We start from the raw sequence: 72,089 nt of genomic DNA, 5'->3' as shown, positions 1-72,089 counted from the left end.
GCTGCCCGTACTTCTACACACAGCCATGTCTTCTCTTTGTGGCACCATGCTTGATCTCCACCAAGCTTATACAATTAATTGCCTGTTCCCTTTCTTCCACTTCTCCTTTTCCAAAATTTTTATTAATGTATAATTTATACGCAATAATTTTTACCCTCTGACTATATGTTTTGTGTATCCATAGCCATAGTCAAGTCATATAACAGTTCCATCACCCCAAACCCATCCCTCTACCTTTCTAGTAAACCCTCTCCCCCAGCCAGCCTCTGTAACCACAGATCTGCTCCTGTCCCTACAGTTCCACATTTGTGAGAAAATAACCCTATAAATAGTGTAAAAGTGGAGTCAATAATAAGTAGCCTTTCCTGTGACTTCTTTCTCATTCCTTGGCTTCAAAGATGCCTTCAGATTCTTAACCTCCACTTTATCTGAGCCTTCAGCCTCCCCCAGACTGCACTGCTGCCCTGTGGGGCTGGATCCATGATGGTGGGGGTCAGAAAGGACAGTGAGAGGAGACAGCATTGGCCCTTCCTCTGCGCCCAGCATACTTACCCTCCCGCCATGCTCCCCAAAACCCACCCCCCACCAACAGCCCACTCTGTCTTGTGTTATAGAGTCTAGAGAATCGGGAGACAAGTCCACAGGCATGCACTCTGGTGTCCTGTACAAGAGGTGGAATTCACTCTGAGTGGTCCCCACTGCCCTGTTCCCTTCAGGAATCACAAGACTCAGTTCTCTGTTTCCACTGCTCTCTCTTGGCTGTGACCTCACCTAGTGTCACAGGGGAAACGTATCCCTTTAGACCAGGTCGGTTCACTTCATGCTCCTACTTCCAGCCACTCTTCCACAAACTCTTTTACTTCAGGGCCAACAAGAACAAGGATTTTAATTGTTGAGAAATCAGATTCAACCATGAATTTCACTAAATGCAGAGAAGTGATTATTGGCCTTGACCAGGAAGGTTTTGTTGAAGTAGTGAGGGCGAAGCCTACTTCAGGAGGCAGCAGGGATAGGCACAGCCTGTCAGGTCAATGCTCTGCAGTGAGTGGGGTGTGCTTTCCTTCCCATATCTGCTCTCCAGTTCTTTATACCTGATGATGAGTGATCAACGTGGTCTTGTCCACCCACAACTCACTTCCATGTGCAGCTGTAATATCCTGATGTGGAGGATAAAACTGGGCCAGCATTTTGACCAGCTTTGTCTTGTAGTGGCTTCCTTGAGCCACAGTGCATCTATGACAGGACTTCTCAACAACATCCCTGATGACCTTTTGTAGGTTCTTTCACACTGAACCTAGACTGGATAATTCCCTGCTTGGGGGCTTTTCCAGGCATGTGAGATGTTCAGAAGCATTCTTGTTCTCTGCACACTCAATGTCAGGAACACCCTCTCAAGTAGCAAGTAAACCCGTCTGCAGACGTTGTCCCTGAGGACAAAATCCAGCATGAGCAGCACTGCCCCACGTGTACAATGTCCTCAAGATCCCATGTTGTCACGTGGTGGTTGTTGCTTTGCATTCTGGGTTGACAGCTGTAACCCAAAGGCCATGTCTCCATCATATAACAGATCAGCCAAATACCTGAAATCTCTCTGTCTACTAAGTACCTGTGATGGGTTGGTGCTGTCATGGTTTGTCTCCTGTGCCTGAACACCTGCTCTGGAATGCTCCTTTTTAAAGCACATGGAAATTGCTTTTCAGCATTTATTTGCAGTGAAAGAAGGTATAGAATAAATTTTTTTCTCAGACAAAATAGATTTAAGCCATTGAGAGAAGAGAGCATGATTTTTTGCCTCAAAATGCATATTTGTTTAAAGGTTGGCTTCACTCTTCACTAGGTTTGTGACTGCATGTTGCTTAACTCTCCTCGTTCAAAAAATAGGAAGTGCGTGTTACTGATAAATTATGTCAACAACTCAAAGGAGACTATATCTTAACTGTTCTCAGCACAAAAAAGAAATGCTAGTTATGTGACCTGATAGTGGTATTAAGGAGCAATACAGAAGTAATCGTATTACCATATATAAAGGTATTAAAGCAACAAGTTTACACCTTATGGACACAATGCTGTGTCAATTACATCTGTACCAGAAAGACCTTGATACGTAATAATAAGAAATCTTTCATTTGTAGTATGTTTGTTGTGTGATAGGCACCGTTCCTGATGCTTTATATATATATATATATATATACATATATATATATATATATATATATATATATATATATATATATATAATCTCACAACAATACTTGAGGTACACATTGGCGTTATGGTGAAACTGAGCCACAGAAAGCTTAAAAATCTTGCCCTAGCCTATGGCGACCCCTGGTCACCTGCTAGGTAAGGGATGGGATGTTGACTTGAACCCATTTCTTCTTGTGTGTATAATAAATACAAACAACAATTGTTACTAATCCTCCTTCATTCTCTTATGACCATTACCACAGTTAGAATCTTTTCACTGTAAAATATTTACTCTGAGCGTCTGAGCAGAATAAGTGCCTGGGGCAGTGATGATTAGATGGGAGTCTGGCAGGGTCAGTGTGCAGCCTGGGGTCATGACCAGATAGGGAACAGAGTCTCTTCCCCCCACTCAGTCTCACACACCACACCCGTGACTGACACAGGTTAGCAAATTATTTTACACAATATGTGAGTCATGTGAGCGAAGTTGCTACCAGGAACTTCCCAGTCCCCTGCATAGAAGTAACTGCTGATCGTTATTGTTTATCTTACTTGTCTAGGATACATTTCATTAATGCCATTTCTGATGTGTTCCAAGGAATACTGACTTCTGTCTGTAAACAAACTATATTACTATGCTCTATGTTTTATATTAAAAAGGGATTATTGCTTTTGACAGTTTCACAAGAAAACAGTTTAATAGGGCTGGTGAAATATTTGACTAATAGGGGAAAGAATCACAGCATTTCACACCAACAAAAGAGCGAGAATACAGGGGAAGAGAAGCCTGGGAACTGCTCCCACGTGTGTGTGTGCACGTGTGTGACCGCCTTCAAGTCAGACAAATAGTTATACCCCCATGTGTGTGTGCATGTGTGTGACCACCTTCAAGTCAGGCAAATAGTCGTGCCCCCATATGTGTGTGTGTACGTGTGTAACTGCCTTCAAGTCAGACAAATAGTCATGCCCCCATATGTGTGTGTGCATGTGTGTGACCGCCTTCAAGTCAGGCAAATAGTCATGCCCCCATATGTGTGTGTGCACGTGTGCCCCCCCATATGTGTGTGTGCACGTGTGTGACTGCCTTCAATTCAGACAAATAATCGTGCCCCCATATGTGTGTGTGCATGTGTGCCCCCGTGTGTATGTGCATGTGTGTGACCGCCTTCAAGTCAGGCAAATAGTCGTGCCCCATATGTGTGTGTACATGTGTGCCCCCATATGTGTGTGCACATGTGTGACCACCTTCAAGTCAGACAAATAGTCGTGCCCCCATGTGTGTGTTTGCATGTGTGTGACTGCCTTCAAGTCAAATAGTCGTGCCCCCGTGTGTGTGTGTGCACATGTGCCCCTGTGTGTGTCTGCCCTTATATATGTGTCATCCTAATGTAAATCCACTCGTTTAAACCTTGTGGGAGCTTCTTTAGGTCATGACGACTTCGTGACAAAATACTGGATTTTGAGTTGGAATATTTGAGTTCAGAGAAGACTGCACAGAGCAGCTATGTGGTGTTGATCAACCAGTTCAGCACATGGAAAGGGAAACAAGACTGCCCTCCCAGAGAAGATTAGGTGTCTTCTTCAAACTTCTGGAGAAATGAATGTCAACATCACTTTTCAGAGACTAGAAATTGTCTTATATCTTATTAGGTTTGGTACACAGTGTTTTATTTATTTTATTTTATTTTATTTTATTTAAAATTTTTTTAATATGAAATTTATTGTCAAAGTGGTTTCCATACAATGGTACACAGTATTTTAAAAATCAGTTATCACATGGTCCCCTTCCTCCACTTTCCCCTGTGTCCCAAGAGTAAGTGACAGACTGTCTGTCCTGGATGCTTATTAAACCAGAGACAACTACTTTGATGGGTAGACCCTTGGCACCCACCTAGGGGTTGACCATTGTTTGTACCAACTGACCTCAAGGCACAGTTTCTTTCATGCCACCCTGTGGAGAGTGGAAGCCAAAACTCTCCAAGGTGTTAGTGATGGAAGAGAGATCCGTACTACGATACTATGTTCACAGTCCTCTGGGTTGGGTGAGGTATTCTGATTTACAGTCTGGTGTAGGACCAGAGGGCGATGTGGGCAGGTGAGCAAGGAAGTTGTCGGTGGCAGGAAGCTCTGAGATGTGTAATGAGGATGTAACTAGTTCCCCAGTGGCTCTGCGTTGAAAAGAAAGAATTTCTCCCATGTGAGCAGGTCCCCTGAGAATCGCATGGGACCCATGACTCGTATGAGCAGGTCCCCTGCCAATAGCACAGGACCCATGAAGGAGCACGAACGCAGGGTAACTAATGCACTTCACGATGTCATGTGAGTCCAGCTGCTCAAGGACCATTGGGATGACTTTTAGCCAAAACAAGAGAGGGAGAAGGAGGACAGGGGAGGAAAGAACACACTATCGTTTCTGAGTGTCAGTTGTGGACGGAGTCTCTTAACAGGCACTGTGCCGAGCGTCCTGCATGTACTACTTCTGGTTTCAAACAGCGCTGCACGTAGGTTACATAAGAGAGACAGGATCAGAGTTAAAGTAGGAGTAAGAGCCAGTAAGGGAAGAGAATTAGCAGAGACTGGAATATAAAAAGATCCATTGGACATTGTTGTTATTACGTTGGAACAAAGAAGCATAAATAAATTTGAAAAAAAGAGATCTACCCAGTATTTTATGGCATTTGCATTTGAAATGGAATTATTATATATGGGTTATTTTATATGTTCCAGAGATCTGAGTTTTTATGTTCATGGACTTACAGATCAGAAAGAAAACTCCCACCACAAACATGCTGAGTACACAGAACTGGCCACAGTGTTATCTTTTCCCTCCTGAGTAAGGGGGCAAAGTAATGTAGTCGCCAGCATCTTCTCTTGAACCCAATTACCTAGACGCCAGCAAAGGGGGGGGGGTGCAGATCTCAGAAAATTAAGTCAAAGACAGATTCTTGGGAAGGCAGAAAATGGTTTCGAGTGTACAGGGTAGTGGTTTGGGGAGGGAAAGACAGCGGGAAGATTCTGGAGAATAGTCCGAGTCTTATATCTGAGTCCTCTCCTCATTGGAGGACAGCTTTCACTTAAGCCTTTTTGAAAATCGTTTACAAAGTGAGTTTGGCTGATCACTAACAACCTTTTTTCCAACTGCAAGGAAGTCCGGGCTGGGTCAGATTGGCAGTACAGTGCGGGCAGCAGTGGGGCCGGGTGTGGATGGAAGCTGACAGAGGCGGGTCCTGGGCTTCCGTGTCTTCTCTTCTTTTGCAAACCCCGGGGTGGGATGATGAAGAGGAGGAGGCAGCTCTGAGGGAAGCGGGAGGGCAGCAAGAGGTACTGCGGTCCCCGAGGGTGAGAAACAGCAGGCCAGAGGGTCGGCGAGCGCTGTTGGCTAGGCGCTCCCTTGTGTCACCCACCATGACCCACATCCAGCAGGGGCGTAAAACGTCCTCCCCAAGCACATGACCGGCCAAGACAGCACCATCCAGAGGGATGATTCCCCGAAGCAGATGATAAAATATCTGAGAAATGAAGCCACTAACAAGAAAGACGAGTGATTTAGAGCAGATGAGACAGAATTAAGGAGCAGAAACTAAAATAATTTAAGATAGGATGGTAAATATGTTCAAGGTAGTGAGACTATTGCTTGTGTGAAGCAAAACCAGGCATGTACCGAGAAGAACCGTTATAGTTTGTCTGGAAAGCGTAACTGGTTAAGAAAGGACTCAGTTGATGGGTTCAGCAGAGTGGACAAATTACTAAGCTGGACTATACATTCAAGACCTCGTCCCAGACGTCCCAGAAACCACGAGGGAGAGAACATGCCACGGTGGCCACCTTCCTGTGCAGATGTCCCCCCACCACAGGGACGCCCTCCTCCACCCACGACAGCATGTTGGCTCTCACTAGTGCTGTCATCCCGTACAGGTGCTCCAGCATCCTGCAGGAGGTCCATGGCAACGCCGGGACATCCCATCGCCACCGTTTTCTCCCCCACCCCATACCGACACCCTGCTCATAGCTCCTTTCTCTCCGCCTAATACCCGTGACATTCACTTGTCGTGTTAGTAGCTCTAACCGTTTTTGGTGCTAGGTTGTACCCATCCAGTGGCTGTACCTTCCTTTGTCCACCTGTGTGGATGGACGTCTGAGCTGCCTTCAGAGGGGCTGCTGTTTTACCAGTTGCTCCCTGTTCTTGATTCAGTGACTTCTCTCATTGTTTTTTTTTAATTCGGTGATTTCTAATAATCTGTATTCAAGTTCATTGATCTTCCTAAATGGGGTGAACCTATGTACTGAATCTTTCTCTTCTGATAACGTACTTCCCAGTTCTAGAATTTCAACTTGGTTCTTTTTTTATGATTCTCATTTCCTTGCTGATATTTCAGGTCTCTGCCTCCTAAGCTCAAGAGCCCTCTGTGCTTTGTTTCAGGTCTACTTTTCTGCACCACTACCTGGGGAGGGCCTTTCAGCAGAAAACCAAGTGACCGTGAGGCTCATTGTTATGGTCAATTTTATGTGTCAGCTTGAGACTCCAGTGGCTGGTTGGTCAAACGCTAGTCTAGATGTTGCTATAGGGCATTTTTTTTTTTGAGAGAGAGACAGAGCACAGGAGGGGGAGGAGCAGATATAAGGGCATTTTTTAATTATGTGGTTAACATTTACAATCAGTTGACTTTACGTAAAGCAGATTACTCTGCATAATGTGAGTGGGCTTCATCCAATCAGCTAAAGGCACAATCACATGAGCCAGTTCCTTAAAATCTCTCTTAGTGCCTCTGTGTCTCTGTCTCTCTCATACATGTGTGTCTGTGTGTACATATAGACAACATGTGTGTGTATAGAAGATATGGAGATGAGACATATCCCACTGGCTCTGTTTCTCTGGAGAATCCTGACTAAATGCCCCCACATGTGTGTTTTGTTGTTTGTTTCCAGGGTTAATGTCCTGTCCTGCCTGTTGTCCAAATTCTGAAAACAGTGGCCCTATTTGTTTTTCCCATTTTATATTGCTTACAGCAGAAGGGTTAGGTCAGTCGCTCAGCTGTATCTGCCTTATTCAGTTTTAAATATTTGCCGCAGAGCTACATGGTATCTACGTCTCCTTTCATAGTTTTTGATAGTTGTTTTGTGCTTTTCCTAATTTTCACTTGATTCATTTTTCCATAAGCTTTCCAATAGGTGTGGGAGAAACAGCTGACGTTTACCTGTAACTTTGTTGTATCAGCCTCTTTCTTTCTACGGGATTCCCATTGGAAGACACAGTCATGTGCTCTCCGTGTGCCATGGCACTTGCCATCTCACGGGCACAGCTTGGCTTCCAACCACGTGTCTTTGCCCAAGAGCTTCCTCTCATGGTTAGAATGCGCCGTACTTGCCCAGAGCTCAAAATTCAAGCTGCACAGCACTGATCACCAATTGTTACCTCCAGGGACTCCCAGTTGTTGGTAGACAAGCACCCAGTTTCCTGGCCCTTTGGGGGGTAAATCTGAGGCACAGATGTGCATTGTGTCCTCCAGTCCCTGCGGACGCCCTCTTCTCTGTACTGGTTACCTTCTCATTATTGTCACCTTCACCCAAGTCCTTCTTTTCCCTGTACCCACCCCCCGCCCCCCATACAGCGTTCCCTGGGTGACTTCCCAGGTCAGCTGATGACACACAAATTCTCCTCCTAGTATCTGCTCTGGGAGAAACCAAACTTCATCACAAAATAATGGGGGGGGGGGGTAGAAGAGACAAACAGATGGTTTCTGTTTGTCCCAAATTTGGCAGTGTCAGCTCAGCAGGAGTTCTGATGGGGACCTGCATCAGGACACTGAAGCAGACAGAGGCTGTTGATGTGTCTTCTTACCTGAGAGATCGACCGACTCTGGGGAAGTGTGTGAATCTTGCTTTCCTTAAGTGTAGTATAAGAAAGATTACATTCCACATACGAGTGAAATTGTTATGGTATTTGTCTTTCTCTGCCTGACTTATTTCACTTAGCATAATGTACTCTAATCCCATCAGATGAACATAGGGGAAGGCAGAAAAATAAGATAAAAACAGAGAGGGGGGCAAACCATAAAAGACCCTTAAATACAGAGAACAGGCTGCGAGTTGCTGGGGGTGAGGTGGGTGGGGATGGGCTAGATGGGTGATGTGTACTAAGAAGGGCACTTGTTAGGATTTATATGTAAGTGATGAATCACTGGGTTCTACTTCTGAAGCCAAGACTACACTGTATGTTAACTAACTTGAATTTAAATAAATAAGTTAAAAAAAAAAGATCTCTGGAAGTCACATTTAAAAAGGATTTTGACCACTATTTTGTCAACAAATGTTCACCCTAAGACCAGGTTAGCTGAAATAAAATATGCTGAAAAGTGAACTTAAGACATTCCAATTAGGGGCACCTGGGTGGCTCAGTCGGTTAAGCATCTGACTTCAGCTCAGGTCACTATCTCACAGTTCTATGAATTTGAGGCCCATGTCCGGCTCTATGCTGACAGCTCAGAGCCTGGACCCTGCTTCTAATTCTGTGTCTCCCTTTCTATCTCCCTGCCCCTCAGCCACTCATGCTGTGTCTCTGTCTCTCTCAAAAATAAATAAACATTAAAAAAAAAGACATTGCAATTAGAGATTTAATTTGTTCCCTGCTTCTCTTTGGCCATTAATGGCATCAACAAACCCTAAAATTACTAGGTTATAAAATTAATTCTGTTATTCAGCTACAAGAAAGAAAGAAACCTTGCAATTTGCAACCACATGGGTGAATATGGAGGACATGATGTTAAGTGAAATAAGCCAGACAGAGGAAGACAAATGCTGTATGATCTCATTTATATGTGGAATCTTAAAAAAAAAATAAATAAATTCAAACTGAAACTCAGAGCAGTAAGTGGAATGGTGGTAACAGGGACTGAGGAGGTGGGGGAAATTGGGACGTTATCAACCAAAGGCGGAAACTTACAGGTAGGTAAATTACTGCCAATAATTTGCTTCATACAATGGATAAGTCTAGAAACCTAATGTATAAGCATATTGACTATACTTAATAATACTATATTGGACCCCAGAAATATGTGGATTTTATTTTATTTGGTTTTACTTTTTTATTTTTTTGCTGAGAGAGTGACATTTAGGTACATTTGTGACATACATAAAAAAGGTTACTATGTGAGGAGTTAATATGTTAGCTTGATCGTAACAATCAAGTACATCAAATCATCCTTTTGTACACCTTAAATATATACAATTTTAATTAGACATTTTTAGAAATTGTATTGATGTACAGTTGATGTACAGTCTTGCATTAGTTTCAGGTGCACAACACAGTGATTTGATGACTACATCTCTCAGTGCTCACTGCTGTTAAGTGCGGTCACCGCCTGTTACCCTACAATGTTCTGACAGTATCATTGGCTGCATCCCGGATGCTGTGCTTTCCAACCCTGTGACTTATCTGTTTTATAGCTGGAGGTTTGTTCCTCTTAATCCCCTTCCCCTATTTCGTCCACCCCCACGCTCCTCTTTTCTTTGTAACTGCATTTAATTCTGAGGTGCTCCAGTTATAATCCCTTATTTTTCTGTTCCTGTCTGAATTTTTGAAACTGATTGCCCCCACCACATAAATTCATTATAATCTAAGCTATATCAGAAATATCTACTGAAAGAGTTTAAATAGGTAATTAACAACTAAGTGGGGAGAGGTCTGGGTTAGGGTCTGGGAACGTTGAGGTGGGGAGCAGAGGTGTTTGTTTTATCCATTCCTTTTTCCCCTGCAGTGCCTTATCTGAGAAGCAGGTGTTGGAGAGTGAGCCAAGTGTGAAATCCAGGGTGAAAGCATGGTTGCTGAAGCATCAGTAGACAGGAATATGGGGCTTGTGGTGATGTACTTGATACAGACCTGAGTTCAAAGTAGGTTAAATGCCCAAGGTACCTGGAGGGTATTATGTGATGCAAAGGTCCTGGTAGAATATGATAACAGGGCACAAAACCAGCCATGAAGTAAATTATTCCCCGGAAGCAAGCAATGAGCGTATGTAGAATTTAACGTCACATCTTGGAAATGGTAGACGAAATGCACAATGTCACCCTTTGTCCACAGTGGGTCTTGTCTTTCTGCTGAGCCCTCATCAGGCACACTAATTAACTGAATGTCAAACCCAGTTTAATTTCAGTCTAAACTGATAATTCAAACAGTCCCTTTAGGTAACATCCAGTCTCACTTTTACATAAAAATATTTAGTCCCTCCAAGAGGCACCCATTCGTCCGGTTTCCCTTCTTAACCTGCATCCAAGTTATGAAGGAAGGAAACGTAGGTGTGCCAGGTTAAGGGATGAAGTTTCATTTTGCAAATGGTATCCTTTCTCTGGCTTTCAAAAAACATCTTTGGGAAAACCTGGATGTGTTGCTACTTTACCTGTTGGTACTGCCAGATAATGTCTGCTCTTCGAATAATCACAAATTTACCACTCTTGGCTTAATCAGACCTGGTGACCAAAACAGTCTTAACATTCCCTCAGCTTCACTGAGGTTGAGACAGGCTTCTTCCTGAGTCGGGACCCCTGACTTGCCTTTTCGCAGAGCATTTACTTTAGAAGATTTGTAATTGTAGACTCTTTCTCTGCTCCTTTGAGATAAAAATCTTTGTAAATTTTCCCGAGAGTTGTACAATCCAGGAATGTCTTTACCAAAGACCACGGAGACATCCCACAAAGGTGTAGTCATCAAGGAAGATACCTTTCCTATCTCCCAGTGTCTGTGGGAGGGCAGGAGTCCACTGTGCACAGGCGCTTTGCTCCAAGTTCTAAAACTATCTCTTGTTGAGAAGATACAAGAAAGTTCACTTTTCCAGGTGGTAGAGCCAGTTAGCAAACAGATGGCCTTCAGTCTCCAGCTGTTTGCTTCAGTTGAGTTGAGCTCAGGCTGAGTCCTACAGTGCAGTGGTCTTGGATGATGTCTTCCTTGCCAGTTACCTGTGTCCAGCGCGGTGGTTCTGATGTCCTCTGTGGTTTGAGGGCAGTGCAGACAAGTAGACATCAGAGGCCCTGGACCTAAGCATGTGGTTCAGCCTGGTTTACTTTGATGTGGCTCCTTCCTTGATGGGACACACCAAATTCCACTCTCAGTAGTACTCCCGAATTACAGGACATTTCCTCCCTGGGATTTTATCCCAGAAAGGCCATAGCAGGGGAATGCATATGATCTCAGGGATCTCTTCAGTCCTCCCCCTCCTTTCTTCAGGTCATAGCGTCTTGGATTAGATAACGTGCAGGTGATTTCTCTGCCTTTCCCTGTTATGTCTCCTCCTTCCTGAAGTCACTTGAGCATTACTGGCAAGCGGTCGTCTCTGTTTGCAGGAGACAGAGCCTCATGAAGTGAGTTCGTCCAATGTGGTTGCCGATTCTCTGAAGGGGGATCAGGGAATAATCATGTCAGTACTGATTTATAAAGCTCTCATCCTGCTTCAGGATTCGATCTTTTTGTTCATCTTTCTTTTTTCTATTATAAATTCTGTCACCACCACAACCTTATGGAGGTATAGACAGATTAGTTCCCTCTTATTAGGCACTTATTATCAAGTACTGTTCTAAATGTCCTACATGGGTTAACATTTAGCAAGCTCTGCCAAGTCATAAGTCCCTGTTAGGAACCCTATTCTATTCTAGGTAGAGACCGAGACTTTGAAAGTGTAAGAAACCACCAACAGTTATGTGACTAGCAAGCAGAGGAGCCAGCGTTTGAACCCTGGCAATCTCAGGTAAGCCCTTGCTTTTAACCTCCATGGTACTCCAAGGGCAAAATAATTTATTCTTAGGATAAAAAGAGCAAAATTCATTAAGACATTGAAAATATTACTTCACAAAGACACACACTTTGTTTGCACAGAGTATTCCCAGATCTACCTTGCTTCTGAATAAGAATTACATTTGAAAGATGGATTATCCTGTTTATTTATTTATTTATTTATTTATTATTTATTTATTTATTTTTGAAAGCAAAGAACTCTTTATTACTTGTTACAACTAAGGACACAGGGAGAAAACTCTCAAAAGACTGTGTCCCTGAGAGGTTAGTACAGGAAGCTTTTATGCAATGCATTAGGGGACAAGGCACAGGGAGCTTACAGGTTCAGCTGTGATGCCCAGCCTGTCAGCATGTTACTGCCTGCATCCTGTATCCCAGGATGGTGGATATCTCTGCCCACAGGAGGAGCTCTTAGTTTTATAATGGGCTAAAGGTAACTTCAGGACAACTCAGGCCGGTGTTCTGTGCAGGTCCTCAACCTCCCAACTGCTCATACTGGCTCATATTTAGGGCTGTCAGGTAGACACCTCGCTGGGCTTCCCCTTGGCTGGAAGTGCTGGTCTGGCAAAACAAAACAGATTCCTTCCCTAGTTTTGTTTTTTCTCCATCCTCCTACTGATTGCTTTCAGCCTTCCTATTGGAGTCAGTTCTCATTGTCTCCTAGCTAACACAAGGAGAACTCTCTACAACAAAATCTTCACCAGGTTGCCCTTCTGAAGCCCTTCCTCTCAATCTGAGGCAATGCTCCATGACACCTAGATGTCCCAACTTCAAGCTCTGTGCTCCCTCACCTGGTGCACATTCACCTAGACCTACTGTGTGCCAGGCTTTTCCAGATACCAGGGCACTACAGAGGTGAAGCTGGGGGAGGGGAGGGGCTTCTCCATTCTCATACAGATTAGCAAGATGACAGTAAAAAATAAGTAAAACCTACTTGTTCGAAACCCAGGGGGTGATTTGTCCCATGAAGAAAAGTGAAGTCAGTAAGGAAGTTTGAGAAATGCCTGAAGGCATTTGGGGAGTAGACAATGCAGTGTACATATATTTAAATCTGGGAGAACACCAAGTACAAAGGCCCTGAGGTCAAGATGGACTGCATGTGGAGAGTCTTGCTTTTTAGACTGGATTCTGAGCTTTGCCTTGTATAGGAATTTTGCTTTCATTGGTAGTGCTAGGTTTCACTTTCATAGCTAATTAACCTGTACCTGGTCACCAGGCACTTGAATTTAGTAAATTCTATTCCAGTGATTCAAACTGAAACAGAGGTCATTTGGGGTCTAGTCAGCACATGGTTACTGAGGGTCCTCCCTTGTCCCAGCACTCTGCTGATGATGAGGAGGGTGTGGCATGAACACAGTGGGCTCTCCACCTTGATGACTACAGTTAATGAACTGCCTCCATGTCGTCAGGCCCCTTTCACGGTGACTGCTCTCCATTTCTAGTGGGACATGACCTCTGACCTGTCTGTCACACTTTGTTGTCTATGTGCATCTTGACTTAGCACACTCTGCCAGTGACTCCCCCTGCACCTCACAGTGTGTATCTCAGAAACATTCTCTCTGGCATCACCATTGCCTCCTCTTGCTGAAGTCTCTCTCTTTGGGGGAAGCCCCAAAGGCCCATTCTCAAGCCCCAAGTCCACCTCTGCCACACGCTCCGGTGTATCCCCTGTAATGACTCCACTTCTGAAGGCGTCCTTGACATCCATCCTTCCCCCATCAGCCTGAGGCTGTGCCTCAACTTCTCTCTCTTCAATAAAACCTCTTGAGGAATGTACAGTTTCATATTGGGACACTGAGGGCACACAGGCGTTGTTGCTCTAGGGGGAGGATGTCTGTCCTTTGCAAAAGCAGCCTGAGTGTCATGAAAGAAAGGGCTGTGCTGGCATCAGGTGGAGACTCAGCCCAGGGCTTAGATGGTTGGGGTACCAAGTGAATTGCTTGGGGCTCCCAGGATGCCATGGGGAAGAGGTTATAGGGAGCCTCTGGTTGGCTCTGGGTGTTGTTAAGGCTGCGAAGGGGAAAGGGTGGGATGCCGTTGTCTGCCCACCGAGTGGTGGGGGATAAAGATGGCCACAGGGACTGCAGTGGGCAGGTGGAGTTTGGGGGTTGGAGGCAGGAAGGGAAAGAGGCAGAGGTGTCTGGAGGGAGACTCACTTGAGGTGATAGCGTCAGGAGAGGGCAATGATGGGAGGCATGAGGCTACAGCACCCTATATTCCCAGGCAGTCTCCCATCCATGTTCAGCCTTGGGTAGCCAAAGTATCTGGGAGAAAAGCCACATGGACCATTTTCTGTGCTGAACCTGACCTTCCTGCCCTTCTCTTACTCCGTCATGCATTGCTCAACCCGAGCCCTACCTAAACACTGGTCACATGTCTGGCTTCTGCTCTGTGGATGGCACTAAGAGGGTGCAACCACAGCTTCAGCTTCACAGTGACCAGTGCAGGTGCCTGGCCAGCCCTGCCTCTGATACGGCATCTGGCACAGCATCACTGTGAGGGGGCCACAGATTCACTTAGGGCTGGGAACTGAGGCTCAAAGGCCTTAGCTAAGCCACCTGATTCTTATAAGCCACTTCTAGACTATAATAGAATTTATATAGAAAACACACACAAAATCAGCTATTACTCTTGGAATTATTAGAAATTGAGTGGCTAGATTTAAGTTTAAAGTGTAAGAATCAGTGTATTCCTCCTTAACAGTTATATTTCCTAAATTTCTTAGCTGTAACACACAGAACCAGTCCTGGCTATACTTAGCTATGTCCCAGAGTCCCCCTGATAATCCAGTGTGGGGACAGGAGCCCAGGCAGTGAGGGGGACGGCACAGTGTTGGCTCTGCGGGGCTGGGACACATGTGCCCTGTGGGATCTGGGACAGATTCCAGACTCCATCACTCTCCCCAAAGTGGGCGTTTGGCCACCAGCCTCGGCAGAGCCACAAGCCACATGGCACCTGCTTCTTCAGGCTGAGGTCTCAGGCTGGACAGTCTAACCTTAGAACTTAGGTCCTGTGCCTGCATCCAAGCCATGAAGAATACCCGGAAAGTGAGTGTTTGTCCTCTGCCTTGGGAGATAGCAGTAGTGACATGGGAATCCCTGCAATCCGTGGTAGCGTTCGGTGATGCTTGGTGTCCGCGGTGCATGTCTGACATGAATAGACCGTGAGCCAGGCTTGTAGCAACCACACAAATACAAAATCATAAAGCCAGTCGACTGAAAAATGTGGGTTACTTTCATGAAGAGAATCAGCAAAATTTTCTTCAGTGTAAACAATAAACCTTTAATATTTCTTGGTAAAAAGAAACTATTGCAGAGCATTATTCCAAAATTAGTCTATAAATTATGAATCATTGAATGACTTCAAAGACAAATGCAATATTTATTGAAATGAATTAAGAGGTTCAAAAGAAGAATACAATGTAATAAAAATACCTTATAGATAAAAGAAGGACTCTATGGCCCAAATTATGACAGTGAATGATAATGCAGTATTACTTAACTAGCAGAAGTATATAAATACAGATTAATAAAAAATATTTGAAAGCATAGGAAAAGAGATAAAAATTGATATGTTCTGGGTGCCTGGGTGGCTCAGTCGGTTAGGCATCTGACTCTTGATTTTGGCCCAGGTCATGATCTCATGGTTGGTGAGTTTGAGCCCCACATTGGGCTCTGCTCTGACAGCGTAGAGCCTGCTTGGGATTCTCTCTCCTTCACTCTCTGCCCCTCCACCACTTTTGTGCGTGCGCTCTCTCTCTCTCTCTCTCTCTCTCTCTCAAAATAAATAAACCTAAAAAAATAATATGTCCTTTTTGTAACTAGGTAGCATCATTAATAAAATAAGTCAATGAAAGAAAATTTCATAAATTGTGTTAACATATTTGGTGTACAACTTAAAAGGAAAACATATAGTTTAGGGGCACCTGGGTGGCTCAGTCTGTTGAGCATCTGATTCTTGATTTTGGCTCAGGTCATGATCCCAGGGTTGTAAATAGAGTCCCACATCAGGTTCTGCACTGATGGCACACGGCCTGCTTGGGATTCTCTCTCTCCCTCTCTCTCTGCCCCTTCTCCACCTGCACACGTGTTCTCTCTCTCTCTAAAATGTATATTTTATAGAGATTATAAAATATATAATGTATTTAATATATATTTTATTTTATATATAAATACATTATATAAATATAATATAATGTTTAATATATAATATAGGATATAATATAAATATATATCATTTACATATTACATAATATATAATATAATAACATGTAAACTCTCTCCCTCTCTCTCTCTCTATATATATAGAGAGACACACATATATATAATCTAATATATAGACAGATAGTTTACACATTACTGAAGATGGATTGAATAGTCTAATATTTGAGGAGAAAAAATATTGGATTAGTAGTCATTGAAGGCTATCTCTTACTAACCTAGACAAGTTTTGTTGCTACATTTAAAAACTCATATTCAACTTATTTGATATAATATTTGCAAAGAAATACACCTGGAAAAAATGGACTTAAAGAGGGGACCGAGAAAGTGGCTGTTGCCATCATAAAACACCGAATACTCATGTGTGTAAGAGTTTACACATTTAATAAAGTGTAAAATGTTGAAAATTAACACGGATAATATGGAGAAGGAAATATGGTAAACATGTTTAATCTCTTGATCTGTTGCAACTTTTAAAAAATAATGAAGGTAAAATATCACTGCTATAAAAATTTAAAAAATTAAGGATCCCCACAATATCCCATGCTGTATGGATCTTATGCACTTTTGTAGATACATGATATCTTTTTATCAATGACAAAAAGACCAAAAATCCACTTAAAAATGGGCAAAAGATTTGAACAAACACTTCCAAGTTCAAGATACATAATGCCTAAGTGGCTGAGAAGCCCATGAAAAAATGCTCAACCTCATTAGTTATTAAGGAAACACATTAAAACCATATTGATATGCTACTAAATGCATATTTTATTTTTTAATGCATATTCTAAAAGCTAAAAAGTTAAAGAGAATGACAATACTAATGTTGGTGTGAACGTAGAGCAACTGGCACACTCACACGTTGCTGGCATGTTTTATCTGGGGAATGTAATGCAGCACAGCAAGCATGTACATTATGAATTCAGCCATTGTACTCCTAAATATTTACTCAGAATTAAATATGAGTGTGAAAAAACTTATAGAAATATTTATAAAAGCTTTATTTATGTACTCCAAACTGCAACTGATACCCCAGACCCAATTGCTCATGGATTGTAAATGAATAATAAAGCATAGTAGCATATCTATTTCACAGAACACAACCCAGAACTCAACTAGATGGATGAATCACAAGACCATTATGCTCAGCAAAAGAGGCTTAACATCAAAGAGTGCATATGATTTCACTTGCAAAAATTCTAGAAAATGCAAACAAATGTTCAATACATTTAATACATGTTAAATACCAATGTTTAATGACAAAAAGTGGATTAGTGACTTCTTGCAGTAGAGGGCAGAAGGAGGAAGGACTCCAGATACACAAGAATCTTTGTGGGGTGATGGAATTGTTCTGTATCTTGATTGTGGGTGTTGTCAGCGTTCATTGATTTATATACTTGAAGTGTAATAACCTTCATATAAATTTTACCATAAAAAAGTTGATGAAAAATGTAAAAAAGAATCAAAGTGTATTGTATTCAAAATTGAAGTTGTATTGTAATCAAAATAGAAGATTTGTAGGAATCGGTTATGAGTCTCCTCCAGTGCACCAGCCCAGGGTAATGTTATCCGGGCCAAAAAGATGTCCACAGACACAGAAGATGTGATCAGTAGCATTTTGGTGCAGTATGGGGCCTGAGTAAAAGGGAATATTCAGTGATCTGAATTGAGCAATAAGGTAGGCAAAAGAGCTATTTATGGAGATAAAAAATGAAGAATAAAGAAAAAATGAATAAGTGAACAAAAGTAAATTGGACAAACTGCCAGTGATAACCTGATTATTGATTAACCTTATCATAATATCAACAATCTTCATGTCAGTTATCTGTAACCATTTTCTTTTCTTCTTGATTGGCAGTCTCTGGGTGGTTTATCTCATTTACATGGGGACATTCTTTACAAATAATGAATTCCTCATCTGAGAGTTTGGTTGAGGCCCCAGGAATATTTTTCCTCTTAAATCTAGCTCAAAATGATCTCATTCAAAAAAATATGAAATTCTACAAATAATAATTATTTTTGTTTGATACCATTTCTTCCCTTTCCCTTGAGAAGTAAAAAAAAAAATCCTCTGTAAGAAAAAAGACATTCCACATAAGTAAATTTAATTAAATAAATTAATAATTATTAAATCAAATTAAATTTAAAAATAAATATTTAAAAAATTTTAAAAAACATTTATTCATTTTTGAGAGACAGAATGTGAGCAAGAGAGGAGCAGAGAGAGAGCAGAATCTGAAGCAGGCTCCAGGCTCTGAGCTGTCAACACAGAGTCCAGTGCAGGGCTTGAACCCACCAACTGTGAGATCATTACCTGCACTGAAGTCAGACGCTCAACTGACTGAGTCACCCTGGTGACCTATAAATTTTAAATATTATTTAAATAAAATTTTAAAGCAATAATTATTTTCTGTGAGAATAAAAACCATTCTATGAAATTGAATACATAGAATTATGTACATAGAAGTACATAGAATATGTACATAAATACATAGAAATTTCTCTGCTTTAAAGGAGATAAAGCAGAAGACCAGTGGACATCCAAGGAGATTCAATGATGTATTGAACACATGCAGGAGGTGGGAGAGTAAAGAGGCAATTCTACTGCTAGGCGTGTAGCCTGAGGAATTCATTACATATGTATAAAAGACATGCCTGGATGAAGATATTCACCAATGTGTTGTTTAGAATAATGACAAAAAGAGAAACATTTTCAAAAGGGGATGGGTTAAATACAGCACACAGCCATTGAAATGGTTTTACATATTTCTCTAGAATGATGTTATTTCATAATGGGAATTTATCAGCCATATGTAAAGTGGTATTACAGTGCAATATAATGTTCACACATGTATACACATAAATAGAAAAATGTGTAGGGGCGCCTGGGTGGCTCAGTCGGTTGGGCGTCAGACTTCGGTTTGGGTCATGATCTCGCGGTCCGTGAGTTCTAGCCCCGCGTCTGGCTCTTTGCTGACTGCTCAGAGCCTGGAGCCTGTTTCGGATTCTGTGTCTCCCTCTCTCTGTGACCCTTCCCCGTTCATGCTCTGTCTCTCTCTGTCTCAAAAATAAAAAAACTTTAATTTTTTTTTTTTTTTTTTTTAATGTCTAGGGGCACCTGGGTGGCCCAGTCAGTTAAGCATCTGATTTCAGCTCAGGTCATGATCTCGTGGTTAATGAGTTCAAGCCCCACATCAGACTCTCTGCTGTCAGTGCAGACAGCCGACTTTGGATCCTCTGCCTCTCTCTGCTCTTCCCCTGCTCTCTGTCTTTCAAAAATAAAAAAAAAAACATTAAAAAAGAAAAATATCTAGAAGTATAGTCATAGATAATGCAATATCCATTCCAATGGGTTGATGGTTTACTTTAAAATTTTTCTTTGTCCTCATTATGGAATTATTTACAAATAATATGCAACCTGTTTAAACTATATATATATATATATATATATATATATATATATATATATATATGTACACACACACACACACACACACACATATTAATGCACATCTAGAGATAGAGGAACCACTGTGGACCAAGCTTTAAGACTGCAAAATATGACACTGAGAGAGATTTTGTCCTCAATTTCAGCTTCATACTTGAAGAGAAATAAAATGCATGACCTTTAAAAACAAACAACAAAACAATCTTCATGTGTGTACATGCATGTGTAGGTTACTATGGACAGAAGCATTAATCCAAACAGCCATGTAAAAAACATTCCCCATTATTCAGCAATCGCTCATCCCCACTGTTCTCAGTGTACTTTAGTTCACTTCAGCAAACCTGGGAACCAGTGAAGTATTGTCCTCTTGTGATTTATGAGCCCTTCATGGAGAAGGTCACACAGCCTCCTACCCCAGAAGGAGTCAGACCTTGGACCCATAAGGCCTGGGACTCATGCTTATAGGTTGGAGCTGTTCCCATTCCTCATCCTTATTGTGTTTCATGGACCCGGGAGGCCTCCCTGCCTTACTCTGTAAAAACATCTTGTCAAGCTCTTCTATGGATCAGAATAAGAAATACATTAATGCAAACATCTCTAGTAATGGAAAAGCTGTACTGAATTACAGTACTATGTGCTTCTGTTTCTATGTTTATACACATAGACACACATGCTGGGAAGCATTTGCAAGTAGATGCAAATGAACAAGCTTTGAGTCAGACTACTATTAGTTTCAATCACAGCTTTACTACCCATTTTTAAATGTTTATTTTTTTGAAAGTCTTTTTTTTTCATGTTTATTTATTTCTGAGACAGAGAGAGACAGAGCATGAGTGGGGGAGGGGCAGAGAGAGAGAGAGACACAGAATCAGAAGCAGGCTCTAGGCTCCAAGCTGTCAGCACACAGCCCGACGCGGGGCTTGAACTCATGGACCGCGAGATCACGATTTGAGCCGAAGTTGGACGCTCAACTGACTGAGCCACCCAGGTGCCCCAATGTTTATTTATTTATTTATTTTTTTGAGAGACAGAGTGCATGTGCGCATGATGGAGAGAGAGAGAGAAAGAGAGGGAGAGAAGGGGAGGGGCAGAGAGGGGACAGAGGATCTGAAGTGGGTTCTGCACTGAAAGCAGTGAGCCTGATGCGGGTCTCAAACTCACCAACCATGAGATCATGACCTGAGCCAAACTCAGATGCTTACCTGACTGAGCCCCCCAGGCACCCACAGCTTTATTACTTTTTATTTGAGAAGTCTCAAGAAACCAATCTTTTCTAAATTTAGTGTCCTAATTGATCGAATGGGGACAATGTAGCATAGCTAGAAGAGTTGTCTAAAGGAGTTAAAAGAAACCCATGTATAATGAAACCGACATTTATTAGGGACTGAAAAAATTGTAGGAAAAGCTATTGAAAAGCTTAATAGGAAGGGGAATTAATGTAGAAATTTGACAGAGGTAAGAAACTTGGAGGCACACCAGCAAGCACACATGTATACCAAGAACTATACCAGGAACGTGTCCCCATAAACACAGTCAGCCTGTGTGCCAGCAGTCTGGAGCCTATCTGTTAGAAATCACCTTCAGATGATGCCAGCCAGGCCCTAAACTCATTGCCCTTTCTGTTTTATTTCAGAAAAAAAAATCCTAAAAGATGCCTTAAAATAACACTTGAATTGGAGGAAGGAAGGCCACTATCCTGAGAAGCATAATATCTTACTCAGATTTTGAGCAGAATATGAAGACTAGAAACATTGGAAGGGTGGAAATCAGACTTACTCTTACAATCTGAAACCTAATGACAATAACTTTTATTTGTATGGTTCTTTAGAATTTAAAAATGGCTTTTAAATACATCTTTCTCGGGGAAACTTCTCCTTTTGACAGCACCTTCCTCAGAGCGGCCTTCATGGCTTCATTGCGTAAACTGTAGATAACCGGATTGAGTGTGGGTGGTATCACCGTGTAGAATATGGAAAACATGAGGTCCATAGCTGATTGGGAGTCAGAAGGGGGCCGCAGAAACTCAAAACCTGCTGTGGAGAGGAAGAAGGTGACTACAAACAGGTGTGGTAGGCAGGTGACGAAGACCTTGGTCCGGCCCTCTGCTGATGGGATCCTCAGCACGGCAGAGAAGATGTGGACATAGGAGAGCACAATGGACACCAGGCAGATGAATGCTGCTGAAGTTGTGAAGGCAGCCACTGCAATCTCATTGACGAATTCATGAGAACAAGCTAGTTTCAGCATCTGAGGGATGTCACAGAAGAACTGGTAAATGACCCTCTCCCCACAGAGAGGTATGGAGAAGTTCACAGCAGTATGCATGAGCCCAGAGAAGCCCCCAGCAAGCCACACAGCTGCCACGGCGTGCCTACAAGTGCAGGGGTCCATAATGGTCTCATACTGCAGGGGCCGACAGATGGCGACATACCGGTCGTAAGACATCACGGTGAGGATGGCCACTTCTGATGAGGCCAGAGCTATGAAGAAGAAAACCTGAAGGATGCACTGACCAAGTGAAATGTAACCGCTGTTCGTAAGTGAATTTTCAATGGACTGAGGCACTGTGACAGAGATGAAACAGAGGTCCAGGACAGAGAGGTGCTTCAAAAAGTAATACATGGGGGACTGAAGGCGATGGTCCAAGGTGGTCACGGTGATGATGAGGAGGTTTCCTGTCAAGGCCATCAGGTATGTCACCAAAAACAGCAATGCATATAAAATCTGAAGCTTTCGGTTTTCAGAAAACCCCATAAGGAGGAATCCACTCATGGAGGTCAAATTGGCCATGGTCACACTGAACGTAGCAAATATGACTGTCTAGGAAGCCAAACAACAGTAGAAAGCATGTATCATATTTAGTATATCTGCATGTCAGGTTAACAGTGCACCCAACATAGACGTACCGAAATCAAGACAAACATATCCCCGTAGTGATTAGGTAACACTTCATTTAGAAAAATCTTTACTACAAATACCATATGTTTTCACTCTTATGTGGATCCTGAGAAACTTAACAGAAACCCATGGAGGAGGAGAAGAAAAAAAAAGAGGTTAGAGTGGGAGAGAGCCAAAGCATAAGAGACTCTTAAAAACTGAGAACAAACTGAGGGTTGTTGGGGGTGGGAGGGAGGGTAGGGTAGGTGATGGGCATTGAAGAGAGCATCTTTTGGGATGAGCACTGGGTGTTGTATGGAAACCAATTTGACAATAAATTTCATATATTAAAAAAAAAAAGAAAAACCTTTACTTATTATTCAGAAACAGAAGCTCTAAGGGTGACCAATGGCGTCACATAGCTTGAAAAAAGTCATCAGAATTTTCTGGAGCAGAGTTTGGCTTGTTAAAGGTGTGAAACTGACAGAGATGATGAAATCTTTCCACTCAACATAGTCATTGAAGATTGTACTAGTATTATTGCATCTTATTATGATACCTTAGTATTACAGTAAGGTAGTAACATTTCTTTTGTTAACCATCTAAAATTAAATTGTTGGTACCACCTTGTAAGTGGATCTAAGAACAGACCAGAGGCAAACGTAGGGGAGCTGTTCACTCTAAAAACAGTCATATTCCTTGCCTCTGAAAGGCTCTCAACATTTTTAAAATATGAAACTTGCTTGGAATGAACTTCCCAGACCAAGCTCAAACAGTGAAATAAACCTCAAAATTGTCACATGCAGATGCCACTGAAACTAAGCATTGAATTCTGAGGTTTGGAACTTGATAGATATCACAACTGTCTGATTGTGCCTTGTCCTTTTAATTTTTAAAACCTTAGGATGATTTGGATTTGGATATGTCCAATCAGGTTCATTTGAACAAATAATGAGGTTTTCTAAAAAATATTGAGTTCTGGGGCAGTGGGTGGCTCAGTCGTTTAAGCGCCTGGTTCTTGATCTCGGCTCAGGTCATGATCTCACAGTTTGTGAGTTTGAGCCCCGCATAGGACTACACTCTGTCAGTGAGGAACCTGCTTGGGATTCTCTCTCTCTTCCTCTCTCTCTATTCCTCCCCTGCTCTCAATCTCTCACTGTCTCTCTCTGAATGAATAGATGACTTAAAAAAATTTTGAAGAAGTATTTAGTTCTTAGTGCATTGTAGGCAGAATGCTAGATAATAGAGTATATGCCTTTCCAGTATTATCTCTATTGTGACTTCTCCAATAAGAGTAAACATTTACTTTTCTTTTTCTCCAGGACATGAAATATATTAGCTAGTGAGTGCCCATTTCTAAAAATCATCAATCAAACAAACAAAACCTTAATACCACATATAACATAATTGTTAGGGGGATTGGCTGGTGTCACGTTTTATGTTAAAGGTGATACTGTAGAATCATAAAACCATTCTGTGTATCAGAGTTTACTCCACTGATTTCTACTTCTTTTTAAAAATCTGTGGATTTGTTGAAAGGTCAATTCACCTTCAGTGAGTTTCTTGGTCAAGAAGGCAATTTCTTCACCATCTCTGTCCATTTCTCCACCTTTGATAATGGTACCTAACATAGAAGCACTAAGTAAATATTTATTTAACTGGGTATATACTTGATTGATTTCAATTCTATACAATTTATCAAGTTGCTTGAATTAGTCCATCAGATACTGTGGTTTATTACATTGATTAATCCCTACCCAATGGAAACAGGTTGAAAATCACTGAGGTAGTACCTTTTTGTTTTGCTGTAATTTATTTTGAGAACTCGCTGAAACTAATTTTTAGGAAGCATTCTGGCAACAGCACGGATGTTGGATTAGCAGGATGTAAGATTGAAAAATGAAATATTGCCAGGGATGGTGAAGGTTTGAACTGATCTGTATGTGTGACAAGAAGAAGTGACAAGTACAAGAGAAAATGGGCAGATAAAACCTGATGTGATGGACGTACAGAGAAAAGATGTTGTGCTATTCTCCAAAACAGATACAGACAGGGAGGTGGTTGGGAGAGGAGGTGACCCTGATGAGAAAGACCCAGTCTGAGGTGATTGTGTGCTGAGCTTGAGGTCGAATATGAGGATCTAGAACTGAAAACACCATCAATGTAGAAAAAAAGTGAACCTAGCTCCTTTGAAAGGCACTTACAAGAATATTTTTAGGGAAAAAAAAGACAGAAAATAGGGCTGAGGATGACGTTCAGATACCGTCAAATTTCAAGAGATATGCATGAGAGGAGCCAGGGGCTGAGGAAGACAGTCACAGAGGAAGGAGAAAACCAGCAGTGAGTGGCCTCACAGAGCCAATGGAAGAGAAATGTTTTAGAAGAAACTATATGATAGGATCATATGTTTAAGAAAGGAAATTTAAAATAACAACAAAAGCACATTGAATTGGCCATTTTGAAGATCATTTGTGGATTTGCTAGATCTATTTTGGAGGTTTCATAGGTGTCTGAACATGAACGAGGTTCAGAACATGAATGAGATGTGAGAGGAAACACAGACATCGTGACCATTCTCCTCAGGAGGATGGCTATACATTTCGTAAAATATGGAGAAGTTGCACTCACCAGAGTTGGTCTTAGTCAGTAGGAGCAAATCTCAATTAATCCTAAAACTGAGCATCTTTGTTTTAAAAGCCAAGTTGGTAGCCTGGTCTCTGAAATGTTCAGGCCAGGAAAGGACTGAGATGCTTTCATAAGAGGCTGAACGGAGGGCATAGACCCAGGGACATTTTAACTTCTCCCAAAGCCCATTGACACTGAAAAGAATCGAGTGCGGCCCAGGTACCAGGGAGCAGGTCTGCTCGGCGAGGGTGGTGTTTCAGGTAAACACAGTTCAGAGCGTGGGGCTTAATGGAGTGGCCCCCCAAGGGATTGCCTCAGTGGAAAGTAATTAATTACCATCTTAGGTTAACTGTATCTTGTAGCCTGTGCCTTCCAGGGAGGGAAAAATGCATAATGTGTATAACTTATTTTCTACAGTATAAGGTCAGACTTAGATTTCTCTAGAAAATGGTATTTTTTCACTAACAATTCAATTTCTATTTCAATTCAACTTTCTATTAACAATTTCAATTTAGTGGTCATCAATAAAATCATGCCTGCTCATAAGGGCCTCATTTAGAAAAAGGGTATACTGGGGTGCCTGGGTGGCTCAGTCGGTTGAGCATCCAACTTCGGCTCAGGTTATGATCTCACAGTTCATGGGTTCAAGCCCCACATCCACCTCTGTGCTGACTACTCAGAACCTGGAGTCTGCTTTGGATTCTGTGTCTCCCTCTCTCTCTGTCCCTCCCCAGCTCATGCTGTCTCTTTTTCTTCTCTCTCTCTCAAAAATAAATAAACAGTAAAAAAGAAAAAAAAAAAGAAAAAGGAAATATTTAGCAATTATTTGTTTGTATATACTTATACATAATAATAGAATCAAGTATCTTAGCATTAAAGCAATATTCAGAGCTCACTGAGTTTAAACCTCATCTAAACACTATCTTTTCTAAAATAACTCTGAACCTGATCATCTGGGTCCCATTATAATAATCACATAAATGAGTAATTTTCAACTAAAGACCGATGTATTCAGTTTTCAAATTCCTATCATTGTAGGAAAGGCATTTTTTATTGCAATATGAACATTAATGAAATCTTTCATTTTTTTTTGTTTGTTTTATAATATTTATTTATTTTTGAGAGAGAGACAGAGTGCAAGCAGGAGAGGTGCAGAAGGAGGAGACACAGGATCCGAAGCAGGCTCCAGGCTCTGAGCTGTCAGCACAGAGCCCGACATGGGGCTCGAACTCAAAAACTGTGAGATCATGACCTGAGCCAAAGTTGGATCTACTTTCTTAACGGTAAAAGAAATTAAAAATTTTTAAATCTTCCAACTACTCCTAAATATCAAAATTTCAATGTCAGTTATATTCCATTTGACCACCACTTAAAAATAGCTCTAAGTTCCCCTATTTTTAATATTAAGAAATTGAATTTTAAAAGTTATAAACCAGCAGGCTTGGTTTTGAGTCCAGATCATTAATTATAGTCCTGCTTCAGTACCTCAGGAAGTGTCTCTGGGAGCATCTCACACCTGTTTTTATAACGTTTTCATGAACAATAAAGTGATCAAAAAGTAATCAAAGTGATCAAAAAGAGATCTCTGAAATTAAGTTTTCAGAAGACTATCTGCTATTTTAATACAGGTTTTTATTGTGATCTGGTCAATATTTTCATTAAAGCTTTGGATAAGAGTGGTAGATGATTATCAAAAGAAGTTAAAATCAATATTAGAGAATCCAAGCATGTCAACATATTAAATAGTGGGCTAATTCCAAGAAAATCATGGTATAGTTCAAATAGGACAAAATAATAAAATATATCTCATATACAAAATCACATAGAAATTGGAGAGATGGGTGGGTGTGTTTTCTTGTTTAAAGAATGGGTAAATCCCATAAATACATGTTAAAAGCATCCAATGACCTCCAAAATAAAAACTCAAAAAAAAAAAATCTAAAATATCTACTGTCCTCATCAAACCAAAACTGAATCATTCCAGAATTGAAAACTTTAAGAAGATTGTAGAAAAAGGAGTGTGTTTGCAGCAAAAGTGATTAGCTGTCATTTATTCAAATTACTGGACAGCTCAGAAGGGACCTATATTTTCAATACTAAAAATGGTTGTCAGGTAAATAAGTCATATAGAGATAGACAAATACTGTGTGATCTAAACAAAAAGGAACTCATATTCACAGAGAACAGATTGGTGGTTAACACAGGTGGAGAGAGGGGCCTGGGCAAAATGGGTGAAGGTCATCAAAAGATACAAACTTCGGGTTTAAGACAAGTTCTGGGAATGCCTTGTACAGCATGGTGACTATACTTAACAATAATATATATTTGTAAGTTGCTACTAGAGTAGATTTTTGTAAGTTTTAATTTTAATTCCAGTTAACATACAGTGTAATATTAGTTTCAGGTGTACAACATGGTGATTCAACGCTTGCAAACAACACCCAGTGCTCTATACCCTCCTTCATCCCCATGACATTTCTCTCTCCCCCTTCCCACCTCCCTCTGGTGACTATCAGTGTGTTCTGTATAGGTAAGTCTTTTCTTGGTTTGTCTCTGTTTTTCCCCTTTGCTCATTTGTTTTGTTTCTAAAATTCCACATATAAGTGGAATCATAGGGTATTTATCTTTCTCTGACTGACTTATTTCACTTAGCATAATACACTCTAGTTTCATCCACATTGCTGCAAATGGCAAGATTTCATTCTTTACCATGGCTGAGTAATAGTCCATTGTGTGTGTGTGGGGGGGTGTATACATACCACATATTCTTTATCCATTCATCAGTTGATCAACACTGGACTGTTTTCATAATTTGGCTATTGTTGATAATGCTGCTATAAACATCAGTGTGCATGTATCACTTTGAATTAGTGTTTTTGTATTCTTTGGGTAAATACCTAGTAGTGCAATTGCTGGGTCATAGTGTAGTTGGAAAAATAGATCCTAACTGTGTGTGTGGGTGGACGGTATCTAGAGTTATTGTCTGATCGTTTCACAATATATGCATATATCAAATCACTTAAATTTAAAAATTTAAATTTTGAATTTAAAAGTTTTGAGGTACCTCCATACTCTATTTTCTAGAGTGACTGCACCAGTTTGCATTCCCGCCAACAGTGCAAGAAGGTTCCCCTTTCTCCACATCCTTACCAACACCTGTTGTTGCCTGAATTGTCAATGTTAGCCATTCTGACTGGTGTGAGGTGGTATCTCATCATGGTTTTGATTTGTATTTCCCTGATGAGGAGTGATGTTGAGCATCTTTTCATGTGTCTGTTAGACATCTGGATTTCTTTGGAAAAATGTCTATTCATGTCTTCTATTTTTTTATTTAACTTTATTTTTTTATTTTTTAAAATTTACATCCAAATTAGTATATAGTGAAGCAATGATTTCAGTAGATTCCTTAATGCCCCTTACCCATTTAGCCCATCCCCCCTCCCACAAACCCTCCAGTAACCCTAAGTTTGTTCTCCATATTTATGAGTCTCTTTTGTTTTGTCCCCCTCCCTGTTTTCATATCATTTTTGTTTCCCTTTTCTTATGTTCATCTGTTTTGTCTCTTAAAGTCCTCATATGAGTGAAGTCATATGATTTTTGTCTTTCTCTGACTAATTTCACTTAGTAGAATACCTTCCAGTTCCATCCATGTAGTTGCAAATGGCAAGATTTCATTCTGGCCATTTTTAAAAAGTTTTTATTTAAACTCCACTTAGTTAAGGTGCACCTGGGTGGCTCAGTTGGTTAAGCGTCCGACTTTGTCTCAGGGCAGGATCTTGCAGTTTGTGGGTTCAAGCCCCACGTTGGGCTCTGTGCTGGCAGCTCAGAGCCTGGAGCCTGCTTCAGATTCTGTGTCTTCCTCTTTCTGCCCCTCCCTGGCTCATGCTCCATCTCTCTCTCAAAAATAAATAAACATTAAAAAAAAATTTAACTCCAGTTAGTTAAAGTACAGTGTAATATTAATTTCAGGTGTGCAATTTATTGATTCAGTATTTACACACAATACACAGTGCTCATCACAAGTGCCCTCAGTTATGCCCAGAATTCGTGATCCCCAAAGACCGCCAGGGAGCCGAGTCCGATGTAAAAGCAAAAGAGCCTTTATTCGAGCTAGCTCGAGCTCAATCCCCTACCTGCACCGATGCAGCGGTGAGATACCTGGGAGAGAGAGCGAGTTTGAAAAGGACAAAGGTTTTATTGGGGCCTAGGGGCAGTTGGTGAGGCAATGGCTGTGGCCTCGGCCGATTGGCTGGGGAAGGGTCCCAGTCCAGTTAGGCAGGTGAGGGGGGGGGCAGGTTACTCAAGGGGAGGAGGCGTGGTCAAGGTGAAGGACACAGAACAAGATGGAGTCGGCCAGGGTAGGCCCGCCTTTTTCACCCTCCTTGATCCCCATTCACCCATCCCCCACAGTCTCCCCTCTGTTAACCATTGGTTGGTTTGTTCTCTACAGTTAAGAGTCTGTTTCCTGGTTTGTCTCTTTCTGTTTTTCTATGATCATCTGTTTTGTTTCTTAAACTCCACGTATGAGTGAAATCATGCGGTATTCATCTTTCCCTGACTTGTTTCGCTTAGCATAATACTCTCTACCTGCATCCATGTCAATTGTAAATGGCAACATTTCATCCCTTTGGATGAATAAGTAATATATTGTATATATATATATATTCCACATCTTTATCCATTCATCAGTCAAAATTACAGTGAAATATCACCTCACACCTGTCAGAAGCCAGTTAGGTGGGGAGTGTTGGCTGCTCGTGGCCACAGGAGGAAATGGCTCTGGCCACATCCTGTTCCTAGTGGGGTCTTTCTGAGAATGCTGCCTCTCTGGGATGTGCACAGAGATGAGCAAATAACCTCCCCACTCTTCACCCCAGGAGCTTCTCAGATTGCTTCCTCCTCGCTGTCCTTAGGCTGTTTGTCCCTCTGTGTCTCCAAGAGCAAGGCAGTGCCCTCGGGCTGATCCCAGCCTCATCTTTTAACATTCCAGGCTTGAATTCCTGCTGTTGCCAGAAGTCAGGAGATCCAGCCCCTCCAGCCCTGCTGGATGGTTGCTAGGGAAATTCATCATTCCCCACCCCCTCCCTTGCCCTTCTCCTTGACCTCGACCTCGGCTCCCTCCCCATCCCAGCGGCCAAGGTCCATTTCTCTCCCAAACTGCATCTGGGCATTCCTACCTTCTTTGTGGCCTCTTCTGTACCTTAGGTTGTGGAGCTTGTCCTGACAGCCTTCAGGTTCGTTTTGGGGTGTTCAGAATGATTGAGTTACGTAGTTGTGTTCGTGGGTGAGGCCAGCCCAGGGCCTTCCTGCTCCACTGCCCTCTTCCCACCTATGTGAAGAGTAGATCTTACAAGTTCTCAGCACAAGAGAAATAGATCCTAACTGGGTGGGGATGGAGGGCATCTGGACTTATTGTGTGATTCAGCTAACATAAGGAATGCTACTTTGGCTTGCTTGCTGGTTTGAGCATTTTCTCCTTCACGTACCCCTCCCACCAACCACGCCGTGATTTACACAAAAACTTTAAGGGTTTTTTACTTGCTAAACCGAACTCAGAAAATCATCTGCTGGCTTACGTTTATAAACATGGCTATCAGTGTAAAGTGTCACACAAGCAAAATTGGTTTGCACTTCTTATAGGTGTACGTGGGGTATAATGGGAATACTGGTATTTTACCTAATTGTGGTATTTATTTTCCAGGTATCAAGTTTAAACGCTTTTTCACAATAATGCTTACCTTACTTTTGGGATTTTATGTGTGCTGTACCTGTATTGTTCAAGGGAGGTTAGGGCTAGCTGCAGTAACAATCCCAACTCAGTAATTTAGACCCAAATACTACATTTTTTATTCATATAAAATATGACTTTGGAAATCAGTGTCTTATTCTTTCCAATAACCAGGTGATCCAGACCTCTCAAAATGTGACCTGCAAGGTTGCTGAGGCCCAGGAGAAGTGCCAGAAGGAGGGGGAAAGACAGGAGTTTTATTTTATTTTTTTAATATAATTTTTGAGAAATTGGTTTCTCAACACACAGTGCTCTTCCCAACAGGTGCCCTCCTCAATGCCCATCACCCACCCTCCCCTCTCCCCCATCCCCCATCAACCCTCAGTTTGTTCTCAGTCTCTTATGGTTTGCCTCCCTCCTTCTCTGTAACCTCCTCCCCCTCCCCTCCCCTGTGGTCTTCTGTTAAGTTTCTGAAGATCCACATAAGAGTGAAAACATATGGTACTTTCTTTCTCTGTATGACTTATTTCACTTAGCATAATACCTTCTAGTTCTATCCATGTTGCTGCAAATGGCAAGATTTCATTCTTTCTTATTGCCAAGTAGTATTCCATTGCATATATAAACCATATCTTCTTTATCCATTCGTCATTTGATGGACATTCAGGTTCTTTCCATAATTTGGCTATGGTTGAAAGTGCTGCTATAAACATTGGGGTACAAGTGCCCCTATGCATCAGCACTCCTGTATCCCTTGGGTAAATTCCTAGCAGTGGTATTGCTGGGTCATAGGGTAGGTCTATTTTTAATTTTTTGAGAAACCTCCACACTGTTTTCCAGAAGACAGGATTTTTTTTTGTAAGTATAGTCGTATTTTTACTTAAAAAAATATGGAAGGTACACATTGAGAATTGAAATCCTATGTCTTTTCTTTCTAGAGATGTGACATCATGTTTTCTGGTAATTTCTATGAAACATTGTGCTAAATCAAAGCATACATATGACTATTAAAGCTGTTTGCTCTCTCCTCCTCATGCTGAGCCAGCCCAGCGGAACACTGCCTTGGTAGGGAGATTTTGACAGGAGGAAGGAACTGCAGAGTCCCTGCTCCAACAGAAAACCTAACAAACAGAAAGCGTTTTAGCAAACCTGTACGCACACTTAACATGTTGTAAGAAAGGGAGACCTTTTAGCCTACTTCCAGCATAAACACACGCTCATTGGGGCCAGTAAACTAGGTACACCAACGTAGAAAGCATCTTTGCTTTGATAGCGATAATAGCTAAAAAGTACACAGTATATAATACTTTGATCTTTAAGTAGGTAATCATGGAAGCTCCGAGATTATAGCCACTAGGTTAGCCTGCGTATTCATCTATAAAAATAGTTTTCTAAAAATGCTTAAAAGAATTCTGGAAACAGACTACATCAGGACCAGCAGAAGACAGAGTGATGCAGGGACTGCCGAGTGCAAGACAAGGAAGTGATTTTCACATGTAGCTTCAGGTCAGGGGCATCTCTCAGTGATTCCTACGGCCAGGACTAGCTGGGACGGGAGCTACTGCAGAGGGCAGCCAGCTCAAGGAACACCCTAGAGAAATGTTCCCACACAGGTAAAAACCCCTCTGAGGCTGCAGGACCGACACTGATGCATACAGGAAGCTGTGAGCACACAAAAGCCTGATGGACATGCGGAGCCAAAGAGGGCTGGAGCTGGTGGCTTCCTCCAAATGCTGCTGACCTACCAACATTTATGCTGGGGAAGGGGTCCCTGGGGGAATGCTGGCCTCAGGCTTGCTCCAGAGGAGCCTGACTCAGGCCAGAGAGAGGGGCCTACTTGGGGAGGAGTGCTAGGATTACTGAACACAAGGTGCTTCAGGGGCCCAGGAGGGTCAGAAGACTGTCTTCTGACCCACCGATACTTAACGTCAGCGAAGAGTTGTGGAACAGAGCCAGTCTTTCCAAGATGTGTTCTGTCGCATAGCCAAAGCCTCTTCCAGTCTATGGGGCTGGCGACGGCCAGAAAGATATCGCTGCCTGGTGGTAGGACCTAGTGCCGCAGATCATCCTGGGAAGCTGGCACAGGGGATGATTTGCATAATGAAGTCACCACCAAACCACTGCTTAAATCCAGTCCCCGGCCTTCTTTTTCTGCGCTCTAGTCCAGAAACATTTCCTTAAAAGCCAGAAAATCTGTGAACGTGAGCAGCATGTCAAATGTCACCAGCCACTTCATCGTTATGGTGCTGCAAAGTTGTGGTGAAAGGTGCCATGTTAAATCCAGGAATCCGCTCCAGCAGCTGTTCTTCCATATACTTTTCTACCAAAGAAATATATTCGTTAAAAATAGGTGTGTAGGTGAGTTTATTCTCTTCTGTGTCTTCAAACTCCTGGTAGTACTTGTCCATGAAATGCCTCTGTAATAACTGGAACTCGTCATCCATGATAATGCCCTCTAAATATCCAACCACAGCATCAAATTCTGCATCAGAGGCAGAAGAGGACAGAGCGAAGCTCTCTTTCTCTAGGAAAACAGCCGCCGCCGCGGCTGCCTCCTTCTCCTCCACGCGCGAGCAGGACCGTAGGCCTCTTTTTTTTTTTTTTAATATTTTTTTAAATATATCTATTTTTTACATTTTATTTTATTTTTGATAGAGAGAGACAGAGCACAGGTGGGGGAGGGGCAGAGAGAGACGGAGGCACAGAATCCGAAGCAGGCTCCAGGCTCCGAGCTGTCAGCACACAGCCCCACGCAGGGCTCAAACTCACAAACCGGGAGATCATGACCTGAGCCGGAAGTCGGACGCTTAACCCACTGAGCCACCGGAGGCGCCCCAGCCCCTCCGCCTCTTATCCCGCCCGCGGCCTGGGCCCAGCCTGCGCTCCGCTCCTTAGGGCCCCAGCCGGCACCTGGGAGGCCTCGCCGCCAAGGCCGCGGCCGCTCACGGCCTAACGAGTTGGGCCCTGCGTGTGTGGCCCCGCGCTTCAGGCTCCCCGGCGGCAGCCGCGCCGGCTCGACCCCACGCGGGGCCAGGCCTCTCTCGGCGCCCAGGTTCTGCGCGCTGCAGCCGCCGCGAGGGACTGGTATCAGTTACCCGCAGCCCGGCGGCGCGACCCGCCTCCAGAAGACAGGATTTTTGAAGACACTCATCACTTACACTCACATTTTAGTTCCCTGAGTCACGTGGTCCCGATGTAAATAGAAGGTAGATATATTTATATCCCTATAAAAGGTCTTCATCTTTTTTCTGGAAGTTACTTGGAAACGATCTGATACTACTGGCTCTTTTGAGGATTTGTTAGGTGAGACCAGGGCCGTTGCGAATGGCTGAGGGTGATTACTGCCCCGTCTGGGGTTTTGGGGCGCCGACCCCAGTGTCCATGATCCTTACGTTTAAGTCTGGCTGCTGGGAAGTCACAGCGTCCCTAGCCCTTATGTAAGCTCGGGGACCGTGTCCTCCACTCCCTCAGCCTGGACAGTTTCCTGCGGGCTCGTCCCGACCGTGCTGCTGGACACTCAGCTGGACACTGGCCCTCTGCAGGATCCAGAGATGATTGTCTCTGTTTCACAACGTCGTCTCTCACCCTTTACAGCCTTTCTCTTTTAGAGTCTTTCTAGACTCTCAGCTTTGTGTCCTTATTTATTCACATCTCTGTTTTCTTCTAGATTTGTACTCTTTGAGAACGGGCCAATGTCTTACTCACTTCAGATTGCCTCTTCTAGTTCAGTGGCTTACATACATGTGACATCAATAACTATTCACTGAGTAAAGGAATAAACATTTGCAACATAAGTGAAACCTCACTATTGGAACAGTTAATTAAAATGCCACTGCCTTCCTTGTTTTATAATGTTTACGCATTTTTAATAATCTAATTCTTTTAAGGCAATGGGTGTTCTTTTATTCTTATTCTGTTTGGCTGCTATAACAAAATACGATAGGCTGTGGCTTATCCAGAACAGAAATCTATTTATCACAGTTCTGGAGTCTGGCAGTTCCAACGTCAAGCAGCCAGGAGACCCTTGTGTGGTGTGGGCCTCCTGGTTCACAGACAGCCGTGTTCACTGTGCTCTTTGCTCATGGGACGAGGGACCAGGGGGCTCTGAGCCCATCCACAGTCTCCCCCTCTCCACCCAATCAGCTCCCGAAAGCTCACATACAAATACTAACACATGGAGAGTAAGTTCCACGTATGAATTTTGGAAGGACACAAACATTCAGTCTATAGCAGGTGGTTAATCCAAAACAGTAATAAAAATTGTGATCAGAGGGAAACCTTGATTTGTTCCTGACTCTGTTGGGAAGTGTCTAGTTCTCCTTCCGTAAAAACAATAATATGACTTTGTTTTGTCGTAAATATTTTTACCTATTGAATGTGCTCGCCTGCTGTTCTTTCTATATCACAAAGCATTTTTCTATTTAATGACTTACTGATATTTGCAAAAATTTACAATATAATATTTAACCAATTCACTAATGTTTCAGTAATACTTTCATGAATGTTAAAAAAATTTCTTTTTTAATCTTGTTTTTAACCCTGCACCAAATTGATTTGCCTGCTTGGCAATACACATACGATAATTCACTTAGTGATGTATTTAAATATACAAACTTGTAAAATACCAGGCAGAATTCATGAAGAAGTATTAATTACATTTGTAAAATTAAATATTCAGTTCTTTTTTTAAATTTATTTTTTTTTAAATACATCCAAGTTAGCATATGGTGCAACAGTGATTTCAGGAGTAGATTTCCTAAGCCCCCTTATCCATTTAGCCCATCTCCCCCCATCCCTCCAGTAACCCTCTGTTTGTTCTCTATATTTAAGAGTCCTTTATGTTTTGCCCCCCTCCTTGTTTTTATATTATTTTTGCTTCCCTTCCCTTATGTTCATCTGTTTTGTATCTTAAAGTCCTCATATGAGTGAAGTCATATGATATTTGTCTTTCTCTGACTAATTTCCCTTAGCATAATACTCTCTATTTCCATCCACTTAGTTGCAAATGGCAAGTAGCTATTGAGTTCTTTTTTTGCTTAAATCTCAGGGTTTTGCTCTACTATATCTATAATACTGAAGATAAATCAAAATATATCCCTAGGGTTTGGGGACAGCCTCTCACATCAGCACTAAATATTTTTGAAAACCCATGTTTTTGTTTAAAAATGTATGCAACTTCCACACAATAATATATCCCTGATCACTTCAATACAAAATAGTTGTTTTAATGTTCAGTTATTTTTAAGTCTATCTAGACCTTTAAACAAAACTAACAAACCCAAGAAGATGTAGCATTTTTGCCTAGTGACTTCAAATACCCTTTGAGAGATATACCGCTTTACTAGAATTAATAAATTAAACCCATAAACATTTTTTCTTAATACATACTAGGATACATTTTATATTTTAGATAGTACTGATTTGAGGTTCCATGTTAAAATGAATCATGAATTCGAGAAACACTGCAACCAAAAAGTTTTTTAGTGGTTTAAAGAAACCAAGGAGAAACATTGAGGTAACAGACTGTCTTTCCCTTGTATAACCAGGAGCCTTTATTTTGCAAAATCTTTTTCCTCCCTGTTCCACCTTCATCTGACTTACAGCTGGGCCACGGACAGTGATGTGTTCATGGTACATCATTAACAGGAGCAGAGCCTCACACCGTCCCTTCAGGAAGGGGGTTAGTGCAGTGGGCATCGGGGAGGGAAAAAAGAGCCATATCTTGACCTAATTACGTTAGTGTATTTACTAAATGTTTATCATGCAAAAGCATTGTAAAGAAATCTGTAGATATGTAAGGCATTAAAACATGAATATTACAGGGGGGGTTGGGAAGGAGGTCTCCTGACAGGCAGTGAACACAATAAAGTGTTCAAACAGAAGCCACTGCAGGACACAGCCCTTAGGGTTGTCAATTTTTTTTTAATGAAGTTTAATATGCTGAGCTAGAAATGTCCAGGATTGATGCTGATATGTGGGGAGGGGGAGGGTCCTAGGAAATACCCATGGCAGGATTGATGGTGATATGTGGGGAGGGGAAGGAGGAGGGTCCAAGGAAATACCCGATGGCAGGATTGATGCTGATATGTGGGAGGGGGAGAGGGAGGAGGGTCCTAGGAAGCACTCCATGGCATGTGGTAATCTCCATTTACTAGAGTATTTTATCTCCGGGGAGAGATTTTTATGCATGTTTTGTGTTATCATTAACATTTGCAATTCCAAATTTTCAGAATCTATGACAAGATATTGAACCTGATACACCCTTAATGTTCCCAGCCATATACCAGTTTAATCCAGATTCTAGAATTCAGTCAGTCAGTGTATTTATTTCCCCAAATTAAAGAACCTTGTAAAATACACTGAAGGATTCTCAGAAAATTATTCATGTTGATTAACACCTTTGAGTGTATATTATTAAGGGACTCTGATCCATTAGTGTAAAATAACTACAAAGAACTGAAATGAAATAAGTAAAAATTATTAAATGTATTTATGGATGGGTAGACTTTGGAAAGGATAATTTTATACAGAAACCTCAATAATGTGTATTAAAAGGGAGACAATGACATAGAAATTGTATTGATAAGTCAGAATAAGTGCTTAGTCCATGATTTTATAAATCTTCAAATTGAAAATGCATTAGAGCTCTATGAATTTAGAATTAAATTTTTATTATCTAGATTTGCTTGGGGCACCTGAGTGGCTCAGTCAGTTAAGCGTCTAACTTTGTCTCAGGTCATGATCTTGCGGTCCATGAGTTCGAACCCTGTGTCAGGCTCTGTGCTGACAGCTCAGAGCCTGGAGCCTGCTTCGGATTCTGTGTCTCCCTGTCTCTCTGTCCCTCCCCTGCTCATGCTCTGTCTGTCTTTCTCTCTCAAAAATAATAAACTTTAAAAAAATTATCTAGATTTAGTTTATAGGAAACAGAGTTACAATATTAAATATTAAAGTCAATGTCCTGTGAAGAACATAATTTCACACACCTTTGAATTAAGGCAAATGTTAGCACCCCTTTTTAGTGGCAAAGGAACTGTAGTCAAAGATGATGAATTTTGTCCCCTAAAGGTACACATGCCTCCGTTGAGGGGGTATATATACCCATTCATGAAATGTGAGATTTGATTTTCACTTCAGGCAATAGCATTGAGTTTTTGCAGAATTCACTCTATTTTGACTAAAATGTATATGTGAAACAATTTATAGCCAGGAGTTATAAAACATTTTTTAAAAAATAAGTCTGATAGATGAACTAAGGCTTTGCATTCAACATCATATTCCCCTAACTCCCACACTGAAGCAGGACACATTCACATGGTGAAAGAAGCTACTTTGTCAAACTCTCTAGTCACTAGTACAGTTTCTTGACTTAGAATATTTCCCACTGTTCACTGTGCTTTGTTTTGTCTCTTGGCCCAGAGTAACTTCTGTTTCATTGACCATGACCTCATTGTTGTTTATCATAACAAAGACTGACTTGGGTTTCAGGTCAAAATAATGTGTACTTAAATTCACTGACTCTAAGTTTTTTCATGGATTTTTCCCTTTGCATATTTCTATTTTAGATGCTTTTGACCTCAGTGCCTCTTGTGTTCACTTGCTTTTGGGTCCAAGGCCCTCATGGGTGACACAGTTGGTCACCAAATGCCAGAGGATGACTGCATGGTGTCAATATGTGTTGATTAAAGTCGACTCAAGATGGCAGTGGCATGGTTGTTGTTTTTTTAAATACGTGATTATTTCTAATTTTTTTGGGATTCATTTAGAAATAATGCAGGCCAAATATATTTTCTATATTTTCTAAATATATTTTTGCCTAGTTATTGCACCAATTTCCCCTCTGAAACTAAGTTAGCCAGCAGTTAGGGTTAACTAGTAGCCAAGGTTGGGGAGGAAGGTGACATGACCTTATGGGATTCGTATTGTAAGACAGGTGTTCTCATAAGTGGAAAACAGCTCTGAGGTCACCCAGACTTGTTGCTCCTTTCTGGTCCTCCATCTGTGAACTTCATGACACATGATGCAGCATTGTCTCATAACTTCATGCCCAGAATCTTCCCTGAAAGGCTGACACATCCCTCCTTGCTTTGTGGGTCTCCTTTCCAGAGATCATCCTGTCTTGACCCAGAACTCCTTGGTCAGTGCCCTTCCCAGGGCAGCTTTCACATCCTTGTTCCTCAGTGTGTAGATAAATGGATTGAGTGTGGGAGTGACAATCCCATAGAAGAGAGCCATGATCTTCCCCCTATCATGAGAGTAGCTAGAGGGAGGCTGGATGTACATACTGATGGCTGTGAAGTAGAAGAGGGACATGACCAGCAGGTGTGAAGCACAGGTATTGAAGGCCTTCCAGCGACTTTCAGCAGAGTGGATCCTCATTACTGCCTGAGCAATGAGCACATAGGTGCCCAGGATGAGGGTGAGGGGCACCAGAAGCAGCAGTGCCCCCAGCACGTTGAGCTCAGCCTCATTCACATGAGTATCAGCACACGCTAGTTTCAAAAGAGCAGGAACTTCACAGAAGAAATGGTCCACCACCCTGTGTCCACACCGTGGGACCACCACGGTGAGGGTGGACTGCACAAGGGAGTTGGCAAAGCCACTGATCCAGGTCCCAGTGGCCATGTGGATGCAGCATCTGTGACTCATGATGATTGGGTAGTGCAGGGGCTTGCAAACAGCAGTATAGCGATCCAAGGCCATGATGGCTAGAAGTATGCATTCAGTAGAACCCAAGGCCAAGAAAATGTAGAGTTGGGCCACACAGCCACCATAGCTAATGGTCTTTTCTGGTCCCCTAAGGTTGACTAACATCTGTGGCACGGTGCTGGTAGTGTAGCAGAGGTCCAGTAGAGACAGATTAGAGACAAAAAAGTACATGGGACTGTCAAGCTGGGGGTCTAGGCGGGAAACAAGGATAATGGACACATTCCCAAATAGGGCAAAGATATATGCCACCAGAAAGATTACAAAGAGTGGTGTCTCCAGCCAGGGGCGGTCGGAGAATCCCAGTAAGATGAAGTCATCTCGAGAGCTCTGATTGTTGATCCACATGTTGTCACGGACAGGTGAAGTGCTAGCTGGAACCTCTAAGTGCCCACTGCCAGGCACGGGTGTCAGTGGTAAGAGGGAGCTGTTGAGAAGTAGGGACAAGAGGTGGTGAGCTGGGCTTCCCATTTCTGCTGTGATCTGCACCTGCACCTTGATTATGGTGACACGTTGAGTCAACATTGCCAATGTACCACTGAAAGATCCTTGAGAGAGGAATAAGGAGAGCACCAGCAAAATAGGAAGTGTGGCTTCCCTTGTGGGTACTGTCTGGTTAGCTACTCACCCCTTTTGGGATTTTGTATCTTCCAAAAAGTTTCATAGAACTTCCATCACCTGTACACGTTATGAATATTTAACGACAACAATGGAGTACAGATTAAAGCAGAGTGGGGAGGAGGTGGAGCTTCCCAAATACAAGTGAAACAGAGGTCAGCTTGAGGGTCAGCAGGTGATGACCTTCCTTAGACTGACCCGGCCACAATCTTCCTGGGAACTGCCCTGCACAGATTTTACGTTATGGGAGTTTGCACTTTTAGGACGCCGCTCACCCCTTCCCAGCCTAATTCTCATCCTATTCAGAAAATTTTTAAATAGAGGGAAGAAACAAAAAGTTCAAACAGGATGATATACACACAAAACAATCCTCAAAACCTCACTTGCTGAAAAAATGTTACTTGAAAAATATCTGGATAAATGTGAGGCAAGTTTTACCTCTGAGGGAGGGAGGCATCCAGAAAGAGGTTCAGATGTTTGGCTCCCTGAGTTTCAGGGCTAAATATGAATTTCTAACCCTTCAGGATAGCCATTTAAATTTACCCCCCCCCCCAACTTTATTATCCTCTCTCACTCACTGTCACACATTCCTGCCTCCTGGTGCACCTGCACCTTCCCATCCAGATCACACAGCTCTTTATTATGCAACAATTGGATGATGTGCATGGAGCTAGAGAGTAGAATGTAAGCAAAATAAGTCACTCAGAGAAAGACAAATACCATATGATTTCACTCATATATGGAATTTAAGACACAAAACAAATGAGCAAAAGGAAAAAAAAGACAAACTAGGAAACAGACTCTTACAAAGAACAAAATGAGGGTTGATGGAGGGAGGCGGGTGGGGGATGGGCTAGATGGATGATGGGCATTAAGGAGGGGGCACTTGTGAGGAGCACTGGATGTTGTATGTAAATGTTGAGTCACTCTGTTGTAGACCTGAAACTATATTACACTGCATGTTAACTATAGCAGAATTAAAAAAAAATCCAATGAGTACTTTTTCCGTTCCCTAAAATCCTAAATTCCTTTCAGTTTTGCTCCCATTTATGGCAAATTCGTGTTGTATTTCTCTCTAGTTATTTTATAAAAGGCATTTTCCTTCTTGCTTCAAACCTGACCATTCCATTTTGCAGGAGTGTGACTTTGGAGATGTCACATCATCTTTTTTTGTGGTTCAATTTCTCAGCTTTAGAATGACCCTAATTTTCTCATAGGACAGAGTGATACAGTGTAAACGGCACATGTAACTCAATTCTTTTCATATGTTGATAATTCAGTAGCTTTTAATAGTTATTATTTCTTTCCCTACTCATGGATTCCCTAACGTACTGGAATTTTCTTAACTTCTGTACACAGAGTATGTGATATTTGCAATCAATGGGTGATGGGTCAGGAGGACAACTCTGGAACCCCTCTGCTCCTCCTTCTCCTCTTGCCCCCCACTGGTGGGATCCGTGTGCTTGCGTGGCTGGGTCCTATGCTGCTGTCACTGGGTCATGAAATCAGACAGAGGGGAATAACGGAAGGCAACAGAAGGCAGGGAAACGTGTCTGCTTCAAGCCCAGACCTCAGAATCACTAAATCCAGACCTGACTCCTTCTCGCACTCACAGCGTCTGTTTTTTATGGACAGAACCACAATTCTTTCAGTGCCCAGAGCAGAACCCTTATCTGTGAATTGCAATTGCCTGTGTCCCAGGCTGTCAAGTGGGACCAGTTCTTCTCTCACACTGTCTGTCACATCGATCCATGAAATCTGTATCTACTCAAACATATCACAGCAGACACAGAATATAGTTCCATGCTCCATAGTCTCTAGCTGTCCAGCGTTCTCCCCACTTACAAGTTCTCATCTTCATAGAGACCCAGCACGTTTGGAAAAGTCTTTCCTTAGTTCAGACCTGACCATGCACAGCTCAGAATTCTTCAGTGAATCTCCACACACTATATCACAACACAGCCTTAGACTCGAGGGCTCCAGCCATCCGGACGTACCCACAATCCAGCCCACTTCTCCTTCCCACTTTGTGGGAACACCCACTGCTTTCTGTCCTGTGAGCATCATTTCAGGTTAAAAAAGTTTCCTAAGTATGCCCCACCCTCTTTACTGACCCTCCAGAACAGTGTATTTGTAATTCTCCTGTGACACACAATACATTTTATTTTATGTGCATATACCTATATATGTGTGTGTATATATACTTATATCCCTGTTTTAGTACCTGGCCCCTTTTCCGACTGGACTTAATACATACTCTCTAAGAGTAGGGGTGTGACTTCTAGAAGCAAGTTTAGACGATGGGTATTTCCCACCTTTTAATTAATTGGAATTCAGTTAAAGCCTGAAGCTCTGAAATGCTTCCCTCTGGGGTTGTGGTGGGTTAGATCACTCCAGCATCTTGACGTTATGATTTCCTTTCACTCATGGCCTCAGTGGGTCTCGCTGATATTTCATCACCACAGAACTAGATACACCAGCTGCTTCTCTACTCCCTGACCAAGAAGCCAGGGCAGAGTGAAATATGCCCACATTACTCGTAATATAAACATTCTAAGTGTTTTATTGCCATATTTTGGTGTTCATTTCTCCTGTGATTCACTTCAGATATTTCTTCTTAATGTGATGTCTACGAATCGTCCCTACGGCCTGATGCCATGCCTGGATGCCATGTACTGGATTCCCTTGTTCTAAACAGTCTTGGATTTGTTTGAATGGTGGGCCTTTCAGATCTCAGTTGGTTCCCACACGAAGTCAGTACCTTATTATCTACAAACTTTGTAATGTAAATCACAATTTCAGTCTAGAGGAGTGGGGAAAAGGCACATCTTAGGATATTTAAATGAAAATACAAGGTCCCAAAGGTAAACAACACTAATAGGAAACAATTGCATTTCTCCACAGCTTTCCTTATAACAGAATAATGTATAACAAGGATCTGCAAATACCAGAATGTTCGTATCTAACTTTCCATAATATATAAATGTATATAAGTTTTGTGTATGTATATATAATCGATTTTGTGCATATAATAAGCCCTCCTCACATGTATGTTTCATTTGTTCTCATAATAATCCCCTAAAGTAAGAATACTTTTTTAAATGATAGAACAGAGAAAACTCAGGCACCAAGAGGCTACAGGACTTGCTCAAGCACATAAATCTGGTAAATTTAGAAGCAAAGATTTGAATAATATGTGATTTGAATCCTATATCAGTACACTTTTCTTTCTTCTTTTTTTTAATGTTTATTCATTTTTGAGAGAGAGAGAGAGAGAGCAGGAGTGGGGGAGGGCAGAGAGAGAGAGAGAGGGAGACACAGAATCGGAAACAGGCTCCAGGCTCTGAGCTGTCAGCACAGAGCCCGACACGGGGCTTGAACTCATGAACTGCGAGATCATGACCTGAGCCGAAGTCGGAGGCTCAAGCGACTGAGCCACCCAGGCACCCCAATACACTTTTCTTAATTCCATTGTTTTCGCAAAAAAAATGTCAGTGGCCGTGAAATCAATATTTTTTAATTTTTTTTTTTTTACTCTACAGTTCTATTCCTGAATGCTTCCTTCCCCAACTGTATGGAGCAGCAAAGCAAGGTTCCCTCTGATTTTGACTCTCCTTCCCTCCCCAAACCGTTGCGTTGTTGACCTGGTGCTGGGCTGTAAAATCTATCAGGTTGTTTGCTTGGGACAGAGAGGGGCTGTTGGGGAAGACTGACCTCAGGCTCAGACGTGACTCCCAGACCCTGGTCTGCTGTCTGGATTTCCTTTGGGCTCTGTGCAGCGTCAACCCCGCTCCCCTCACCTACTGAAGGGTCAAGGCACCGGCTCCCAGTTATGGCCATCCCCAGGCCCCGCAGCCTCCTGCAGCGCTTTCCCCTGAGTCTGCATGCTGTGATTCCATGTAAGCCTCTGAGACTCAGCATAATTAACGTCTGCCACCAACATGCCCGGGACAGAAGAGCCAGAGGGACCAGCAAGTGAGACAACCTCAGAAGCAACCAAGATAAAGTTTCCGACCAAGTACAAACTTTGGGCAAGTTCAGAAAGTCACCTCAGAGGAAATTAAATCCATTCCAATAAGACTTGGTCTTAGTGGTTGTTCAGATGATTTTTATAATATCGATTATGAATTAGGTAAAATTACTCCTTACATATGCTCACTATTCTGAGAAAAGTAAGAACATCATTCAGTCACAAAATTCATCTTTCTAAAATGATTTTTACATGTGTCTCTCCCATAATGGCTCTTCATTCTAACTCATATTTATCATACAAGGTATTTAATAAACATAAGATATTTATTAATTCATTTGGTAATCATAGCCACTGTATAAATTAGGGAAGCACATTTGAACTATTCCTATTTAGCTGATGGCAGTCCCCAAACTCAGAAAAATCAAAGAACGTGCCCAAGATCATAGCCACGTAGACAGGGAGCAAGACAGATGCTCCCGAATTTGATCTAGATTTTCTTCTTCCAAGCTACTGAGCATTGCCAATCTATACTCCTCAGGGCGAGCCACCAAAATGAACATTCAGCATAGATTTTTGCTCCTATCTCCTTTACATTAGCCTTTATTTCTCCTTCTATCACACCTTTGGGGCAGCAGAAGGCACAGTGGGAGTGAAACGATGTGATTGTCCACACAGGACACCTGTCAGCCTCTGTCTTCTCTATCCTGTCATGAGCCGCCTGCTGGGCACATTTCTTTATTTCTTTATTTAATATAATTTATTGCCAAGTGGCTTCCATACAACACCCAGTGCTCACGCCAGTAGGTGCCCTCCTCAATGCCCATCACCCACTTTCCCCTCTTCCCCACCTCCCCATCCACCCTCAGTATGTTCTCTGTATTTAAGAGTCTCTTATGGTTTGCCTCCCTCTCTGTCTGAAACTATTTTTTCCCCTTCCCCTCCCCCACGGTCTTCTGTTAAGTTTCTCAACTTCCACATATGAGTGAAAACATATGATATCTGTCCTTCTCTGACTGACTTATTTCACTCACTCAGCATAATACTTTCCAGTTCCATCCACATTGCTGAAAATGGCAAGACTTCATTCTTTCTCATTGCCAAGTAGTATTCCATTGTATATATAAACCACATCTTCTTTATCCATTCGTCAGTTGATGGACATTCAGGCTCTTTCCATAATTTGGCTATTGTTGAAAGTGCTGCTATAAACCTTAGGGCACATTTCTAAACCCTTCTGTCTTGATAGTCCTGCTGACACCTGCCTGCTCCCCAGGCTGCCCTGAGGCTCCAGTTCTGGCTCTTACCAGCTGCCTCGCCAGTCCTCTGAGAGCAGCTTCACCCCCCTTCCTTGGCTTCCTCCCATCCTTCTCGTCTCACGTCTTCCAAAAGTTTATCCATCTGTTCTTGGCTGTCGGTCCCTCTCCAGCCTGCTTGTCCTTATAGATTCACATCAGCTTTTATGTAATGTAATCTTTATGGTGTTTAGAAAGGAATGGGAATCAACATTTTTGTTCAATTTACTGTGCCTAATCAGAACTCTGTTTTAAAAATGTTTATGTTGCTGCTTATGAGGATAAAACAATAGAAAAATGTGTGCTAAGCTCAAAAAATGCATCTCAACTTTTTATTCAATAAAGATTTGTACAGTTATAAAAACGTAGTATGTAGTATCATTTTTATTCCTGATGTATATCACTGGGAGCCAGTGACCTGATTTCCACCATTCAGAGATGATGCTGTCTGGTCTGGTCCTCCGTGTGTCCATCATTTTTGCCTCAAAAGTGATTCTTTTAGTCCTTGTATTTGCAGTTTTATGTCTTTCTTCCAAGTGTTAGGCACTGGTCAGGAGGTCTATGCTTTGTTATGAATCTCTCAAACACACAGGCATTCAGTGCACTTGCCTTCTTGTTTTATTTTGTATCTGTTATGACCTTTTAAGTATTTCACAAATGAAGAAATGTATTTTATAAGAATATTTTATGTTGCTTGCAAACAGTGATAGCCATTTGCCAATGGCTACATTTCAGCTTGTATTTATTCAGGAAACATTGGGGAGGATATTTTTATTTCATAGGTCAACTACTTTAAATTCATTGTTGGCCAGGTTAATAGTAGCACAGTTTCCTGTAGAGAGTAATTCCAAACACAATGAATAGACTAGATGCCTTTTGGCAATGACAGCTTCAGCTCAGTTACCACCATTAAAGCCTTGTGTCAAAAAGAAAAAAAAAAATAGGGGCACCCGGTCGCTCAGTTGGTTGAGCATCAGACTCTTGATTTTGGCTCAGGTCATGATCCCAGGGTCGTGTGTTCGAGCCCTGGGTCAGGCTCCTTGCTGAGCGTGGAGCCTGCTTGGGATTCTCTCTTCTCTGCTCCTCCCCCACTCACACTCTCCCTGAAAATAAATAAGCATTAAAAAAAAAAAAGATGTGTGTCACACTTTCTATAAGTATGTAGAGAAAAAATAAGTCATATGTTTTTTCCATATTATAGAGACCCAAAAAAGGATTAATTTACCCATATTTTCGGGTGATTGATTTTCCATTCAGATGTAAGCATAAGTGGGCATCTAATTACTGACGAGGTAAGAATTCGTGTTAGAACAATTGAAAATAATAAGCACATATTGGATCCAAATAGGAGGAGAGTACAAGACTGAAGAGCTGTTAGCTGATTTATTGATCACTCCTTTCCAGGTCCTTTTCCTATTGTTTTGTGCTGGTCTCAGCCTATCAATAACCAATATTGTGGTCGGAAGGGGCCTTGTGGTTCCCCTGATCGCAAGATGCCTGTAGCCACGGCCAACAGGAACGAGTCACTGTCCCTCGCTGTCCCCGAGAGAGCGGGCCTGGGCTCTGCGTTTACTGAAGGAGGGGGGTCTAGACTGTCACGGGTTTGCTCTCTTTCGGTGAAAACAGGAGTGGAGTTAAAAGTGCAGCATCAGAAGGACAGGATGCCCCAAACGGTCTCGTTTACCTAAGTCAATCAAGATCTGCAAACAAAGGAGCCTGGGAAGTGGGGCCTCCGGCGGCTGGCCACACAAACTACACCCCTTTTCACCCTGACCGGAGGTAATAAGCTCATTCTTTTCCTGCGCACGAATGAACCCAGACAAAAAAACAAAAAACCAAAAAACCACTTCAATAAAAATCCCACAGGCTCAGAAAGGAAGCCTTGCAGTTAAAATCCAGATTCTCTGATCCAATCTGTCTACAGGGCACCACAAGGTGAATGAAAGCTTTTCCTGTGATAAAGAGGAGACTGTTGCTCGAGATGGCGGTGGTCAGGAATTGTTGGCGTCTTGGTGGGGAGGGTGGAAAGCAGGCGCAGCCGGGAGGGGTCGTTGGGCACGTGGAGAAACGCGCCGGAACAGGTGGAGCTGCGGCAGGAGGGGGGGCCGGCTGCCTTGAAGTCCCAGTGGTGGGGGACCGCGGGGTCCCGCAGAAGCCAGAGCGGGCGGACCAGAAGGGCTCCGGAGGCTCGTCGTGAAGCAGTTTTCCTGAGACGTGAGTGTCAGGAGCCGAGGTAAAATCTATCACACAAAAAGGTAAATAAGGGAGAAAGAACTGTTAGAAGGATACAATGCGCTCAGTCTGTAGCTTGAGAAACCGTGTAAATGAGGAGGATTCAGGAGGACATTGATGTTTCATGTACGCAAATACCGTTTCAGCTCCTCAACCATAATTTTGAAGTGATTTTTTTCCTCAAGGATTTTTTTTTAAAGTTTGTTTATTTTGAGAGACAGCGCGAGTGTGGGGGCGGGGCAGAGAGCGAGGAGACAGAATCAATCCCAACCTGAAAGCTCTGAGCCCCACGGGGGGGGGGAGGGGGGTGGACGGGGGGGGGGGGCGGCCTGGTCCCCAGAACCGTGAGATCGTGACCTGAGCTGAAACCCAGAGTCTGACACTCAACCCACTGAGCTGCCGGCAGAACCCCTTTCCCCAAGGGTATTTGTTATATAAACGACAGTCAGCTTCTGGAGATTTTAGTGGTTCTTTTTCCTAGAAAATGGCAAACATTTGGCTCTTGGAAGTAATAAACATTTATATCTGTGTTCTAAATGTTTAATCATTTATATCTGTGTTCTAAATGTTTAATCATTATGCACACATAATTTCAAAAGTATTTCTTTCACGGACTAGTTAACTCTTTTAGTCCACTAGCTTATTAATATAAATTCACGTGATGCATTTATTTTCTTCTTCCAAGATTTTTTAAAATGTCAGTTAACATGCGTGTAGCACTAGTTTCAGGTGTAGCACACAGTGATTTCACACATGCAGCACCTGGTGCTCCTCAGGACCAGTGCCCTCTTCATCCCCATCACCTGTTCCCCCATCCTCCCACCTCCCATCAGTGTGTTCTCCGTGGGTAAGAGTCTGTTTCTTGGTTTGCCTCTCTCTCTCTCTCTTTCCCGTCTCTGTTTATTTGTTGGGTTTCTTAAATTCCATGCATGAGTGAAATTGTATGGTATTTGCATTTAGAACATACAGTGATGCTGTAACCGTGATGCATTGGGGCAGCACAGCATAACATATTAGCTGGTCCAATCACTTGTACGCCTGACACCAGTGTAGCATTGTGTGTCAAATATACTCAAGTAAATAAATAATAAAAATATCTTAACATGTTCAAATTAAAAAAAAAACAAACACCCAACCTCCTGGCCTGTTCTGGTGCATGGTGTTGAGGAAGGAGTCCGCTTCTGGGCCTGCATGTTGATGACCGGGTAGCTGAATCTCAACATGGGGATAAGGGTCAGGGAGAGGAGGTTCCCTGGTGGCGTGTACGTTAGTGGCCTCAGCATAGATGTTTTACCTTCTAGAAGATTAAAGAGGCCGAGATTTGTAATGGGCTTTTGAAAGTCCAGTTGTAAATGAAAATGTTTAAAATACACTCACTGAGACAAAGCGTATTTCCAAAGACCATCACTGTGTGTCATGTTTAAGACAAATGGGCACATGTCCTCAGGCTTCATAATTCTTCCCTCATAATAACTGCACATCTTGAAATTGTTTTGTTACTTGTGAAAAATAATCATGAAAGTAAAATACATTAAGTCATTCTCAATGATTAACCCTTATGTTCATGTAACATAGCATGTGACAATATACTTGCAGATCTGGGTCTGGGCATCCAACAGCAGCACAGGTGCAGAATGGTCTTTCAAAAGAGTGAAAGGAAGTGATACTATAACAACAATATAAAAGGGCCCCAAGGAACACACTGGTTTACATGTATACTTTCTAATTCTAATAAATGCACCCCCAGTAACCCACATACATACCGCTGAGCACAAACACATGGGCACGCTCCTACCTCTGCCCATCCCCTTTCACTGTCAATTCCCATCCATACATACTCTACTCATTCTTCCTTTTTAAAAATTTCTTTAATGTTTATTTTTGAGAGAGAGAGGCAGAGCGTGAGTGGGGAAGGGGTAGAGAGAGTTGGAGACACAGAGCCCGAGGCAAGGTCCAGGATCTGAGCTGTCAGCCCCAACGCGGGGCTCGAACTCACGGACCGCGAGATCACAACCTGAGCTGAAGTTGGACGCCTAACCGACGGAGCCCCCCTCGCGCCCCATTCATATGTCTCTTAAGTTCAGTGAGGGGCTCTGCCTTCTGTGTCTCTCAGGGTCCCAGCCTGACTGGTGTCCACACCCCTGACAGGCTGGCAGAGGGAGAGGAAGGCTCCAGAAGGACTTTCAGGGGAGGCCAAGCAGTCTGGCCTGGAATTAACGGAGTGGGAGAAAGCGGTAGATATTGACTGTTCAGTGAACGTGATGAATGGATTTATAGTAATTGCCCCAAAATACATAAATGTGAGAAGCTGAAGGAAACAGCCCTTAGCTATGGAGTGAACTTTGCTGTCGCCCGTGTCCTTTTCCCTCCGCAGTTTTCCACTGGCAGGTTCACAGCCCGTGCCTGAGGCGAGAGTAGCGCACACCGGGTGGAGACAGAGACCCTCCTAGCTCTCAATTCCCCTGCAGGTTCTCCAGCTGGACCAGGCCTGATGGCAGACACTTCAATCACAGACATGAGAATACTTTATTACTTAAACGTGGGCATTTTTACCACTTAAAACTGACCAGAAAGATCATGGGACATTGTAAAGACGGAGTCCAGGGGGGAGAGAGCCAGCACACGGCAGGCAGGAAGGGTGAGGCACCCACACACTGCTCTCACCTTCACCAAATCAGCAGGTAAGTGTGGATTGAGCTCTGCTGGGTGCCAGGCTCCCCACCAAGCACGTTACACACATCATTTCACGCATCACTCACTGGCACTATTGTTCCACTCAATAAAGATGAGGAAACCTTATCTTCTAGAGGAGAAATATCTTGCCCAGGTTCTGGAACCTACGCTGATCTGACTCCAGAGTCTGTGATCTTACAAAATACAAGATGTGCTGCCAGAGTTCACAGGAGAGTCCAACCTCCTTCACAAAGCACAGGAGTCCTTCTTCTTTTTTTTTTTAAACATGAAATTTATTGTCACATTGGTTTCCATACAACACCCAGTGATCATCCCAACAGGCACCCTCCTCAATGCCCATCACCTACTTTTCCCTCCCTCCCGCCCCCGCCCCCCCATCAACCCTCAGTTTATTCTCAGTTTTTAAGAGTCTCTTATGGTTTGGCTCCCTCCCTCCCTAACTTTTTTTTTCCTTCCCCTTCCCCATGGTCTTCTGTTAAGTTTCTCAGGATCCACATAAGAGTGAAAACATATGGTATCTCTCTTTCTCTGTCTGACTTATCTCACTTAGCATAATACTCTCCACTTCCATCCATGTTGCTACAAATGAACAGATTTCATTCTTTCTCATTATCAAGTAGTATTCCATTGTATATATAAACCACAGCTTCTTTATCCATTCATCAGTTGAAGGACATTTAGGCTCTTTCCATAATTTGGCTATTGTTGAGAGTGCTGCTATAAACATTGGGGTACAAGTGCCCCTATGCATCAGCACTCCTGTATCCCTTGGGTAAATTCCTAGCAGTGCTATTACTGGGTCATAGGGTAGATCTATTGTTAATTTTCTGAGGAACATCCACACTGTTTTCCAGAGTGGCTGCACCAATTTGCATTCCCACCAACAGTGCAGGAGGGTTCCCCTTTCTCCACATCCTCTCCAGCATCTATAGTCTCCTGATTTGCTCATTTTAGCCACTCTGACTGGTGCGAGGTGATACCTGAGTGTGGTTTTGATTTGTATTTCCCTGATGAGGAGCGACGTTGAGCATCTTTTCATGTGTCTGTTGGCCATCTGGATGTCTTCTTTAGAGAAGTGTCTATTCATGTTTTCTGCCCATTTCTTCACTGGGTTCTTTGTTTTTCAGGAGTGGAGTTTGGTGAGTTCTTTATAGATTTTGGATACTAGCCCTTTGTCTGATATGGCATTTGCAAATATCTTCCCCCATTCCATCAGGTGCCTTTTAGTTTTGTTGTTTATTTCCTTTGCAGTGCAGAAGATTTTTATTTTCATGAGGTCCCAATAGTTCATTTTTGCTTTTAATTCCCTTGCCTTTGGAGATATGTCAAGTAAGAAATTGCTGTGGCTGAGGTCAGAGAGATTTTTTCCTGCTTTCTCCTCTAGGGTTTTGATGGTTTCCTGTCTCACGTTCAGGTCCTTTATCCATTTTGAGTTTATTTTTGTGAATGGTGTAAGAAGGTGGTCTAGTTTCATCCTTCTGCATGTTGCTGTCCAGTTCTCCCAGCACCATTTGTTAAAAAGACTGTCTTTTTTCCCATTGGATATTCTTTCCTGCTTTGTCAGAGATTAGTTGGCCATACTTTTGTGGGTCCAATTCTGAAGTGTCTATTCTATTCCATTGGTCTATGTGTCTGTTTTTGTGCCAATACCATGCTGTCTTGATGATGACAGCTTTATAGTAGAGGCTAAAGTCTGGGATTGTGATGCCTCCCACTTTGGTGTTCTTCTTCAAAATCACTTTGGCTATTTGGTGTCTTTTGTGGTTCCATACAAATTTTAGGATTGCTTGTTCTAGCTTCGAGAAGAATGCTGGTGCAATTTTGATTGGGATTGCATTGAATGTGTAGATTGCTTTGGATACTATTGACATTTTAACAATATTGATTCTTCTAATCCATAAGCACGGAATGCTTTTCCATTTCTTTGTATCTTCAGTTTCCTTCATAAGCTTTCTATAGTTTTCAGCATACAGATCTTTTACATCTTTGGTTAGGTTTATTCCCAGATGAATATGGATGCAAAAATTCTCAACAAGATACTATCAAATCGAATTCAACAGCATATAAAAAGAATTATTCACCATGATCAAGTGGGATTCATTCCGGGGCTGCAGGCTGGTTCAATATTTGCAAATCAATCAACATGATACATCACATTAATAAAAGAAAAGAACCAGATGATCCTTTCAATCAATGCAGAAAAAGCTTTTGACAAAATCCAGCATCTTTCTTAATAAAAACCCTCAAGAACGTTGGGATAGAAGGAACATACTTAAACATCATAAAAGCCATTTATCAAAAGCCCACAGCTATTATCATCCTCAATGGGGAAAAACTGAGAGCTTTCCCCCTGAGATCAGGAACACGACAGGGATATCCACTCTCACCGCTGTTGTTGAACATAGTGTTGGAAGTTCTAGCATCAGCAATCAGACAACAAAAGGAAATCAAAGGCATCCAAATTGGCAAAAATGAAGTCAAGCTTTCACTTTTTGCAGATGACATGATATCATACATGGAAAACCCGATAGACTCCATCAAAAGTCTGCTAGAACTGATACATGAATTCAGCAAAGTCGCAGGATACAAAATCAATGTACAGAAATCAGTTGCATTTTTATACACCAATAATGAAGCAACAGAAAGACAAACTGATCCCATTCACAATCGCAACAAGAATCACAGGAGTCCTTTTGTAATGGGTCCTTTCATCCCCTAGGAACTTCCTGCCACTTCCCAGAGTCTCTCCCCTAGCTATAACTGAGACCTTGAGTTCCTTGGAAGATTTTCTTCTCACAAATCCACTGATTAGCACATGAAAGATGACTGGGCAGTTCAGAGGATGAGGTCATGGGCGATCAGCCCAGGATCAAGGCCACACTTCTAAAGTCTCCAAGCTTTTCATCCAAGGATGAGGTTTGGTGAGATTTTGAGAACTAGATGTGGTGTGTGGTTCATAACCTCAATAAAAGGAAAAGATATTCAGAAACTTCTGAGTGTTTAAATATTAACTGAACAAGCTGATCATAGGATAAATAGGGCATGTTGTAGGAGAGATAATTTAGGTAAAAATGGTGGAGAACCTGGAACTTTATTTGTTAATCATTAGGGGCCATTTCAGTGAGAGTAGTGGGGTCATGTATGGAAAATAATTCTTACAGAATAATCAGACTTATCATGGAGAAAAAATAAGATCTGAAAGAAACAGCTTGGAGACTTTAGAAGTGTGGCTGTGATCCTGGGCTGGAGGGTGACTGCCAAGCTCCTGGGGTGGGTGGGTGGGTGGGTGGGCTCTGCTGTAAAGCTGAAGGACCATGGCACAGCAGAGGTCATGACCTCTGACCTTCAGACCACACTGCCCATCTGACTGCAGCCCAGGCCAGGCCTTCACCAGTTGTGTTAGAGCAGGGAGAGCATGTGAATTAGAGCGACAGGTGAGGAGGGTGAGGGGTGCTGCTGGGACCCCGTGCATGTGTGGGGCCTGTGCTCCCCCTCCCCGCACCTTGCAGAGGTTATCCAGGGCTGGGGGAATTAGCAGGAAGAGTGGCCTTAGACGTGATTGAAAGCCTGAGGTTGAATGTTAAATGGGTGACGAAGGTCTAAGTGCCCAGAGGTTTGGAAGCACGTGTGTGGTTACAGGTAGAATTCTTACTGGTGGTTCTATTAATATGCAAGTGGCCTTGGGCTAATGTCACATTTCCGTGTCACAACAGCTTGTAAATTAGTGGCCACTGTCACCACAGTAGTGCTGGTGAGGACCCTGACTGGCCTGGGGCACTCGGGCACGAAAGCACCTCCAGGGTCAGGCAGCTGGACATGCTGGCCTTCACACAGAGTGACATCGTGCAGAGCCCAGGCTGCTCAGTCAACACCACCCTGCACAGTGGAGCTGGGCCATCCAGGGCACAGGCCAAAGAAGGCAGGTCTGGGCTGGGCCGTCTAGGGCACCGGCCGGGGAAGGCGGGTCTTGGCTGGAATATTCTCATATTCTGTTTATTCCTAATAATGTTTAACATGAAATGCCAATTTCTCCCAGATTGATGTTTTTACTTTTGATGATTAGAACTCTTATTTCAACCATTTCAATAAGCACTAAGACCCAGGGCGAGCACAAAGCGGGTATTTCCATCACCTCTAGAGAGTAGCATAGTTTATGTACTTTTATCATTATTATTTTGGTCAAATGTTTAAGATTTATTTTTAATAACAATCATGTCCATGGAATCATGGCATGAACAGAATCCACATGTTCCAAATGCCATTATAAATCAACCCCGTCACCAGGAGCAACACCATTGCTGGCTAAGGAGACAGTTTCCTGATATCAGTTTCTCTGTGGCCTTGCAGAGCCCGAGTGCCCAGAAAACAGGAGACACACTCCTTTCAATTTTAAGGCTCTGCAGTAATCCTCTTTGTCATGAGCTCTGACCTCCATGTCCACAGGGCATCATGCTGGCCCTGTGTCTGCCGTGCTGACCTCTGGGCAGCGTCCACCACAGAGCTGCTCCCACCCTTTGAGGCTGCACAGGGGACAGCTGTGTCCCCCTCTTCTGGGCAGCTCCCCGAGCCCTGATTTGTCTTCAGGGTCATTCTTCACTTTTCTTGAAGGAGAAAACACGTTCACAGCCACACTGCCCCATTTCCCAGCCTGTAGAAACCCAGGAGTCTGACAACCTTGCCTTCTTTTTTTCGTCTCTGTGCCCGTTGGTCCAATTTATCAGTGTCTCTGCTGGTGTAATCCTGTCTTCTTCTGAGATGAATGAGGATTATCCAAATCTTCAAGTTCTGATTCCTTCACCTCCAGTTTATGTCTCTCCTCTTGCATTTTACTGTTGAAAGCAAGGAGACAGCACCTCACATGATGGAAGCAGGTGCGTGGCCTTTCTGGCTGGCAAACTCCACGATGCCTAGAGTGGAAGACTCTTCTCACTGCCCCTCCATCCCAGAGCTCGTGATGGGAGGCTACCATGATAGCAGAGGGCCGGTTACAGACACCTTCACAGCAAAGTGCATGTATATGTGCATGTGTGTATGTTCAGAAAGTGGCATAGGATTGATTGCCTCCCAATGACACAGAAGTGCAAGCCTCTAAGGCCCTTCTCTCTCCAGAGACAGGAGTCTCCCTGTGATATAGACGGGACGCTGCCTGGGAAGGAGCTCCAGCAATGTGTGAGGAGTGAACTCGCCAACCTCCATCCACCTGCAGGGTGATTGAGCCAAGAGATCACAGCTTATAGGCTGCCCACACGCAGATTCCCCACTGCCTGTCCCAGAATTCTGATCAAGACTGAACTTTTCATCACAGCCTCCAACAGCTTCTGGATTGACATTCTTCCTAGAAGGTAGGGCTGTTTTTCTCATGTGTGGAAAAAGATAAAGGAAGTTTATTTTAAAAGTCCAGGCCATCCAGAGCTGGTTCCCTTTAGCAGTGAACAGGATGAGGTTTTCATGTGTCCCAACATCCACTATATTTTTAATCATGGAAAATTGACTCTCTCCTTCTCTTTGCAGACATAAATCCCCTCATTGGCATCTTGGTTCACAGAAATGTGAAAAGAGAGTTTCAGTATGGACTCACCTGGGAAAATGTGGGTTATTCTTGGAGCAGAAATACCCCAGGACAAAATCGTGGTGATGTAGAGTTGCATTGGGCCAAGTGGGCCCCCCACGCACTGTGTTTCTTGTAGACCCAGTAGCCGCAAGCTTTCCCTCTTCACAGTTTGGGGGAGGAAACCTAGCAGCTAAACCAAAGTCAATTCTGTACCACACAATTCAGGGTTTTACTTTACCACCAAACCACGTGGTCACAGGGACATATGGTAAACACAGTGACTACTTCCTTTGTTTCAATTAGTTTCCTTCCTTTGTTTCAATTCTGGAAGGAGGGTTGAACTCACCCAAAACACAGCAGTTTCACTCAACCAGAGTTCAAACTGCAGCTGATGATTGCCATGAGTACTGAGGAAAATAAACAACTTATTCTCCTTAAAGTGGATTATATGACGATTGCCTAAGATCAGCTATAATGGCCGAGGGCTCTTAGAAATACAGTTATATTTTCTGGTCAGGATATTGAAGAGAATTTTCATTGGATATTTTTGTTTTTTTATTGTAAGAAACCTGTTTAGGTTTGACCCACAGGTAATCCATCTGCCCAGTCATTTGGAAACGCTAGGACCGAGCATTCAGAGGGACTGATGTTCCTAACTGCACTTCCTAATCTCTGCAGGCTAATAGCATGAAGGACACTGATGCATTTTACACCATTTACTCTATGAAATGTCAGTGGATTGCATTAGATGACTGAATTCAGATGCTCTTGTAGTGAAAGCATATTAAAGCGTGTGGACTTGGGACCCACTGGGAGAGAGTGTGCTTGTTGGGGACTGTGAATTAGACTTTCCTAGACAGCAATATTCATGAAGACAGTAGACCTATGACTCAAATAGGGAGATCACAGAAGTTTTCCTTAATGCTATTATCAGGTCAGTAATTATTTGTTTCATAGAAACACAATGAATATGAATGATAACCATGTCTCACTGCTCCTGTATAAAAATTCTATGTGTCTCCAACTCTGTGTACCTTCTCTCAGACCCTTGCTTACTACATGGATCTTTCAACTTATCTGTTACATATATTGTCTAGCACATGTCTATCTATATGAACCAATCACCTTTTCCATTTCTCTGCTTTTTCACAGTGTGTGCATTGATGGCCTGTGTATTTTAATCCTCAGGTGGTTTGGTATATAAATCTCAAATCTGGTTCAGTGTATGATTCTAATGTCTCTCCTATGTTTGTATATTTCCTTTCAATGCATTTAGTATTTTCATGACAATATATTTGTCTTTCTTTCCGGATAACAAGTCAACCTATTATATTTGTTTGCATAATTTTATCTTTGTCTGTTGTTTCTCTAATTCCAGTGTCCAAATGCTCATTTCACTCACTTTGTTATTTTTCCAGTGGTTATGAGACCTGATTTTCTTCCCGCAGGAATAAAACAGGAATGACAAAGAAAGGTGACTCTCAGGTAGGGAGGAATGAAAGGGACAAATTCTAGCAACCTGGCAGAGTTTATCTTGCTGGGCTTCTCTGAGCAGCCCCGGCTGGAGAAGGTCCTCCTTGTGGCCATCTCCATCATATATGTACTGACACTGGTGGGGAACACAGCCATCATCCTGGTCTCCTTCTTGAACCCCAAGCTGCACACGCCCATGTACTTCTTCCTGTCGAATCTGTCCTTCCTGGACCTCTGCTTTACAACGAGCATTGTCCCACAGATGCTGGTGAATCTCAGGGGCCCCGAGAAGACCATCAGCTACACGGGCTGTGTGCTCCAGCTCTATGTGGCGCTGGGGCTGGGCTCCACTGAGTGCATCCTCCTGACGGTGATGGCTTATGACCGCTTCAATGCCATCTGCCGCCCCCTGCACTATGGCGTCATCATGCACCCCAGGCTGCTCCGGCAGCTTGCGGCTGTGGCCTGGAGCAGTGGTTTTGTGGAGTCCACGCTTCAGACCATCCTGGTCTTCCAGCTGCCTCTCTGCAACCACCACAGGGTGGATGATTTCATGTGTGAGGAGCCCGCCCTGATTAAAATTGCCTGTGTGAACACCACCTTCCTGGAGAACGAGCTCTCCATAGCCATCGTCCTCTATGTGGTCATACCGCTGGGGCTGATTCTGGTCTCCTACGGCTGCATCGCCAGGAGTGTGCTGAGAATCAGGTCCACGGAAGGCAGGAGGAAAGCGTTTGGGACCTGCGGGTCCCACCTGCTGGTTGTGGTTTTGTTCTTCGGGACTATAATTTCTGTCTACATCCAACCCAAGAGCGAGTACACGCAGAACCACAGTAAATTCCTCACCCTCTTCTATACTGTAGTGACGCCCTCGCTTAATCCTCTCATCTACACGCTGAGAAACAAGGAGATTAAGTGGGCTCTGAGGAGACTGCTGTGGAGGGACCCACATCAGGGACAACCGTGACACGTACTCAGCCATTCCCCAGGTGCCGAGGATTTACACATCCCGCGTCTAAGGGTCACAGCTTCGGCTCCGCAGTAAAACAGGAGTGACATTTCCTTTCAATGGCGTCCTGAAGTTACTACCCTAAGCCCTTCTTTTATCCTCCTTTCCCAAACTGTTATGTGTCTTTTTCTGGCTAATTTGTAAAGATTCTGTGTATACATGAACACGTTTAGAGGCAGGAACATGTGCACATGAATCATACTTCCAGGAATCCCGGAGTTATTGCTCTGGTAACGAACTATCGCCATGAGCAGACAGAAGGCAGCTCCAGCTCTTGCTGGTCATGGCTGCCAGGTGGGTCTAGCTGAGGACAGGGCTCTGCAGCGGGGGCTGCGTCTGCAGCTCGCCGGCCGGTTAGGGCCCTGCACACCCACAGCTACCTGACGGTTTGTCTTATCAGGGGTTGTTGATTCTCACATATTCAGCAGGGCGTCTGGGATTCCATGCACCTGGGACCATTCTGATCTCTCCCAGCCACAGAGAAAGTCTCCAAGGAGAACGACCAACGTGACTGTTTCTCTACTACACGTCTCTTGTTACCACAGAGCAGCCCCCAATCTCTCAATTGACCCCTTAGTGCTATACCTGAATTGAGGGCAAATAAACACAATTTGAAGTATTGTCATTAAGTGTGAATATTTAAATCTCCCAAAAGTAGGCAGATTTATTTATAAATAAGTGTTTGTCTTTGCCATTATAACATTTCCTTTCACAGATATTGTAATTTCATAGAATTTATAAAATTTTTTCTTCATATTGAATATGAAGTTTTTATCTGTTCTGAAAGCACAGCTGAAAATCTGGGTAATTTTTAAAGTGTGAAAATATTGGCCATGCTTTCCCTATATTCATAATAGTTATCGATTTATAAAATACTATCAAAATCCTTATTGGCTTTAATTCTAGAGACTACTTCAACATACTTACAATGTGTTATTGTTTTATAAATGTGGTTTTATAAAAAAAAAATGCTTTTAACAGGGATTAATCCTAAGCAATTATTTTAATACAGATAAGTAACTCTAGCTGAATATGGTAAGTTGAATGGAATGATTTAAAAAAAAATGACCTCATTGGAGGAAAAAAAACATGATCTACTAAGAAGACATTGATAAGGTGCCTTAGGTGTTGTTTATACAAACTAGTGCTTCTATTTCTCTGTTTATATGATAGAATTTGATTGACATTTGATGGAAATTGCGTTAATTGTGGTCAGAGTTAAATAAAATATTTTTATAGATGGATTAGGACAGCCAAATACCTAATCAGCAGTATGATTACCCAAATCATTTAAAATGTTATAATTTCGGGGCGCCTGGGTGGCTCAGTCGGTTAAGCGTCCGGCTTCAGCTCAGGTCACGGTCTCGCTGTCCGTGAGTTCGAGCCCCGCGTCAGCTCTGAGCTGATGGCTCAGAGCCTGGAGCCTGCTTCCGGTTCTGTGTCTCCCTCTCTCTCTGCCCCTTCCCCGTTCATGCTCTGTCACTCTCTGTCTCAAAAATAAATAAACATTAAAAAAAATAAATTAAAAAAAATCAAATGTTATAATTTCAAATAGACAATAAATGAAAGCACTAATAAAAATGGTATCCTATGTCCCCAATAAGATTAAAAAATTTAATATTTTCTATATATTTTCTACATTTTTAGCAGTCATACCTAGAGGTATCCATGATTATCAGTTTGTACATTTATCCAAAAACATTTAAAAATACTTTAAAGTAAAAATATATAGATATTAATGGTTTTAAATTTACATAAATAATATTAAACTACATGTATCACTTACACTAGTTTAAGAACTAGTTACAAAGATATTCAGATTATTTAATTGTATGCATGTATCTCATTTTATTAAGAATATTTATATTGTTTCAAGTTTTTTACTCTTTCCAACCATGCTGCAATAAACGTTCTTGTGTGTAGATGCCACCTTTTACCTACTTTTGTGGGAATGATTCTGTGTGGTCAGTAACTACATGTGGAAGCCTTCAGGTAAAGGAGATGCCCATTAGAAACTACAGAAATCCGCTGATATGGCAAAGATTTCCTCAGGGAACCATATTGATTCACAACCCCACCTTGACTGTATGAGAACCTCATTGCCTATCCTCCATTCAACCCACGATGTAGCCAGATTTGAACGCCAGAAACTGTGCCCAGCTAAAATGCTGCAAGTACCCATTGTTTCTGCATGCAACTGTTGGGAAGATTGCATTGTTTTTCTCCTATTATAATCTATTACATACTTCCTGTGTCAATAGATTTTCTACCTTGAAATAATATCTGTGTTCCTGGAATAAGCTGGCTTTGTCTGTGATATATTGTTTTTAGAATATTCCTTCTATATTCAAAATGTCTTTTGAGAATTTTTATAAAAATTATGTAAAATGTAAAACTGTATTTGAGTTTATAATGGAGATTGGCCAATAATATCATTTTCTTATGTCACCTGTGTTCTGTTTATGCATAAAAATTTTACTAGTCTCATAAAATCAGTGGGGCAACTTTCTATTTCTTATTAAATTTGGAAGAGATTAAATAAGCCTGGAATAATGGTTCTTTGAGTTTTCTAGAAGTCACACAGAACAGATCCAGCCTTGTGATGCTGAGGGTACACTGTTGGACATTAGTAATCCTGAGCTCATTAAAAAAAATATACTGTTCTATTCAGGCTTTTTCCTTCCTGGGAATTTTGACAATTTATGTTTTTCTGTAGAAAATTATTCATTACATTTAGATTTTTAAGTTATCGGCTCAACATTCTTCCTGAAATGATGTGTTGTGGCATTAAATCCGTTTTATACTGTGTCATTTTTTATCTTAATGATACTTACTCATGTAAATAGCCAGAGGTTTACCATTTTATTAGTTTTATCAAAGAACCAGCTTATTATTTTATTGGTCAAATCTATTTAATTGTTGTATTAGTGTTCTACTTCATTCATTTCTCCTTTCATCTTTATTATCTCCTTTATTCTATTTTCTTTGGGTTTATTTTGTTGTTCTCCCCTTAATTTGGTATTTTGAATGTTTAGCCTCTGTTCTTCCAATTTACCAATAAATGCATTTAAATCCATAAATTCTCTTTGAGTACTGCTGCAATACACACGTTTCTATACATATTTTGAAATTTAGCTATAAATGCCTTTTAATTTTAATTTTTATTTCTTCTGTAACTTGAATTTATTTAGGAATGTGGTTTTTGGACTCTAAACTCATGGGATGTTGACTATGATTTTGTTAATGCTATCTATTTTATTTTTTTGACTATCACTTTGTTATTGATTTCTTATTTTACTATATGGCATCAGTAAATATAACCTGAGAAAAATCCTTTAGAATCATTGGTTTGTCATTTTCACCTGGTAGCTCTGAAAGATTTGGCTCTATCTTAAGGCTTGTTGTTTTAACTTAATAGCATAAATGGGAAATCACTCAAAATCGTTTCATGGGGAAAACAAATTGGTAAAAATAATAACTTAATTCAGCCTATGACAGATCAAAGATGTATCTTGTAATGTCTAAGCCACTAAAAGAATAAGACTTTAATGCCAACAAGCTTGAAGGTGAGGCAAGTGTTCTAATAAAACTATTTGATTAATTATAAAAACATAAACGCAGTAGGAGAAAAGGCAAGCAATAAATTGGACGAATAGAAGCTGCATAGAAAAATAGTAGCCACCAACTCCAGCAATTATATAAATTATATTATTTAAATTATGGGTATGAATTATATAAATTTGTATATAAAGTACATTATATAAACTATATGTATAAATTATATAAATGTAAATGGCCCAAACTGTCCAAATAAATAAAAATATTTTCAGAGTACTGTTTTTTAATTAATTTTTTTTTTAAGTAGGCTCCAGGCCCAACGTGGGGCTTGAACTCATGACCCTGAGGTCAAGAGTCAGATGGTCCACCCACTGAGCCAGCCAAATGCCCCCAGAGTGCATTTTTTTTAGAGACTAAGATAAAAACTACATATAAGATGCAGGGTAAAGGTTAAAAAAAGACATACCCTGTGATGGTAGACAGTAGGAAGTTGAAACATGCTAATATCACATGACAGAAACTTCAAGGGAAGAGTGATTACCAGTAATAAGGAAGGACTTTTGATCATGATAAAATATTTAATCAGCCTGGAAATTATAACACTCCAAGATTCATATACCTCCTGTAACATAGCTTCAAGGTATGAAGCCAAATCGGACAAGTAGCAAAGGAATGAGAGAAATCCACAGCAGAGTTGGGTGAATCACTGGTAGAAAGACGCACAAACATGAGTGATACACAGGGAATATAGTTAACACAACAAAAATCACCTCAGACGTGCAGAGAGGACACTCAAGCCAATGAGTTTATACGAGCGTTTTTGAAGCATACACAGAACATTCACAACATGTTGACCAAATATTGAATAATACAAGTCTGAACACATTCCACAAGTTTAAAAGCACATGAGCATTTATTTTGAGAAATATGAAATCAAGATAGAAATCAGTAACACATACTGGACAAAGGATTACTGTTTTTCACATATGAACATTTCAAACATAGTACACGGAGGTAGGAGAGGATAAGATAACCCACCAACATCCAAGTCAACATTAGCAATTATCAACATCACGCCAATTTTGTTTCAAATATTTCCTCCCACAGTTTTTGTTTTTTTTCATTTTGTTTTGCTGTAGTTTTTAAAAGTAAATCTCAGGCATTGTATCATTGCAAACATTAATAATATAGAAAGAAAACGAACAGTATTTGCTTACCATAATCCATCAGCCCATGTTCAGATTTTCTTAAATGGTTTTTGTCTTTGGTTTGTTCCAATCAGGATCCAAAAAACTTCCACCCCTTGCATTTTGTTGGTGTTTCTCATGTACGGACGTTTCCGGCAGAGGGCAGGTACCTGGCATCTGCAAACACTGAACTCTGCAGGTAGGGCCCCTGAACCGCGTGTTGGTGAGGGGGTTGGGGGGTCTCCACTGAGCCTCATGTACACAAATAGGCAGTAGGCAGATTTGGCCCAATGTTTAGAGTTTGCAAACCGACCTGTGGTTTGCATTCTGCAAGGAGACAGGTTAACCTAGAAGAGGTGATGGCATGCTCTGATTTTGTAACTTGGTATAGACAATAACTCCAAGAGTGAGACAATTAATAAATTCCTTTTCAAACTGTCTCTCTGCCTAGATTTCCTTGTCATTAAGCCCTGGGCTACCTGTCTTATCTTCTGCTGGTTCGTCTATTATTGAATGAGATAAACTGTAGCTCATTCTAAAAATCTATTTGAGAATTTTGCTCTCAGAACATGCTGCTGACTGTGTTTTTATGTAAATAGGAGGTAAACAATTTATGTGTGTGATTTAAAGATAACAAGCATAGGTGTTTGGGAATCTCTCTTTCTCTCTCTGTCTTTTTTTTGTCTTTTTATTTAAATTTTAGTTAACATACAGTGCAATATTAACTTCAGGAGTAGAATTCAGTGATTCCTCACTTACATACAACACCCAGTGCTCATCCCAGCAAGTGCCCTCCTTAGTACGCATCACCATCTAGCCCATCTCCCCCCACCTCCCCTCTAGCAACCCTCAATTTGTTATGTATCATTATGAGTCTCTTGTAGTTTGTTTCCCTCTCTTCTTTATTTTCTTCCATATCTTCATCTGTTTTGTTTCTCAAATTCCACATGAGTAGAATCATATGGTATCTCTCTTTCTCTGACTGACTTATTTCACTTAGCGTAATGCCCTCTAGTTCCATCCACATCATTTCAAATGGCAAGATTTCATGCTTTTTGATCGCCTAGTAATATTCCATTGTGTACGTATACCATATGTTCTTTATTCATTCATCAGTCATTGGACATTTGGTCTCTTTCTGTAATTTGGCTATTGTTGATAATGCTGCTATAAACATTGGGATGTATGTGCCCCTTCAGATCAGCATTTTTGTACCCTTTGGGTAAATACCTAGTAGTGTGATTGCTGGGTCGTAGGGTATAGGGGTTACTCTTAAATATAAATCATAAGTTACTGTTTACATCACATATGCTGATTAAAACCAAAGGAGAGGCTTTCACAAAGAAAAATAAAATCACCCCTCTGAAAAAATCTCACAACTTAGAAAGAAACCTGAACAGCATATTTGTCCCTTCCCAGTGGAGACTCTCTGGTATTGTTTGGTCTTTTCACTTTCACTTTATTTATCTCAGGGATAGAGAATGCAGGGAATCAGAACTAATGGGAATGAACCTTCCTGGAAGTCATGGCTGGTGCCCCACACTGGTCCTTGCTCACTTTGGAGATGAGAGGTTCCAGCCTCTGCTCCTGGCCTCCAGGTGTGTAGACTGAGGACAGTAGCACAAGGATGGTTTTTAAGGTCACATGGAGTGAGCTTAAACTGCCCTTTTATACACTCAGAGTTCGGTAAACGTGGTTGTCATTATGGTTGGTGGCGCTGTCTGTGCTGGTGCAGAGGAAAGTGCACTCCAGAGTCTCCCCAACACCACATGGCACAGGCTTCGAGGAGCAGAGTTAGTAAAGAATTTCTCCCTATAACTAATATTTAGGAACATGCAGTAGAGGAAATACTGAGGGTAAGTTAATTTGTGACCATGTAGATATTTAAAACAAACATTAAATGTTCTAGAAGATGCATTTTTGGTACTTTTTATATATTCAACTGCTTTCAAAACAACACATATATGTTTTCATAACATAATCTTTCATGGGAAGGGACTTGAGTGTGTGTGTGTGTGTGTGTGTGTGTGTGTGTGATTAGTGGAAAGAAAAAGGCTAAAATAAAATAAGCCAAATATTTACATTGGCTGGATTCAAGGAAGATAAATGGATTAAATTTTCAATTTTACACTTTTATATATTTTATAAATTTGCTCTGAAAAGCATGTATTATATTTGTTTTAACAAAAAGGTCTACATTTAAATATTTTAGTATCTGTATTATACATACATTACATATTTATTGAAGAAACCTTAGAAACAAGGATAAGAAAAACATCTGCAATATGAACGCCTGGAGATTCTACTGTGAACATCCCATTGTAATCCGTTCAGATTTATAAAACTAAACAAAAATGGTCATGGTATACAAACCGTTTTTAACTTGCTTTAATAATCACTCTTTTTTCTGGATTGATCATCATTTCTAATGCCTGCCTATAATTTCTGCCTATTCCATAGCATAATTGTTCCCCAGTTAGGTTTGCTTGTTCTGATTATTCCCATTGTCAATTACTATGCACATGTCTAAATATGAACCACAATGCGTTATGTGTGAATTAATTGGACAGTTTTTGGTAAAGTAGGGATATCTGGAAAACACATCTTGGTCATTAGTGGACATGACTATTGTCCCCTGATAGAATTATCACATTCTTTTTTTCTTTTACCACTAACTGACAAGCAAAACTGCATGTATTTAAGGTGCACAAGGTGATGAAGTATTAGCACAACTGAGTTATTGACACACCCATCACCTCAAATAGAGATTGTGTGTGTGGTGAGAGCACTTCAAATTTGCCCTCTCTGTACACATCAAGTGTACAATACAGTGCTGCTAACCAGGGACCACACTTACATCACACCCAGGACTAGTCATCGTGCACAGTGATTGGGTCACACAGCTACGCTTGGTCCTATGACAGCTGCTGCCTGAGTTGTTAGCAAACCCTCCTGCATCCCAGCACCTGTGAGGGCTGGGTGTTGGTGCCTCAGGCAATGCCTCTCCAGGCGCCTGTAGCTACTGTGTTGTGACCATGTTCATTTCCCTTGAGAGATAGTGTGTGGCTCATTTCCAAGCATAAGGAGCCAGAATTCATCTGTACATATGCAAATTTTGTAAATTATATAAAAATCTTTTAAATTGTTTATGTTAATTATGTTTAGTTCATTTTTATCTTTCTATCCTATAATTTAAATATGATTCTCTTTTTAAAAGCATTTTCACCATGGAGACTGATAAAAATTTCCCACTTTTTTCTTTTAATGTTCTGAAACGTGTTTGCTTTCTTTTTTTGCATGCTTACATATTTTATAGTACACGCAACTCACAGAAAGAATTAATTCCATGTCATGTAACAATAATTACAGTTGGAATGCTTAAAACATTTTTTATGGAAGGAAATAATGTGTTTCATGGAGTTATTAGGGATTTGAGAGTCATGTGGGGCAGACATATGTGGGAACACTTTCCCCAGGGACTAGGGCAGAGAGTCAGATGGGACCCTCGGGGACTGGAAAACGCCTAAGACTGCAGGATGAGAATTTGCCAGACTTCTGGGATTTAATCTGGCAATTTATACACTAAGTCTAGACTAACGTATTTTGGAAAACCTGTCTAGTGTTGGACTCACATATTAAAAAATTTTGGTAGCCAACTTCCTTCCAGAATTTGGCAATCAGAACTTAGGCTGTGAGTACAGAGGTGTCTCCAAAATTGCAGCCACTGTTATCACAGAAGGTCCTAACACAGGCTGCAGGGCTCACAGTGTTATCACAGAAGGTCCTTACACAGGCTGCAGGGCTCACAGTGTATGTTTCTTTCTTTCCTCTTGGGTTGTGTGTGCCTCTTTTCAAAGAGCAGATCTGCACAGTCCTTCGGTACCTACCCGCGAGTTAAAGCTTTTTTCCAGAGGGTTCTCCAGAGAGCTGCCTTGACCTCCTTGTTCCTCAAACTGTAGATGATGGGGTTGAGCATGGAGGTTACCACTGTGTAGAAGAGAGCTAGGAGCTTATCTGTTCCTGGCGAATGGCTGGCCTTGGGCCTCAGGTAGGTGACAGACCCTGAGCCGTAGAAGAGCGTCACTACAAGCAGGTGGGAAGAGCAGGTGGACAGAGCTTTCCAGCGGCCTTCAGGTGAGGGCATGATCAGCACGGCAGCTAGGATTCTGCCATAGGAAGCGATGATCAGTAGAAATGGGCTGGAAATGCAAAGAACGGCTACAACAAAGACCGCGGCCTCGTTATGGGATGTATCCCCGCAGGCAAGGGCCAGGATAGGGGGGAGGTCGCAGAAGAAGTGGTCTATTTCACAGGGGCCACAGAAGTTCAAGGAGAAAATATAGTTGGTCTGGCCCAAGCCTACCACGCAACCCACTGCCCAGGAAACCACGGCCAGCTGGGCACATAGCCCACGGCTCATTCGTGTTGCATAGTGTAGTGGGGAGCATATGGCCATGTAGCGGTCAAAAGCCATGGCCGCCAGAAGACAGCACTCACTGATGGCGAACAGCGTGAAGAAGAACATCTGTGTGGCACACCCCTCGCGGGAGATGCCCCGGGCCTCACTCACAAGGCTCTGAAGCATCTTGGGTATGACCGAACACGTGTAGCCAATCTCCAAGAGAGACAGGTTGGCCAGAAAGAAGTACATGGGCATGTGGAGGGTGGGGTTGGTGCAGATGGCCAGGGCTATGAGAGCATTGCCCGTCAGGGAGGCGAGGAACATGAGCAGGATGAGGGTGAATAGAAGCAAGCACTGCTCGGCAGCGGCAGAGAACTTGGCGAATGCAAAGTGCTTGACGGACTCGCTGTTGTCCTGCCACTGGGAACAGCTGAGGTTCATGACCTGGGAAGGGGTCAGCAGGCAAGGATTCGTTCAATATAAATGCAAATCTACCTCTAAAGAGTGCTAGTACGCCAGGTAGGTACATTTCTTACCTGCAAATCTAAAACTCAAAGTTTGGAAGTTACACTTGCCCTCATGCCTTTATGAACCAAATCCTACTCTGTGTTCACCATACCAGCTGATCTGCTCAAAAATACACCTGGTCACCAAGCATGACATTGAAAACAAACATTAACTCCAGCTCATTTCCGTCTTCATCTAGTCTGACCCAGGAATTGCACTACTAGGTATTTATCCAAGGGATACAGGTGTGCTGTTTTGAAGGGGCACATGCACCCCAATGTTTATAGCAGCACTATCAACAATAGCCAAAGTATGGAAAGAGCCCAAATGTCCATCAACGGATGAATGGGTAAAGAAGATGTGGTATATATATACAATGGAGTATTTCCTGGCAATCAAAAAGAATGAAATCTTGCCATTTGCAACTACATGGATGGAACTGGAGGGTATTATGCTAAGTGAAATTAGAGAAAGACAAAAATCATATGACTTCACTCATATGAGGACTTTAAGAGAAAACAGATGAACGTAAGGGAAGAGAAGCAAAAATAATATAAAAACAGGGAGGGGGACAAAAACATAAGAGACTCTTAAATATGGAGAACAAACGGTTACGGGAGAGGGTGTGGAAGGGAGGATGGGCTAAATGGGTAAGGGGCACTAAGGAATCTACTCCTGAAATCAATGTTGCACTATATGCTAACTTGGATGTAAATTTAAAAATAAATAAACTATTCAAAAAAAAAAGTCTAACTCATAAACTAATTAGTGAAGATTTGCTCTTAGCAGAATCTTCTCTGGCCGTCCAAGAGCACAGCACAAATTTCCTTCTGTTTTATTCATGGAGTTCCCATACATTTAATCACTGAGCTTTAACATAAGTATTTTATGGGGCCAGAGGCAGGTGAGTGGTTTCCAATGTTCTTATACATTTTATTGTATCCTATTGAATAAAAGGTTATTTCTGGTAAAAAAAAAAAATACACCTGGTCACCAAGCATGACGTTGGAAAAAAAAATTAACTCCAGCTCATTTCTGTCTTCATCCAGTCTGTTAATCAGTCTTCAGATACCACCAAAGGTCCTCTGTACCGATCCTTCCTTTTCCGCATTTCTGTTGTCACTGAGTCCTTCACACACTTACTCAGCACGTGTTTAGTGAGCACAGAGGTTCTGCCTTTCCTGCTGCAAGTCCTGAGATTCAACAATGAAAAACAACAACCCATTTCTTCCCAAATGGGACTTATTCAGTGAAAGAAAGTAGAGATTAAATAGCTATCCAGTAAATAAATAACTGCTGTACTGCAGAGAATTAAAGCCAGTATGTCCTGGGGGCTCTGTGGGAACAGCAGGAGCCCGTATCCACTCTCACACCACGTCTACACTGCATGCTGCGTTCACTGCATTGAAGCAACAGACTACTCTCCTGGTGATTCTTCTTATCTGCCAGGCTTTCCCTGTCACAGGATTCTTTGCTAAATGACCACTGCCTTCAAGTTACAATTCAGATGTCTTATTAACGTCATTCATGCAAACCCATGGATTGGCTCAGTGACTATGACAGAGACGTTTGCCCCTTAACCAGAGGCCTCCTGTGACTGTCCTATCAAACCACATGCACTCGCACCTTTCTTGCACGTGTTTCCTTTGTGCTGATTTTCTCGCAGGGACTTGACCTCTGCCACCCTGACTGTCCACCCAGTGAAGTGGACAGTCAGTGAAGTGGACCGCCCACTGCGTTCAGGCTGCGGGATGCATCTTCTCCTCTCTGGAAACTTCTTCCTCACTCCTGCTCTGCCCTGTCCCCACAGCGGGTGTGGACATGTCCCTGCGTGTGTTCCCACCACCTGGTAACTCACACTCCTCCAAGGCAACTGCTCATTTCTTCCTGAGCGGAGCCTCAGACACAGACACGGAGTGCAGAATTGTATTTATCAGGGCGCCTGGGTGGCTCAGTCGGTTAAGTGTCTGACCCTTGATTTAGGCTCAGGTCATGATCTCACAGTTCGTGAGTTCGAGCTCTGCGTTGGGCTCTGCACTGACAGTGCAGATCCTGCTTAGGATTCTCTGTCTTTCTCTGCCCCCCCCTCCTCTCTCTCTGTCTCAAATAAATAAATAAACATTTAAAAGAAACTAATTGTATTTACTTACCTCTTACACGCACCACACTTACTAATGAATAAGTTCTCGTGTAACGAGGAAAAGCTTGAACGCTCAGCTTTACTTTTCTGCCCACGGGTGCTGAGTCTGTTTTCTGAGGCTAGCTATGATAAATCTCATCTCCTTCAAATGTCCCAAATGTGACCGTCACCTTTCTCTCAATCTAGGAACATCAACTCCCGGCAAAATAGCCCTCGTTCCGTTTGTGGACGTCCTGCACTTTGGGTTGTTCTTTGGAAACGTCATGAGTCAAAGCTCCAAGCCAGGTCTGCCATCCCAGGGGCGGGAGAGCAGGGAGGTCGCATGCCTGTCGGCCTGGACTCTATCTGCTCTAGCGTCACCTGAGATCCTGTTTGTACATTTGTTCATAACACATCACTGTTTATCGCACAGTAACGTGTGATGCCGGCACGTGTAACACAAAAGCGCTTCCTGAGGTTGCACGTTATTGTGGATAGACAAGTACATGAGGTGCACTCACGAAAACCTAGCACAAAAATGTGCATTCTTGCATACACACGTACACCCACACACAGAAACACACATTCCAATCCACACCGAGTAGCATAGTAATCACGAGTGTTTTGGAGGTATTCTATCTGGGTTCAAATCCTAATGCAGCCATCTAGGGCTGGGTCAAAGTCAACATTTCCTGGAACTATCTGTTCCTCAATTTTCCCATTTATAAAAGGAGGTGACAGTGGCATGTCCCTAATGGGGTTGCTATGAGATTGAGTTAATTCCCATAAAAGCACCTAGAAAGTGGTTCAATGCGCAGTGAGCATCGGCCATGGCAGCGGCTGAGTCCAGGTACACTGTGGTGTTCGTCACCATAGATTTACCTTCACACACACTCCCTCTTGTGGGATTTTCATCCATCCCTGGTCATTTCTCCTGCCTCTTCTTCATCCCCATGTCATGTTTTGCTGTGCACCTGCCATGATGGAAAGAGGAACAGCAGAAAACACACACACACCCATACACACATAAAGATGCCTTCTGAGTGTTATGTCCTAAGAAAAAATAGTTATGTTGTGGATCGTTTTAATCTACTAATTTGGGTGTCCATGGAGCTCTGCAAAAGGCCCAAAGTTAAGGATGGGAACAAGTGATCTGATCTAAGACTGGGAAATAAGAAATAACAACTCTGTGTAATGACAGGGGCTCCCACATCAAGTAGTCTATTATAATGTACTTATACAGATACTAAAGCATTTATAAACCTTTTTCCTGCATTGAAATTGTTTTTAACATCTATGTTTCCCATGAAAGCACACAATTCAGTGAAGCCTGAGGCAACAAAAACAGACAATGACGTACTTATCTTTGTTTTTACCCAAAACATTTTCTTGAATTTCCTGACTCTTCAGTCAGGGTCTATAGACAGAAAACTCTGCCTGTGGGGAAGGTGTCAGTCCATTTGTCAGTTAGACACGTGCACAGGCCTCTTACCCTGCACATCTTCCCTCATATTGGGAAGACAGCAGTTTCCTGAGTGGTGCCGATGGAGGGACCAGGCGGAAAGTCCCCAGCAGAGAAGGACAACGTCTGACTGCTTCTCAAGCAGTGACATCCTGATGGTCTCCTTTCCTAAATGTCCCACCCCGTTTGGACAGCGGACAGGAAATGCTGGGCCTGTTTTGGGGCTAGGAGTCGGGCAATGCTGGGGGTGGACGGCACGCAGTGGGGCCGCTCACACGGCCTAATGTGTGCTATGACAGCTGTTGTGCTTTGGACTCCCAGTATGAACAAAAAAGTCATCCTATGATAGGACATTTTAAAACCTCACAAGTTCAGAGACAGTTGGAGAAACAGGATAACAGAGGCAGCAAAGGTCTGTGAGTGTTTCTAACTGTTGAACAAAG

The 72,089-nt window shown here is 42.2% G+C and overlaps 4 protein-coding genes and 1 pseudogene across 4 annotated transcripts; 1 reads left to right on the top strand and 4 right to left on the bottom strand.

Annotated features, from left to right (window-relative positions):
- Window positions 1-21,417: 21,417 nt before the first annotated feature.
- On the bottom strand, window positions 21,418-22,530 carry LOC106978628 (olfactory receptor 14J1). Its single transcript, XM_015076321.3, has one exon. The coding sequence runs from the start codon at window positions 22,424-22,426 to the stop codon at window positions 21,461-21,463; it is 966 nt and encodes a 321-aa protein (XP_014931807.3). The 5' UTR covers window positions 22,427-22,530; the 3' UTR covers window positions 21,418-21,460.
- Window positions 22,531-31,805: 9,275 nt separating this feature from the next.
- LOC106978627 (ADP-ribosylation factor-like protein 2-binding protein) lies at window positions 31,806-36,563 on the bottom strand (annotated as a pseudogene).
- A 2,121-nt stretch (window positions 36,564-38,684) lies between these two features.
- On the bottom strand, window positions 38,685-40,772 carry LOC106978625 (olfactory receptor 2B6-like). The gene has a single exon (XM_015076319.3). It carries the CDS (start codon window positions 40,092-40,094, stop codon window positions 38,973-38,975), a length of 1,122 nt encoding a protein of 373 aa, XP_014931805.3. The 5' UTR covers window positions 40,095-40,772; the 3' UTR covers window positions 38,685-38,972.
- Window positions 40,773-56,626: 15,854 nt separating this feature from the next.
- Window positions 56,627-58,715, top strand: LOC106978624 (olfactory receptor 2G3-like). The gene has a single exon (XM_015076318.3). It carries the CDS (start codon window positions 57,425-57,427, stop codon window positions 58,367-58,369), a length of 945 nt encoding a protein of 314 aa, XP_014931804.1. The 5' UTR covers window positions 56,627-57,424; the 3' UTR covers window positions 58,370-58,715.
- Window positions 58,716-67,039: 8,324 nt separating this feature from the next.
- On the bottom strand, window positions 67,040-67,999 carry LOC106978623 (olfactory receptor 10C1-like). The gene has a single exon (XM_027051902.2). It carries the CDS (start codon window positions 67,997-67,999, stop codon window positions 67,040-67,042), a length of 960 nt encoding a protein of 319 aa, XP_026907703.1.
- Window positions 68,000-72,089: the final 4,090 nt, after the last annotated feature.

The sequence above is a fragment of the Acinonyx jubatus genome, chromosome B2 (genome assembly GCF_027475565.1).
Source record: "Acinonyx jubatus isolate Ajub_Pintada_27869175 chromosome B2, VMU_Ajub_asm_v1.0, whole genome shotgun sequence".
NCBI classification, from domain to species: domain Eukaryota; kingdom Metazoa; phylum Chordata; class Mammalia; order Carnivora; family Felidae; genus Acinonyx; species Acinonyx jubatus.
This window is presented reverse-complemented; position numbering and strand designations above follow the sequence as displayed.

Coding starts and splice junctions, on each gene's coding strand:
- LOC106978623 (XM_027051902.2), bottom strand. CDS start 67,999: ATGAACCTCAGCTGTTCCCAGTGGCAGGACAACAGCGAGTCCGTCAAG.
- LOC106978624 (XM_015076318.3), top strand. CDS start 57,425: ATGAAAGGGACAAATTCTAGCAACCTGGCAGAGTTTATCTTGCTGGGC.
- LOC106978625 (XM_015076319.3), bottom strand. CDS start 40,094: ATGTTGACTCAACGTGTCACCATAATCAAGGTGCAGGTGCAGATCACA.
- LOC106978628 (XM_015076321.3), bottom strand. CDS start 22,426: ATGGCCAATTTGACCTCCATGAGTGGATTCCTCCTTATGGGGTTTTCT.